The 72089-nt window shown below is 36.6% G+C and overlaps 1 long non-coding RNA gene across 1 annotated transcript; it reads left to right on the forward strand.

Moving 5' to 3' along the window:
* The first annotated feature begins 17937 nt into the window (after positions 1–17937).
* LOC141633289 (uncharacterized) lies at positions 17938–26362 on the forward strand. The gene is made up of 4 exons (XR_012538070.1): positions 17938–18206; positions 18495–18615; positions 24890–24926; positions 25816–26362. It is a non-coding gene; the product is annotated as an uncharacterized LOC141633289 (long non-coding RNA).
* Positions 26363–72089: the final 45727 nt, after the last annotated feature.

Raw genomic sequence — 72089 nt, forward strand, 5'->3', positions numbered from 1 at the left:
GTGTGAGAGTCGGGGGGAGCGTGAGAAATATGTTTCCCGGAATAAGCTTAAGATGGACGCCTCGAAGGTCCATCTCAATGAGGACGAAAGGCGGGCAATGAAGCTATTTGAGGCTGAGAAGGATGGGACGCCGAAGGGATGGATGCCCCACGCAGATCATTCTTCGGATGAGTCTCTGCCATGTCGGCCTAATACCGGCCCTCGAACAGGGTGAGTGGGGTCGGTGTGAGGCCCATCTCGCTTAATGTTTCGTTTTTGAACTTTGATTTATTTCTTTTACTTAACTCTTGCTTCGTTTCCTTTGCAGACGCTTTGGCCCGAATCGTCTGACGTCCTCGAGAGGTTGGGACTTGACAAGAACAAGAGAGTTGTTGAGTTGCATCCTAAGGCCGCGGCACGTGATCGCAGAACACCGCCCCAACCAAACTCATGGATCGCCAGCTGAAGGTTTTGGATGCGGGGGCGGCTCGGGAAGATCGCCGAGAACGTGCCGCGCCGAAAGCCAAGTGCAATGTCTACGGCGCGACGACGCGTCAACTTCGATTCAACCTTCAATCCCCGCAGTCCAAAAGGAGAAGGTGGTGGTCGTTGTTGATGTCGAACAGGAGGTCACCGTTGCGGAGGAATCTCCTCTTTTACGTAAGAGAAAAGAGACAGGCTTCTGCTCACGCTGCTACTGCATCGCTACCGAGGCCGCAAATAAATGGGTCCTCCAACCAAGAAGGCCAAGCCTGGTACAGATCTAACCCGTGGCTCGGTTTAGCCGGGTTCATTAGGCGTTCCTGATGACAGGCTCTCTGGTATGTCAATAAATGTTGACATGGATGCTTTGTCCGAATTTTTGTAGATCAACCGCCGCCATGTCTACCAGTCCCTCCGAATGGCTATTAGAGAAGCGGCTGTGCGGACGAGTGATAAGAATGTCGCCGTCGTCTCCTCCTCCCCGAAGCCTTCCCCGCCCCATTAGGAAGATGTCTTTGGCGAAGTGGTGGCGACGTGGGCGGTGCTCACATTATGGAGCAAGAAAAGGTCATGGCTGAAGCTGCTCCTGCGCTTGAACGACTTAGGCTTGAGCTTGATGCTTCTAATCAAGAGGCCGAGAAGGCGAAGAAGGACTTTCGGGCCGCGAAAATGATTTCCTCGGCCGAGCGAAAGCTCGGGAGGATCTTGAGAAGGCGGTCCTAGCCGAGAGGGCCAAGGTTGAGGTCGGAGGCCGACGCCGCTAAGTCTGCGGGAGGAGCGGGACAAGCTTCAACCTCGCTTTCGACTTTCTTTAAGAAGAGGGAAGAATGGAAGTCTCTATATTTGGCTCAGTCGAAGGCACACAGGAACACAAGGTCAATCCTCGCCCAGAGGGAGGAGGACATTGAGACGCTCCAAACTGACGTCATCCCTAACATGTGCGCCCAATATCGGGACCAGGCCGAAGAAGCTACCAGGGAAGTAATCAGAGAGCTCTTTCCTGACGGCTCCTTCCCGTGGCAAAAATTTGACCAGCTGCTTGATGATAAGGCGGGCTGAGCAAAAAGTCATGAGGAGGCGAGGGCGAAGAAAGCCGCCGAGGAGGTCACGAAGAAGGCGGCCCATGCTGAAAAGGTGAAGGCGGCCAGGGAGGAAGCTGAGAGGGCAAAGGCAGCTGAAGCTGCCAAGTCGGCTTCTGGGTCGCCCACTGATGGTGATGCCGTTACTGCTGCTGATGGCGAGCATAAACAGGCATAGGGAGACGGGCGGTCGTCACCAGATTCACCCGACATCTCGGATAGCTTCAAATTGCTCGGGGCCAACTATTGAGCCTTTCCTCCCTGCCATCTTTTGGCACTTAATGTCTTATGTCTGTAACCTTTTGCTGTTCCTTCTCTTTTTGTAAACTCTTGGTAGGTTGTGTTTAGGCTATCCCAATGGGGACGGCCGTCGACTTCTTTCTTGTATTACCTGTAAATACTTTAATAAGAGTTTGTTTATTTTGCCTCCGGCTTGGCCGAGGTCTTTATCTCATTTTCTTCTGAGTTGTCTTCTTTCGTTATTAATTGAGCGCTTTTTCCCGTTTCTGCCTTCGGCTTGGCCGAGGCAGTTAGAATGCGTATCTCAACTGTACTTAACGTTTTTAAACATGTTGGCGTGTCGGTCGCTTCCTCCACCGCCCCAGGCGGTCAGATTTGCGTTTCCCAACCGCCGTTGTGAACATGTTAGCGTATCGGTCGTTGTGTCCCCGTCACTCTCGGTCTGGCCGAGGTAATCGGGGTTACGGCGTGACAGCGTTCGTATCTGTAGACGTGTTGATCGCGTCCTCTTTCACTCTCGGCCTGGCCGAGGCGTCCGACTTGCGTTTCTCAACCGTACTTATACGTTCCTAAGCATGTTGGTCGTTGTGGCGAGTAACAACTGCTGTGGGCAAGTCGCGTTTCCCTCGTCACTCCCGGCTTTGGCCGAGGCAACCGAGTTTACGTTTTGACTGCTTTCCGTCTCAACAGTGCTTATACGCTTTTGTACTTCGGGAGTGACTGCCTGGCTTTGGCCGCGACGTCTACTTTGGTAGGACTATAGAGGGGGATTTTTCATTTTGATGGAAAACTTGGAACACTTTTCATTAGATATAATCATGCGTTGTGGTGCCCACAACGGTCTTGGACACCTCTGCCGCTATATGAAGTATTTTCTAAGGTTGTCGGTGTTCCAGTGGCTCATTAGAGGCACATCCTCCATGTCTGTCAGCCGGTATGTACCCGGCCTCATTTATTCAACCACTTTGTAGGGTCCTTCCCAGTTGGCCGTCATCTTGCCATGGATGTTTCCTTTGTTGGTGGCGGCCGACTTTCTTAGGACTAGATCTCCTACTCTTAAGTCCCTTTTGGGGACCCTTCGGTTGTAGGCTCTTCTCATTCTGTTTTGGTAAACGGCTAAGTTGAGCCATGCCGTGTCTCGACTTTCTTCGACCAGGTCTAGGGAGGCTCTCAGGCCTTCCTCATTTTCGACTGGGTTAAAGGTTTGCGTTTTGAATGTCGGCACCGATGCTTCAATTGATAGGACGACTTCAGACCCATAGACAAGGTGGAATGGACTGTATCCCGTTGCTTCTTTCTCCGTGGTTCTAAGGGACCACAGGACGCCGGGTAGTTCATCAGCCCACCTTCCCTTTAGATCTTCAACCTTCTTTTTCAGCCCGTTTAGGATTGTTTTATTAGCTGCCTCCGCTTGCCCGTTGCTCTGAGGGTGGCAGAAGGAGGAGTATGCAAACTTGATACCGAGTTCTTCTAGCCAGTTCATCACCGTGTCACTCCAAAACTCTCGGCCGTGGTCAAATACCATGACTTGGGGTAACCCAAAACGAGTTATGACGTTCTCCCAAATCACCTTTCTTACGGTCGTCGTGGTCTTGGCAGTCTCATGCGCAAATCGACCCATTTGGTGAAGTAGTCAACGGCGACGATCAAGTACTTCCTTCCTCCGGAGGCCGTCGGAAATGGCCCTAATAAATCCATCCCCCACTGTGCAAATGGTAGGGGGCTAATCGCTTCAAGTCTCGGGAAGGTGCATGTATCACCGGAGCATGCATCCACAATTCTTGCACTTCTTGGTCTTAGTTCGAATCTTCAAGCATGGTAGGCCGTATAGCCGGCTCGGAGAGCTTTGTGGGCTAGCGTTCTTGCCCCCATATGATGTCCACAAATGCCTTCGTGAATCTCTGTCAGTATGAGTTCCGCGTCGGCTGGGCCGACACATTTCAAAAGTGGTCTTATCACAGTCCTTCTGTATAGTTCTCCTTCGAACACCAAGTATCTTGCGGCGATCCTCTTTATCTTCTGAGAGAGACTGCGGTCCTCCGGTAACTCTTTTGTTAGTTTGTATTTCATTATCGGAGTCATCCACGTTGTCTCGGCTTCTATGTCGCCCACCATGCCGATGGTCTCAGTGATGCTTTTAGCATTCCTGATATCCACCAGCACGGTTCGGCTGACATTCTTGATGGTTGAACTGGCCAGTTTTGAGAGAGCCTCATACTCTCCTCTGATTTGGTTAGTCACCAATAGTGAGTCTGTCTTTAACACAATGTGTTCCGCCCCGGCAGCTCTAGCTAGCTCGACTCCAGTTATCACCGTCTCGTATTCGGATTCGTTGTTTGAGGCCGAGAAGGTAAATTTCAAGGCATACTCAAACTCGTCCCCGTTTGGGCTGATGATAAGGATGCCGGCTCCGAGCTGTTTGCCGAGAGGACCCGTCGGTATATACTTCCCATACGCCGGCCGGGATTCTTCTTGGTATGTGCACTCGGCCAGAAGTCTGCAAGTGCCTGCCCTTTTATCGAGGGCCTCGGCTTTATTGAATGCCGGCGGATAGCTCTACCGCCCATTTGATGAGCCTGCCGGATTGTTCAAATTTTTCCAATGTTTTCTCAATGGTTGGTCGGTTAAGACCGTCACGGATGCGCGTCGAAGTAAGGTTTCGGTTTCCTTGCGGCAACGACGACAAAAAGGCCGCTTTTTCAATCGGTGGGTAATTTCTCTCGGCGGGTAGCAGTGTATGGTGACAAAGTAGATTGGGTGTTGCTTGCTTGTCTTCTTCTCTCGATGATTACGATCGACCGTGGGCCGAGGTAATCGCTATGTATAGATATAGCGTCTCCCCAAAGATCGGCCTGGATAGGGTCGGGAGAGTTTGAAGATGAGCTTTCGGTTGCCCTGAAAGTCGTGCTCTATTCCTCCCCCACCAAGTCTTTATTCCCCTTCAACACTTTGAAGAATGGGGTGCTTTTGTCGGTTGACCGAGAGATGAAATGGGCGAGAGCCGCCATCCTCCCGGCCAACATCATAACCTCTTTTCGATTCCTCGGCTCCGTAGGTCCAAAGATTGCTTGGACTTTCTCTCGGATTGGCATCAATTCCCCCCGGCGCCGACAAAGTACGCCGAGGAACTTACCTGCCCGGACACCGAAGTTGCATTTCATTGGGTTAAGTTTCATCTTGTATTTCCTTAGTGAACAAAATGTTTCGCTCAAGTCGGCCAAGTGCTCGCTTTTGTCGACTTGCTTTTTACAATAGCATCGTCGACGTAAGCCTCGATGTTTCGCCCTTTTGATCTTGAAACACTTTGTCCACCAGCCTAGTGTAAGTTGCGCCAGCGTTTTTCAAACCGAACGGCATCATTTTATACATGTATGTGCCGTGTATGGTGATGAATGCGCACTTAGGCATGTCTTCTTCGGCCATGAATACCGATGGTACCCGAGAGAAGGCGTCGAGCGTGCTCGATAGTGTAGCCTGCCGTTGCGTCTATTAAACTATCTATTCGAGGCAAGGGATAGCAATCTTTAGGGCATGCTTTATTAAGATTTGTCAAATCAACACACATCCTCCACCCCCCTGATGACTTCTTCACCATTACAACATTTGCTAGCCACTCAGGGTAAGTACAAGGCATGATAAAGCCCGCCTCTAATAGTTTATCTACCTCGGCCTTGATGGCGTCATCCTTTTCGGCCGAGGAGTTCCTCATCTTCGCTTGACAGGGGCGAGCGTTGGAGAGTACGTTCAGCTTGTGAACGATCACCTCTCGGCTCACGCCTGGCATCTCGGCGGCCGAGTACGCGAAGACGTCTTTGTTCTTTCTCATCGCCTAGGAGGTCGGCTCAAACTTTGGCTCCAGGCCGACACCGACGCTACGGTGCATCCTGGGTCAATTTCCACTTGCTCGGTCTCGGCTCCCTCGACCATGCCGACGTTGTTGGTGCTCATCGGATCACCCTTCCGTCGTAAGGATGGGTTCTTCCCCTTCTCCGATTTCTTCGCCACTTTGAGGGATTGCATGTTACACCCTCCGCGATATTTTGGACATTGATAATTTCGTCTCTCTCGTCCTTTGAGACGAGCTTTTGGCTCCCCCGGTCCGAGACATACATCGTGTCGGGGCCCTGATGGACATTACAAAGATCGGCCTCGCTCAAAGTAACCCGGCCTATCAGAACATTGTAGGCGGACGAACCATCAATGACCACGAACTCAGATAAAACGTTCTTGGCCGCATCCTCCTTGCCGAACATCACCGTGCAACCCGATTGACCCCGGGGGTACCACGCCGGCCCCGCAGAGAAGCCGTACAGTGGGTTGGTGCGGGACTCGGTCCTCAATCTTCAGACCGAGGTTGAGGAAGCATTCCCTGAACATGATGTTTGTGTAGGCGCCCGTATCAATTAGGCACCTCTTAACCAAGTGGTTGGATATGTCCGGTGGACTACCGGTGGGTCATTTGTGCGGGGCTACGACTCCTTCGTAGTCTTTCTTTCCGATGGTTATATCGGGGACGGTGGAAGCCGGGATCGCTGTGGTGGGCACAAAGTTGATGGCTTGGTAAAGCTCATTTAGGTGCCGTTTGTGCCCATTAGTCGATCCTCCGTTCTCGTTTCCTCCGATAACCACCGGATCACTCCCATCCTCCGGAATATCGATTTCTGTTCGCCCCGTCGGAGCTCGTTTCCGGGGCCCCGCTACGTACTTGCCGAGGGCCCCCTTCCGGATCGACTCCTCGATGGCGTTCTTGGATGTCGACGATCGTCGGTCTTATGGCCGGGCTGGCCGTGGTAATCGCAAATTTGGTTTGCGTCGCCCTCCGCCCTCGTCTTGGGGGGTCTTGCCCACTTCTGCCCTTCATTCTTGCTCAGGGCATAGACCTCGGCCGGTGATTTGACCAGGGGGTGAGACCGTGATACCTCTTACGGGTGTATGGTCCCGAACTCCCCCGCGCCCGCCGAGCTCTGTTTCTGTTAGATCTTTCAGCCGTGACCTATTCATGTCACGGCGACCTTCATCGATATTCTCCCGGCGGCTCCTCCTTTCCCCGGTGCCCGCTTCACCGTGGCATACCTGTGTCTTGTGGTAATCCTCCACCTTTACGGCTTGGTCCGCCATCTTTCCGGCGAGTCCGGGTAGAGGACCTCGCACTTGATCGGCTCATTTTTGAGCTCGCCTTTGGGAGGCCTTTCATCGTGCGAAGGCCGCCGCTTCGGTGTTCACTCGCGGATCTGCTGAGCTTTTGCATCGAACCTCTTCACATAGTTTCGTAGAGACTCGTCCTCCCCCTGTCGGATAGTGAGTAGATCCGATGTCTCCACGGCCCTTCTCCTGTTGCAGGCGTACTGGGCTATGAAGTTATCCCTTAGGTCGACGTAGCAAGATATCCCTGAACCATTAGGCGACCCCTTGTACCAACTCGGGACATCCCATGCGGGGTTGTTGGGAAGACTCGCACCATACCTCATCAGTTTGTTCCTATACCGACATGTAAGACTCGAAAGCCTCGGCGTGGTCGGTAGGGTCACTGTCCCCTTTGTATGATAGGGATGGCAGCTTCAGTTTGGTCGGCACGGAGACTCCGAGAACATAGGCACTGAGGGGCTGTCTGACCATGTGTCGAATGACACGCGGCGATCGGCTCCTCGCAACCCTTGTCGGGCTTCTCTCCCCGTGGCGGGAAGGGCTTCTTGTTGTCTGACTTTGGAGAGTCGGACTTCTTTCTTCATTTCTTCGGGGGTGGCCTCGTTGTTGCCGCGGCGACGCTGTCCTCCCGCGAGGTGGGGAAGGACTTTGGTCTCCATCGACACCACGGGCACCGCCGGCGTCCTTGCATGCTCCGCTCCTTGTATTGCTCCGGTCAAGTTGATCGGAGTCACTTTATGGGCCCCGGTCACCTACGGGTGTCTTTGCCGTCACCGTCGTTGCGGCGGGGGTGATCGGCGTATTACCCATCAGGTCCAGGAACAGCTTCAGTTTGGCTGCATCGACCACATGTCCCATGACATTGACTTGGCCGGTGGGCAGCGGTGTTTCTGGTATTATGGGCATCTCGTACGCCGGTTGAATGACTCGGCCGGTGGGGGACTGCCCAATCTCAGAATTATGGACTGTGTCATCCTGATAGAATGCAGTTTCGTCGCTCACAATTACTTCTTGTTGCTTTGACATCTTCTTAGCTTGCTGGGTGGGTTTTGTTTTGTTTTTTTGTAAGGGATTTGATTAGCTTTTCGTATTGAGGTTCCCACAGACGGCGCCAATTGTTCCGGGTGTAATTCCGGAGCAGGATTTGTTACCACGTAAGCTTGTAGAATGATGACTTTGCTTGACTCTTCCTTTCGGCCTCTCCTGAAACAATGAACAAACTGAGGGCTCGGCTTGGTACCGAGCGAACTCACTCCGACGCTCAAGTCAGTAAACTTAAAGGGATTAAGTTGTGTGTTACTTGGCAAAGTATATTGTAGAGAGATAAGGGAGTTTGTACCAGATTAATTGTGGATTATTAGCTTGTTTTTTGGATCCTTTCCTCAATGAGGGTTGAGGAGTATTTATAGACTTTCACCTTTTGTCACGTAGTGGCCAAGTGGCCAAGTGGCAGAGCAGGTGGAAAGACTGTTCTACCCTCGGCCGAGGGACCCATGGCAGGCCGGCGGGCCCTGTTAACTCCATGCCGAGGGGTCTTGGATGTGAGTACGCGGATGTGTATCCCGATTGGCTAGTTTCCTAGCCGAGACCCAAGTGACAGGCCGACTGGCTGCGTCGGTTAGACTGTCCAAGGTGTTGACTTGCTGTGGATATCTTTGACCTTGCTCAATATGTTGACTCGGTCAGCGGGTGCAGAATATGCCCCATCAGTATGGTCCCCACATCCAAAATGATAATTTAGTATCGCTGCAATTTGGTAAGGATGGTTTTGATAAGTAATGTGTCATTTTTTGAAATCAACTTTGACATCTATAATAATCAACTTTGACCATCAAAAATAACTGAGTCTTACTCTTGGTTTGCGAAATCCAGTGCCATTCTTTTGGTGTTGTTGTGTACAAAGACAGCATTGTAGTCCTCTACTCCTCCTATGACATCTATAATAATATAGGAGATTTATTTAGTAAATTGTACATGAAATATTAAATTCACTGCAATAAATATTCAATATGAGATTGAACAACATTTAAAGAATTAAGTTGTTAATGATAATACCTATTAGTTGCCTTCCTTCTAATTTGTTACTAATGATATCTTCAAATGAGACAAACTTAAAACCATGCTTTGGAATAGACCCACACTCTATTTCATCAATGGTTGTCCGCGTACCAAATCTGATCCGATACTTGTGTGTTGTTGCAAGGTGGAATCCGTGGTTACGGACTGTTTGAAATCTCCCTATTTTGTACGTCTTTCCTTCTTCAATTCTGCCATCGTATTTCTTGATCAATGATTTTGTGATTAATCCTTGAACAACATTGTTTTCTTCATCAACCATTAGGAACTCAACTTTATGAAAAATCCTTTTTCCATGATTGTTCCATTCCTGTTTTTTCCATTTCCTTATCACCCTGACTTTCATGTATACATTAAAGTCTCCTTCTTGAATTTCAGCAATCGTTTTTTGTGTCGGTTGTTCCATTGTTGAATATATTTTGTTAATGTGTTTGTTTTGAAATAAGTTGCTGGAAAATTCTGAAGATTATATGGAGGGAGTTTAATCTGGGTTTTAGGTAGTGTGGGGTAGTTAATTGGTAATGGGAGATTGTGGATTGTAGATTGTGGATTGTGGAGGCAATAGTGGTAATTTGGTAGGAAGAGTGGGAGATTATTTGATAATCTGAATTTTAACTTAATTACTTAATTAATAATCTGTAATTTTAATTTTATTTTAATTACTTAAATTTCATTAATAATTATTGTTAATCATCAATATCATTATTGTGTATGTTTTTTCAATGAACTATAGTATTAATATGAATATTCTGAATAATTTTCATTAAATTTGTAATTTTAATTTAATTACTTAGTTTACTTAAATTTAATTAATAATTAATGTTGATGATTAATATCATTATTGTGTATGTATTTTCACAAAATTACAGTATTAATATTAATATAGTACGATTTTTATTGTGTTGCAGTTGTGGACATTCTGCGATTTTACAAACGTTCATATCGATGATGAATGGGGGACATTCTGAGATTTTATAAAAGATGGAAGCTTGGAGGTAGGTATGATTACTATTGGCAGCTAACTAAAATGCCACCCCACAAAAAGTGGTATGGCGGCATTTAGTTATTGTTACCGAGTTTTCATGAAATCTCGATGATGAGTGGTATGATACCGATCTGAGAGATCTTTCATAATTTTTCATTTTTGTTTAAATTATTTGTTTTCTTTTTATTATTTTTTACATTAATGTTTTTTGTTTCTCGTTTTGATGTAAAGCAAAGCAAATTGGAATCAAAGGTCGTCCACATTTGATGAATGTAGCGGATTGTAATTTGTATATCTGCCTCTAATACTTTATGATTTTTCGATTATGATTTTTCGATTTTATTTATTTAATTTGTAATATTTTATTTTGTAGTAATGTAATTTTATTTAATTTTATGTAGTTTTATTTAATTTTTTGATTTTGTATTAGTAGCCGGAATCATTAGACGTGATTTTGACCGATCAGCACAAAATATATGAATAAATAACAGCTAAACAACTTTTTAATCGATTTTGGATATTGATATTTTTTCGTCAGAATTATTTACACGGAATAAATACCAACTAAACAACTTTTTTCAAGACGGAAATTAACAGCAAAAGATTAGTAAATATGGAGAGAGAGTAATTAAATCCCAAAACTTTAGTAGGGGCCCACCAATGCTGATTTTAAGCAGCCAATAGAAATCCAGGAAAGAACCCAGCTTTTATACTAGTTAGATTATGCTTCTCTTTGGTTCATTCCTACAAATAAGACAAGAGAAACCAAAGTAGACAATTCGAGGGACATTTGTAGCTTAATACTACGAAATAAGCATAGAAATGCGTGCAAATACGGTACAAAAAGTCTATATAAAATGCACGCATTAAACCTCTCCAAACCAAACCTTTGCTATGCAAAACTAATGGAACAGAAAAGAAAACTAAGAGCTAGCTACAAATTGTCCACTTAAACCGATTTAATGCAGGCACTAATACTTATAGCAAAACAGTTAAATGCAAACGAGTTATGAGATGTGTATAATAAAACTGAACCATCGACCTTACAAGACCTTTAATGATGGACTCTCACGGGTCACTCTTCTCTCATGAAGCAAAGGGTAAACAATTAATTGTAAGAGAAGAAGAAAAATAGTCGCTCACCTAAACTACGACCGACATAAACATGCATGCAGCTAATATGATAGACAATTCTAGCTACCGTACACATACATTCCAACTAAACAAAGTCCCGTCACAGCCGAGGGCTTACAAAAGTATGGAAATGAGACAATGGGTAAGAAAAGGCAAAACATTTTTGGAAATGTGAGGGTAATGAGTCAAGCTAGCGACCTACCAGAACCAAATAAAACCGCATCCTCTTCTAAACCATCTCAAAATTTGAACAAAATGCCCTTAAATCGGCATAACAGCTCACTCAACCAAATACATACTCCTCATAAGATAAAAATAAAGCATAGGAGAAAAACCGTAATTAACCAATCTTTTTTTTGTTCAATTTTTCTTTTTCTTCTTTTTTTTTTCTTCTCACGTTTTTTTCATTTTTCATTTTTTTTTTCAACTTCTCTTTTTTTCATCATTTCAACCTCCTTTTTCCATATACCAACTCCCGTCTATAAAATACAAACCAAACTCAGCACGATAAATTATATACCGCAAAAACATAAACTAAACTAGCTTGACAAGGCTGGCTAAATTTCGATGTAGTTAATGGTCAAAAGGCAAATTTGGCTAAATGTGGAGTTAAATGGGTAAAAATGAAAAAAAAAAAGGAAAATAAGCACCTCCCTGCATGTGACATCAACCACTAAACCGAATGTATGTAGGCAAAAAGTAATTGAATTTCATATATGTGCAAATTAATTATACATGTTATGCAAGGAGTAACTACTCACAATTCTACATGAACTGGTCATAAATGACACCAGTTTTAAGTCTCCAAAACTTAGAATATATGAGTAGGTTGCCAAAATTTCATGTCAAGTCTATCTGTTCAGCTAAATTTCAACATTAACTCATAGATATACAATAAGACAATGCTATAAGAATATTAGTTTATGCAAGGCTTAAGCAAAAATGACTAAAAGTAGTGCAATTTCATCATCGAAATAACCGTTCCGACTCAACCTAAATGCAAAAATAAACGTGATTTTTTTTGAATTTTTTATTTTTATGAGATTTTTGAATTATTGAAATTAAAATAAACAATGCATGCAAAAATTAAACGTGCTAACTGAAATGCAATAAAAACAACAAAAATTTCCCATGGTACTCTCGAACTTTGCCAGATTACACATGGTACCCCTCATTTTAAGTTTCTGCATATAGTACCCCTGTGTTTACCATTTCTTTCCCAGAATACCCTTAACTGACCTTTCGTCATAACGTCGTTAGTTTACCTCTTCTAATCCTAATCTCTCCTCATCTTCATCTTCCTAAAAAAAAGAAAACCCCGAATTTCTTGACATTTACTCAGAACCCTAACCACCATTTCTCCTCCTCCTCCCTGAAAAACAACTATCTAACAACTCTGTGGATATAATTCAAAAAATAAGGTGAAAATCATGTGTGATCATATGATTCGTATGCCCCAACTAATGTCAAGATTATTCTTGTCATTATTCACCCCATTCTCACAAGACATATAAAAACTAATATTATGCCTCTCTAAATAAATGAGAAACACCTTTCAATTAGTGAGCTAATTGTGTGTAATCCTTTCCTTATTTTCCATGATTGTTTTCTCGTTTGGAGCACGTATCAAGCATTTCAAATCTTTCCTTCAATTAGGTGGCTTGATCTTAGCTTAATCAAGAGATCAGAGTACTTCCTCTCTGATATAATCTTGATGGTGTATATAAAAGGAAAACACCATTGTTTATAGACAAAGGAAAAAATGAGAACGTCTTTGTCTTCCGCTCTATCACTCCAACTTTGAGCCCATTGTTGACGAGTTCCCTACCCGGAAATATTTAGGTGTACATTATTTCCGGAACTGTGAAGCCTGGAGAACAAGGAAATAATGATTGGCTATTAATGGTTGATTGCAGGGAAGGAGGAGATAGCTAGTAATAGGTGTATGTGGGAGAAAATTAAGGAGATAATGGTGACTAGGATCTCGGAAAATTTCAAGAAATTTGGGGCTTTTTTTTTAACAAGATGAAGATGATGAGAGATTAGAGATTAAAAAATGTAAAGTGTTTAGAAGATATGAGGTAAGAAGATGAAGATTAAGGATTAGAAGATATGTTCTTGGAAGAAAAGTAAGATGTTGAAGGTGTAGAAGAGGAAACTAACGATGTTATGACGGAAGGTTAGTTAAGGGTATTTTTGGAAAGAAAATGGTAAATACAGGGGTATCATATGCAGAAAGTTAAAATGGGGGTACCATGTGTAATCTGTCAATGTTCGAGGGTACCATGAGAAACTTCTGTAAAAACAATATGCAGACACAGATATGGATGCATATACCCTCCCCAAACCAAACTGTACAATGCCCTCATTGTACTCAAAAATAGGGAAAGGAAATGCAAACTGAAAAGAAGAATGAAGCTCGAAACACTTACAGGAATACGCGAAGTAGGGACCTCCCCAAACCAGCCAACAACAAGGGAGGTCGCTAATAGCCCCATAATATTGCTGCACGCGAGTTAAGACAAGTGAACTCGATCGAAGGAGTAAAGCACTCGATCGAGTAGAATGGGACCGCGAAAGTGTTCGATCGAGGAAAGAAAACTGCTCGATCGATTAGTCATCATCAGAGGGTGCTCGATCGAGTACAATGGGGCTTCGAAAGTGCTCGATCGAGAGATTCCATGCGCGTACTATGCAAATATACAACAAACGACCCACAAAAACCACAAAGCAAATAAAATTCCGCAATCAATCGTTTGTAAAGACGAACTACTAAAGTCTAAGGCACACGCTACTGACTAAAATGTCTCAAAAATCCAAATACAACGAGTATTAAAAATCCGGGTTGCCTCTCGGTCAGCGCTGCTTTCAAATAGGTCCCGCACGACCTCTTTTTGTCTTCATCTCAATTACTCCAGTTGGTCACAATCAAAGCAACTCAAAACTCTTAGCAATCGATCATAAATCTGCGCATGTGCTACACAAAAGCATAAGTAGCACCATAATACAAAAGGAGCATATAAAAGCAGTCTGATATATCGTCTCAACTTAACAAATTGCCGATGACAAGTATGGTGAAACATTATTCAATTATTTGTCCAACCGGGAGAGGGTGGAGTATCACAACATAAAGTAAAAGTCACATGAGGTAGTTTACTATCCGCCATACCAATAATCATGAAGTTATCGTTAACTACCTCAGACCGGTCGGGAGATCTACCACTCCTAATGTCGAAATCAGCGACAAAAGAGTATATTACCTCTACCGTGCTAGGAACATTCATTGACTCATCTACCTTCTCGTTCCCCTCCTTTATGGGTTCTGTCCCGTATATTGCAGCCTCTAAAGCATCCAGCCCGGCTTTCCAAATGGGAGATTCACCATAACCATTGTCTTCCTTTATATTCAAAGGTACTCAAGCCTTCCCTTTGATGGTCTTTCTCCAAGAATCCTGTGTAGGTAGGACCTATATGACCTATCAAAACACAACTAGAGGAAAAAATGAGAACTGCCTCAAGGAATAAATTCCTTGAGGCTAAAGACAAACTTAAGTGAAACAAGTAAAAAGTGTCGCCTCCCCGGCAACAGCGCCAAAACTTGACACGGCTATCGCAACCTATCAAATATAAACCCGAAAGGTCTCTAACTAATGCAGCTAGGGAAGTCGGGGTCGAATCCACAGGGAGGCTATGTTGCTGTCCACTTGCTAATCTAAGTATGTCGGTGTCACGAATGGGGGTTTGAGTTGTTTACTAAACTAAAGCAATAACAATTAAAATGGCAAGAGTGAAAAGGATTGAGATCAAAAAGAGAGAAAGACGCTAGGATGTCGGTTCACCATGATATCACACAATTCTGCTAAAGGTAAGGTCAGTCGGTCTGATGTGAGAAGGGTAAAGGAAAGGTCCTCTCGATCCGTTATCCGCCCTAAAATACTACTAACTTAGATTTCGCCCTCATTAGTGTAGTCTATTGTTCATAACATGTCTATTCATTCCAATCTTTTGATCTAGGTCTGAATTTAACCGGGTTAACTAGTTTAGAAGCGTGCACTCAACTAAACGATTACAATTAAATTGCTACGAATCAATTCTCACAATCAAAACCATCTAATCTACTTATAACATTATTGCTTTACTATCATGGCTCCCCTAATCCTAGCAATAAGGGATTTAGCTACGCATAAATATAAATAAAACAATAGTGAAAGATAAGCAATACTAAACATGATATAAAGATGTGCAAAAGAAAATTAAATTAAATAGAAAGGGAGTAAGAGAGATCACACTAGTAAAAGATCCGGAAAATAAAGAGAGCAAAGTAACGTCGAACAATTTTGATGAAGGGGAAAAGAGAGAGAGAGCCGTAAACCTAATTAAGTCTCTCCTATTATAGGAGAGTTATTTATTCAACCTAAGATACGATAACAAGATATTAAAATCTTACGTCAGATAGAAAAGTACTCGATCGAGGACATTAGAACTCCTCGATCGAGGTCCTCGATCGAGTAACTCCTAGCAAAAACCTCTCGATCGAGTAACTCCTATAAAAAACCTCTCGATCGAGCACAAAAAGTACTCGATCGAGCACTATAGTACTCAATCGAGTGGTTTCCGGCGCGTAATTCCTGCTTCGCGCACTGAATTTCAAACGGCCGCCGTTTCTTCGTTACTTGGGCAAACAGAGCGTTTTCGGTGGCGTTGGAAAGCTAACAGGATAAGATTTCATCTCTTGTTTGAATCAGTTGATTATAATTTGTAGAACTCGAGTTATGGCTCTTCAAAGTAGGCACTAGTTATATGAAGCTCTTCGTTTGCTCGCCTAGCTACCTTACTTCTACGCGCATCACCAAATAGTAGTTTCCAAGTTCCGACTCGAATCAACTCATCTCTAAAATTTATGCATAGGGACAGGTTTTAAACTTGATTATGCTCCTCTTTGGGTCATTCCTGCAAATAGGACAAGAGAAACCAAAGTAGACAATTCGGGGGACATTTGTTGCTTAATACAAATTGATAGGAGTGACACAAATTGTGGCTGTTATAAAACACAAATTCTCATTATAGACGGATAGTGTTCCTCTCACAAATAAAAGTCAGAAGTGCAAGTGGGTGAGAACTGGGAAATAGATACCCCCACTTGCCCCTCCCCCCCTCCTCTCGCCCCACACTTTAATTTTGTGAAAGGGTCACTATTCGTCTATAGTTATAGATGGATAATAACCGTCTATAATGCTACAGACTGGTTTTAAAAATAGTTTTTTCAAAAAGCATTTAAGTCAAAGTAAGCCGCTTATTTACTTGCACAAATTTAATTAGGTTAAATTCACGCAGAACTTTAAATTTTACCACTTTGGACATAATACCCCGTATTCTATGTTTGTGTATATAATACTTTCATGTTTGATTTTCATGCACAACATACCTTTTTTGTTGTTATAAGAAAATTCAATTGAGCATAACCCTTTTTTGGGAAATGATTATCTCGTCATAATCTACGATCCGAGAAAAAAAAAATTGTCGATTGACGTTTTTAAGGGTTTTGTATTTTTAGGAAAATCTCAAACCAACCATAACTTCGATCTTAAATTTCCGAAAATGACCACTTTCGTTTGATCAAATTATAGATCTCAAAGAGATAATCAATTTGGAAAAAAATATTAACCAATTCCGACTTCTAGTCTACGATTTATGCTCAATGGAAGATTGTAAGATCGATAAAAAGAACATATTATGCTTGAAAATCAAATATCAAGAGTACCGTGTATACAAATATAAAAAGTTGGGTACCACATGTAAAATGGCAAACCTCAGGGATACCACGTGAATTTTCCGAATTTTGATTGATTACACACTTTTCGCCACTTTAAAAAGACCTCTCACAAACTATAAATCGAAAAACAAGTGAGAGTGGGATTGTAATTCGTAAGAGATCTTTTTAAAAAGACGGCAACAAACAAAACTTATTCGCAAATTCTTATTTCAGACGGGCTGTTTTCCCGTCTGAAATAAGACGGATAAAATATCGCTATTTTTTAAGAAAATGTAACCATTTAATCCACAAAGTGTTATGACTAGAGGTGTCACTTTTTACCCTGAAAATAGTGTGAAAAATATTATCAGAAAATAACAACATTTTATTGCAAAATGGCAATATGTTATCCATCTTATTTCAGATGGAAAACAGTTATCTGAAGCAAGACGCGCTGAAACTTGGAGTATTAATTTACACTTAACCGTAAGTATAATTATAAATTTAGAATCATAAAGCACATAGGAAAATTCAAGCCATGTAGCTATAGATGTCTTAGATTCGGTTGAAAACTAGTCTATTTTAATAACTTTTTATGTATTGTTTTATAAATCAATTTTTTTTTTTTATAGTTGAGGGGAGATTGAGAAAGTTATCCGAGCGCAGGTTGAGGTGTGTTGAAAGAAAGGGAAGGTGGATGCTTCTAGTTACAACATGCAGGTGTCGTTTTGATAGGGAAAGTCGTCGCAGTCAAAAATATGAGCCATGTATTTTTAGTCATTACATGGATAAGATCTTTCTAAGATATTCTTGGTCATGACTCCTGAGCTCTTACTTTACACAAATCAATCTATCTATATTATTAAAAAAAACTTTTTTCAAATAATTATAGAGAGTCCAACTTTTAAAAAATACTTCAAGCAATATCATAATATACCGTGTGTAGAATTTGTATGTGCATATCTCAACCACAAGTCCTTGCTATAATGGAATCATAAGTACATTAATCTTCTTATTTGTTTGTTCTTTGTAGGTATAAATAGCCCTTAATAAGTTGCAATTCTACCGTGATTTTTATTTTCATTCTTGCTTTTGTATTTTATTCTCCTTAGTCCTTACTAACCAAATAACATTTGTGATCATATAGTTTTCTTTTTCCAGTTATGCGTGATCATCATTGTTGTAAAAAAATTGTGATTTGAATGCATTTTTTTTTTTGCTATGACGCTTTAATTTTATTTTCTTTCAGGAATTAAGCATTGCATGTCACATCGAGATTCTTGGGTATTAATGGCGGTCGATCTAGAAACTGCTCTCATCATGTAAAATTAAGGTAATACATTCTGCTTTTGTTTTATTGCTATTACTTGAACCGTCTTAAGCGTATACCCCTCTTTTGTGGTTTATTTTTATTTTTATTGTTTGTTCTTTATTAGTATTTGTTTGGAGTTTATCCTTTTTTCATAGCGTCAGTTTATTCATAAATATATACGGAGTATTTTAACTCTATTCAATTTATTTCGAAATCAAGAGCCTCTCTAAGTTCAAAGATGGTAATGCCTTTCCATGAGTCTCCTTTTGATCTATTTCACTTCTAATGCCAACTCTTTGAATTGATAAGGTAAATTGGCACTGTGTGCATTATGTACACCAGTATAACACCAAAGACGAGATCATGAAGTTACGTTAAGCCATATGTCCATATTGGTCTTCTTATGGGTTTACCGTGCTTACAGTATTATGTAAGTAGTTTCTATTGTTTTAATTTATGATATTTAGTACTCGTGCTGGTTAGCATTATGTACATCCGTATACCAAAGACGAGGGAGCATGATATAAGGGCATGTTTTTATTTATCGTCTTCACAAAAACGAGTAGCAATTTTAGTAAATTCATAGTGGTATTAATGTATTATACCTTCCCTTAATATTGTGAGACTATCAAAATTACTCCTGCCTTGAGTTGGTTAGCATCTACGTACAAGACTACAACTCTACCAAAAAACCACTATTACAAACCTCAATGCGTATTCATAGAAGTGTTACTACTATTCTAAATCTACTAGGATGAGACACACTTTCACTAGGATAGGATGCATTATATTCTCATATACTCCGTATGATATATGAGACACACTTTCACTAGGATGCCAAGATTTATTATTCGGTGTACTATATATAGACCATCTTCACAATTCACATGCATCCCATGTACGTTTCAAACCGTGTCAATAAGAATGAAACACTGTATTTTAATTATGATTTTGACATAAAGAAAATAGTTTACGAACAATTTAGTCACCACAGAAAAATATGAACAAATTTAAATTTGAATAGAAAATACCAAATTATATTTCTAATAAAGAGCTAGGGGTTCAGATTCTATTTATCAAACACGTCACGCAAATTTTTTTGTGAGTCACCAAGAAACGAAAACAACAAATAACTCTTTTAGAACAAGACATGATTGTAATAAAAAAAACACACCGAACAGTCATTTTTTTTCCATGATATAATTTATTGTTAACCTTAAAGAAAATTTAAATAAGACGATATTAGTAAAATCGGTCTCATATCAATCTAATTGAGAGGGCTGTTTACTGATACTATAATGGGCTCAATCTATTCCATTTTATTCCAAAACAATCAACCAAACTTATAAGTTAAAATTGATTGACTATAGTTATGTATATCTAACGTTTTTATCGTCTTATAAATTCGAACTCCAATTTTTAGGTTAACTTATGTCATCCAGTTTAATCACTTATGATTTAGATTTAAATTAGAGGGCAAAATTTAATTAGTTAAGCCCCGTTCTTTTGAAAATTAAAGGCACTCCCTTTCAATTCGGTTTAGATATTATAAGTTAAGTTGAGAAAAATTAAGTTCTTATAAGTTCAATTCAGAAAAGTTAAGGTTCTATATCAGTTTAGTTCAACTACTATAAGTTCAGTTCAAAAAGTTAAGCTCAACTTATACTCATTTTTCTTGAAGTTAAACTCTTATAAGTTCAGTTCAGTTTCTATAAATTCAACTCAGAAAAAGTTTAGCTTCTTTAAGTTTAGTTCAGCTTCTATTTAATGCATAAGAACATGGCCGCATTATTACATCATAATTATAAGATATTACAAATTGGCCCGGGCATTGCCCGCCATGCCCGGGCATTAAATCTAGTATATATCTAAAGGAGACTATTTTTTTTAAAATTATACTATTAGCATTAGAATTAGGAGATAAATAATTATTACAATTTTTCTATTATAATTAGGAATATAATTTTCCTATTAGAAATGAGAATTAATTAATTATTTTACCATTTTCCTATTAGAAATAAAAAATAAATTAAAAATTTATTAAGGCTTTTTTTTCCTAATTATACTATTAGAATTAGGAGATAATAATTATTTAAAATTTTTCTATTAATTATTTTACAATTTTATTATTAGAAACGGGAAATAAATTAATTATCTACAATTTATTAATATTAAAAAATTATTCATTAGTATTTGTTCACTTTTTATTAAATTAGAAAGAAAAAAACATTTGATATATTTATAATATCCAATTTTATGACAACTTCTGATTAAAAAAAATGAGGTATTACGAGGCTAAAAGGCCCTAGGCCGAACTGGGTTGTGACAAATGTGCATGCATAATACATACTACATGGAATTTACTCAGGTAAAGAGTAAAATGAACGCTAAAATATGCCCCTACGTCTTTTGTTATTGCTAATGTCATATTTAATTATACATAATATGAAGTTTATTTTTCAAATGTCCTATGTATTTCTCCTACTAATTTTAAAGTTATTTCCCTCACAATACACTTCAACTTTTATTGATAATTTATTATTATATTATATTATTTACATTCATTTGTCATTATATAAAAGTATATTAATCAAAATTTAAATAAGATATTCCCAAGTTATTGATAATAAATACGAAGTTTGATATCTATTTTTCAAGAAGTATTAAAAGATAAAAAAACTTGCTGCTAATTTACGAATCGAAATATCATATTATGACAAATGAGTAAATGTTTTGAAAAACTTTATTGTGCGATTGCTTTACAATTTAAAGTAAAAATGGTACCAAGAGTAATAAAATAGACTTGAATGAGGCTTGAAGGTAAATTAGATACACTTATTATAGAAATATGTATAAGGTTAAGATTCAATTCAAGCAACGATCAACATTAAGAAAAAGTCATGAAAAACACATAAAAGGGTAAGAGTAGTCTTTCCCTAACATAGTGAAGACCGTCTCTCTCAACTTTTCTTCTGACAAATTTACATGCATAAAAAACGGTACTATTCAATTATATGGAGCAAACTAATTATTATTGATGCTATATATGTATGTATGTATGTATATATATATATATATATATATATATATATATATATATATATATATATATATATATATATATATATATATATATATATATATATATATATATATATATATATATAAAGAGGAGAGATCAAGTGAGTCCACCTCTTTACATTGAGTCCATAAGTCCTTTTTAGGACCCTTGAAAAGATAGGATGAAGGGATGAGATTGAAGGGAAAAAGTGGGGGATTAATGCTAAAATGAGGGATTAATGCTAATGTAAAACACTCTCTCTCACTACCTCACTAATCAACCCTTAATTTCACTATATAACCTTTCTTTTTCCACTCACTTCTCTCTCCTATCACACAAATATCATTCCCCTCATCTCTCTAAAACCCCAAAAAACAAAACAATTCCAAAAACCACAAAATTCAAAAAATCCAAAAAAAAAAAAAAATTCACTCCTCTCATCCTCACCCCCAACGACCACCCCACCCTACCCCGACCTGTCTGCCACCACCACCCCACCCCGACCTGCTCGCACACCACAACCCGACAACCACCCACAACAAACAACCACAACCCGCATTCCCCGACCTCCCTCGTCTCCACCATCCCACCATTTCCTCTCCTTTTCCAGATCTGAAACACAACACAACCCCCGACTACCACCCCGACCACCACCACCATTCCTTTTCACGCACACCATCCCGACCTCCACTATTCCCACAATTTCCAGATCTGAACCACCAAAACCCGCCACCTGCCGTCGACCACCACGGCTTCCCTCTCTCACCGTGCCTCTCTCGGCCATATTCCCGACACCAACACCGCCTCCATCTGTCGCCCCTCCTTCCCGTTTCTCCCTTTTTTTTCCAGATTTGGTTGCGTGGTGGTTGATTGGTGTTGCTTTTGGTGTCATTGTCGGCCAACACCGCCTCCCTCTGCCTCTCTCGCCCACCGTGCATCCTTCATCCACATTCCCGACACCCCCACCGCGCGCCTCCTTCTGCCGCTCCTTCCCGTTTCTCCTTTCTCTCTTTTTATTTTATTTATTCTTTTTTTTTTCCAAATCTGGGTGTGTGATGCATTCCTTTGTTTGCTTCCTGGTTCTAATTTTTTGTTTCTTTGTTTTATAATGCCTTTTTTGTTTGTGACTGTGTCACGGTTTTATGTATGGTTTTCCTTTTTTTTTTTTTTTTTTTTTTGTCAGATTTCCTTTTTCCGATTGTTATAGATTTCAAATTTTGTATTTCAAATCTCGTCTTGTTATTATATTATTTTGTTTCAGATCTGGTTTTAAAAAGATACACTCGCATTTTTTAAAATTTACACTCGTATTAAATTTACACTCGTATTTCTTTAAATTTCCACTCGTATTTCTTTACATTTACACTTGTATTTGTTTACATTTACACGCATTTTTCAGATTTACACTCACATTTCTTTACATTTACACTTGTATTTGTTTACATTTACACCCATTTTTCAGATTTACACTCATATTTCTTTACAATTACACTCGTATTTCCTTACATTTACACTCATAATTTCTACATTTACACTCATATTTCTTTACATTTACACTCGTATATCTGTACATTTACACTCGTTAAATTTATATATATTTGCACTCATATATTTTTGTGAATATGAGTTGGTGGTGGAGGACGGCGATGGTGGTTTTTGTTGGTAGTCGGACTAAAGTTTTACTCATAAAGGACCAAAGTTACACTTATAAAGGACCAAAGTCACACTCAAAAGACCAAATTTACACTCTAAAACCTTCAAATTTACACTTTAAAATACTACATTTACAGTCGTAAAACATCACATCTACACTTGTAAAATGATAAAATTATATAAATTCAAAATTTCCGTCACAAAAAAAATCAAATTTACACTCTTAAAATGTTACATTTACAGTCGTAAAACATCACATTTACACTTGTAAAATGTTAAAATTATATAAATTCAAAATTTCCGTCACAAAAAATATAATTTACACTCTTAAAATGTTACATTTACAGTCGTAAAACATCACATTTACACTTGTAAAATGTTAAAATTATATAAATTCAAAATTTCCGTCACAAAAAATCAAATTTACACTCTTAAAATGTTACATTTACACTCGTAAAACATCACATTTACACTTGTAAAATGTTAAAATTATATAAATTCAAAATTTCCGTCACAAAAATCAAATTTACACTCTTAAAATGTTACATTTACACTCGTAAAACATCACATTTACACTTGTAAAATGTTAAAATTATATAAATTCAAAATTTCCGTCACAAAAAATCAAATTTACACTCTTAAAATGTTACATTTACACTCGTAAAACAACACATTTACACTTGTAAAATGTTAAAATTATATAAATTCAAAATTTCCGTCACAAAAAATCAAATTTACACTCTTAAAATGTTACATTTACACTCGTAAAACATCACATTTACACTTGTAAAATGTTAAAATTATATAAATTCAACACTTGTAAAACATCACATTTACACTTGTAAAATGTTAGAATTATATAAATTCAAAATTTCCGTCACAAAAAATCAAATTTACACTTTAAAATACTACATTTACACTCGTAAAACATCACATTTACACTTGTAAAATGATAAAATTATATAAATTCAAAATTTCCGTCGCAAAAAATCAAATTTACACTCTTAAAATGTTACATTTACACTCGTAAAACATCACATTTACACTTGTAAAATGATAAAATTATATAAATTCAAAATTTCCGTCACAAAAAATCAAATTTACACTCTTAAAATGTTACATTTACACTCGTAAAACTCATACAACATTACATTTACACTTCTGAAATCTGAAACTCAAAACTGATTAATTAGGGGCTAGAGAGAGAAAGAAAAATTAATTAGTGTATAGAAATTTGATTAGTGAAATATTTTTTTGTTAATTTCAATCTCAACCATCCATTTCAATCCAACCATCCACATTTTTTTCCTTTTCTTTTTAATAGTCCTTAATCCATCCATTTTCCATCCATCTCAACCATCCATTTTCTCATCCAATGGCCCTTAGAGGAACTTAGGGACTCAATGACATATGGTGGACTCATAAGAATATATATATATATATATATATATATATATATATATATATATATATATATATATATATATATATATATATATATAGATTTAGGATCCTATGAGAACAAGCACTCGGTGCAAACGGTGAGAACGAACTAGAACCATTGGATTGAAACAAATTGAACAATGAAAATAACATAAACGACCTTGCCCATATACCTTTGGCACTTATAACAATATTTTCATCAAATTTCTTTCTCTCTCCTCTCATTATTTTCCTGCACTTTCATTTCTATACCTTTTCCCCAAAATAAGATTTTCCCAAATTAATTTCCCTAAAATTAATTTACCCCGATTCAATCGTTCGTCAAAATTCAAGTGAATCGAAAGATTATGATGTAGAACGACGATTATTCTACTTTGCAATTCTTGATTTAGTTTAGTTTTTGAACATTTTTTCTCATTTTTCGCAGTAATTTGTTTCGTAGCTTGATTTTCAATCGTTTTACTCGATTTCGTTCAATTTTATGATTTCGATCTCAACTATCTACTTTATTTTCTTCCTCATACATACTTGAATTCACCTTGTGCAGGATCAATTTGTTTGCTCGTTGAGTATTCGTTAATCAGGTAACCCTTTTTTTTGGTACTTCGTTAATTTTTCGCATATAATAGGATATAATGGAGTAATTATGTTGTAGATGCACTATTTTACTCATCTAGATACATTAATAATTTGGATAGACACAAAGTCTACAAATGGAGTATGATTTGGTGTCCAAATTTTTATTTACGATGTAGCCGGTAAATAGAGATAGGAATGGTATAGATTGTGTGAAATACATACAAATTTTGTAGATTCTTTGTTTCTTTGTAATAAGCTTTTTCAACAAAAAAAAAAGTGGTAATATCTATTTTAAGGGCTTTATAGCCGCTAGGTACGTTCTAAAGGGTTCTAGTTACGTTTAATCAACTACTAGGTACGTTCCTGGTTTTGGTTTTGTGTTGTGCTACGATATGTTTCTGCAATTATACTAGCAGCTATTAAATATTATCCTAAATTGTTTTGTGTCGGCTGACTAAAAGTATGTACATCTATTAGTACTATGTTTGAGGTAAGCTCATTAGGTCTCATAAAAATATAATCAAATGGAGTAATTGTGTTGTACTTTCTTCATACGAATCATGTGTCTACCTTTATTCATGTATCCCTCTGTCTCAGAGATTTGTTCACACATTGAAATAAAGAAAAGAAGACATTTATTGACATTCATTGTAAAATTATCTTGCATTTGTTCCCACTCAGTTGAGTTTACTGAAGCTTATTGAAGTTGAGTTTTGTGGATGCACGCTTTGCTTGTTTATACTACGTGGTTTAGAAAAGGTGATGATGTTGTACTATTATACTCTTGCGCTGCATTTAACTGTGGTTTAGAAAAGGTGATGATGTTCCATATACGTAGGTCCATGTATGTGATTGTCAGATACGTTAATAATACGGCCAGCTACGTTTTTCTAGTTTATAGGTGTAACCATGAAGAGGACCGATCACACAAGTTGGCAATTAGACGTAGGCGACACAAGTAAACAACAAGACGTAGGTGGCATAAGTAAACAACAAGACGTAGTCGCCTGAAAGGAACATTTCCCGGTTTTAAAGACAAGGATGAGTCCTAACTCCCTCCTGCAGTTCATAAATAAATAGTGGTCTCATTTTGTGTAGATTTTGTTCATAAATAGTGGTCTGCTACCTCAAAGGGACATTTTGTTTCCTCATGTTCATGTTTCTTCTATATAAAATCACTCAAACTATAGCCTTATCTTTCTGTTCACATGTCTCTGTGTGTAGATTTTTTGAGTCGATGTGGAAGTGTGCACTTTGCGCATGGAAGCAAAGTGCGTGGCGGCAAGCAATCAAGCAAGGAGTCGATTGTCTTTTGTCGGAATAGATGATGGTGTCGATAAGGACCGCTCGATTAGGGTTGTGTTGTAATGATTTAGTTTAGGGGTGTAATGATGTAACATAATCCGAACTCGTTCAATGCGCAATGAACTCAGTGGTTCCTAATCCCGACTTCCTTATTTTTTGGTTTGATTTACATGAAGTCTCTGAAGTTATATGGCATGTGTGTGAGGCTATCTCCATTTGATTTAAAATTTAGCATACTAAGCTAGTATGTAAATAACTCAAGCATTGACAAACCGAAATCTCTTTTTGAATACAGTTACAATAACAACTTACCACAATGAATTAAGGTGATAATACGTCTTCGACTAATTAACGCCAATTAAAGCTTTATGGTGCTGCAGCTTACGGAGTACAATCTGTGTCACGGATAATTGAGATGACACAAGAGTTTCACAAACGCAAGTTTGAGATACACCCTTCAATCCAGATACGCCTTTTAATCCGGTATGTTTTCGAGACACGCCTTTAATCCGGATGACATATGACTACAATCTATATGGTTTGATCTTCACAAAAATTGCTTGTGCTCATGAAATTATGACCAGAATGTACATTCGATACATAATTAGTAGATACGCTATTTGCCTTATGTAGTCACACAAAAAAATCGTGTAGATGCTCCAATTATATAGGTAAAAAACATAGCATAAAAAACATAGCATAAAAAACAAATTCTACAAAATCCAAAGTTCTTTGGTAAAATAAAATATAATAAAAAAAATCCTGAATTTCAGTAAATTCCATCTATTTCTTTTGTTCCTGCAATCTCTATGTTCTCCTCTTCAATTCTCCAAACTCGTCAATTCTTCAAACCTGCATCAAAGCCTTATAAATTTAAAGCTACGTATTTATTTAGATTCATCAATGCAAGTATATATGAAGAAAAAAATTATTGATTCATCAATGCAATTATAAATGATGAAATGGACAATCGTATAGTTTACTGCAACTACACACATGTAAATACTTCAGACCATAGGTTTCTAAGCTTGTTTTTCCGAACCTCTAAAGCGTTGCAATCATCGATCAAAGTCTCAGGCACATTACTACAAAGTGACTGACATGTTTTGAATTTGCTCCACCTACCCATTAAATAATGGATTGGAACTTTTTCGAATCTTTGTTCCTTCAACACATAGAGAGCATGTCGGCACAGAATACCATGTCTCTCAAATTTTTTGCACGAGCAGCTCAACTTCACTCCATCAGAAATAAAACAAACATAATATACCTTATTTCTCTCACGATCAATAATGGGAATGCTATCAATTCTATCAACCCCTAAAACTTTAACGCCACAAGTAAAACATGCAGCTTCCCACTCATATTGAAATTCAGAAAATACGGTCGGAATGTAGAACTCAGAAGACTTTGCCGTTTTATAATTCTTTGTGTTGACTTTCTCATTTTAAACCCAGAATTGGCAGCATAAGTTTTATAGAATTGTATTCCGTCCTCTAATTTGTCGAAACTCATACCCACTTCATCTTCAAATTCGGTGCACAAACAGTATCCTTTCTTTTAAGTCCACAACTAACGGATGGCATACATTATAACAAAGACATGAATCAAATGAAAATTTAAAACTGAAACGCATCGATTAATTGCTAGATAGACTAATCAATTACGAAAAAAATATGTGACTCTTCATTGTTTAAGTTTGTGTCGGAACTAATTCACATCAATTAGATTACCAAAATACAATAATCAACGATACATTTGCTAAGAATATGATTTCAACACAAAGAAGTGGTAATAACTATTTTGGTGGCATTATGTGAGATTCATTAATTTATGAAAAATGAAAGGGCGCCACCGGGTGACACCCAATTTGGGCGCCACCCTCTCACAAGGGGTGAGTGGGGACCCCTTCAATTAAAAATGTATGTGAGAGGGTGGCACCCAATTTTATTATATACTTAAGGTTCTATTTAGCAACTAAGTACGCTTTAACGTGTTCTAGTTACATTTAATTAGCTTCTAGCTACGTTTTTACAAATATATTATCAAAGTTAAGACTGCTAGACTACCATCCATAGCCAAATGAGGATAAAATAAATGAGAAGAAGAAAGCATATTACATCAAAGTACTCGTTCCAATAACAAAAGCAAAAAATGGGTTCAAACGGAAGACAAAAAAGCACATACCCTATATCTATCAACACAGAATGAAAACTTGGCATAGAACGTGAAGTCCAGAGAGGATGGCACTATGCAAAACAACTCCTCTTAACCTTGGAAGCTTTGCGACTAGGTGTAGGGTGGGTCCACTTCCAATCGATCGCCCGTATAAAATCGGGTCTTCTTGACTAGTTCCATATTCATCAAGACACCGATAAATGCCTCTATATCCGTATACGTGTTGCCCTCACTTGCCTGCATTAAGGGAAGACATCGAAAGCAAGGACTCGAGAGAAGGAAAAAAGTAGCTCTATTAGACTTCTAACTTCAATGTAACTAGATAAATAGCCACCATATACCAAAGCTAAATATTAATTACCTTCAAACGAGCCGCATCATTAAGTGGCCTGGAAAGATCTCTTAACTTCACATTCTCCATCACGAATGAGGTAACACATAATGGTTTGAAGAAAGGCTGAGAAGATGAATCTACGACAAAATATAGTTGCAAAACACATTAGAATATTTTAAATTCGCATTCCCTTGAGAAATTGTTTTGCAAATCAGAAGCTGGTAAGTGTTTACCAAGAGATTAACATACCAATGTTTAGAGATAGTCCCATCTGAGTAATCCCCTCCAGAACTCAATACCATCTGCCAGATTCCCTTTGCCCAAATCCTCAGAAAAGAAAGATCTTCCAATTATAACATACCTGTTTGCCAAGAAACACAAATTCAAAAGTAAAAAGAATACAACGAAAACGAAAGAACACAAGTACAATTAATTTTGATTACTCTTTTAAACTCTTCGCAGCTCGCAAGACAACATCAAGAACTTGTATGGCATCTTGTGGTGTTTCAAAGTGTTTCTCCAAGAGAAATTCCTTCAAATGATGGACATCAACCCTTGAAGCCAACTTTACGAAACCTCAAATTTCCTCGATTCACCGCCAAACAAACAAAACAAGTCGGTTTGTGTTTATTCGATTCAGCCATTAGAGACCGAATGTGTCACACAAACCCGCTTGAACCTCCTTTACATTCCCCTGGGCAGCTCAACAACAAATTCTTTTGAAGTGAAGGGCAAAGGGCCAACAATGTCTCATATGGAGAAGTTATCATAGAATCAATCACATTTATCAACTGAAAGTGTAAACCCATTATCATCAACTCAACCCGTAAGTAAAATTCGTCACCAACATGGACACCAGGGACATGCCCTATAGTTTTAGTAGGTTCAAAATACTTATATTTTTGCATCATCAATTTCCTAGCGATCATATCCCTCCTTTCTAACGGTTTCATAACCACGGTTCTTTCGAGTCGCCGATATACTCTCTTAAACTCTTTGAGCATCCACATTCTAGTTTCAACCGAGTTTTTCCTTTCCCTTCTATGTACCCAATGACTAAACTATCTTAATAGATGCACAGTAAGGTACAATTCATCTTATATAGGTACCTATATATGATTGTTGGATACATTAATCAAATTTGGAAGACAACAGTCATATTCATCATTTAAATTTGTCTTAAAACTGAAAGCATCAATTATATTACCGAGATACGCCATCTTAAAACTGACACGCATCAATTATATTACCAGATACACCAATAAAACATAACAAACAAGAGGGCTAAGTTATCATCTGCTTTTATCTGAGGACTAATAAGTATGAATTATATTACTATATACATTAAATAAATTTAAGAAAACAACAACAGAAACCTTCAATACTATGTATCATCTGCTTTATTTATCACTGATTCTTAACAATTACTTCACTAGATACACTGACTCCCAACAATTAGAAGACGATCAAAAACAAACCTTGAATGATAATGTCATATCAATTTAAAATATATTCATACCTAATTCAGAAGATATCTGTGCAACGGTCATTACTAGCAGCTGGAACAATTGAATCAGTAGGATCAACGACAACAATAGATCCTTCGATTTCCATTAAATCCCTACAAATCAAGACAAAAACCAAAAACGAAAACCATTAAAATCAAAACGGTACAAATTGATATGTACATACATCAATTATGTGGTAAAAGTTGAAAAATTTCAGAGACGTACATCAATTACTTGAACAATTTGTATCAATTAAGACCAATTCATTGATTTTGTGGCGCTATTTACATCGTGCATCGCAATTTTTTTTCCTGAATTTTCGCGGATTTTTTTTCCTGTGATTTAGTGAGAGAAGATTAAGGTAGAGAGAGAAGGGAAAACGTTTGCTAAGATTGTTTGTTTTGAGTTTTTATTTGTTTCCGTCAATAATATCAGCCGTACAATTGTTTTAAATCTTGTGGTTGTAGTTCGTTCTCACCGTTTGCATCGAATACTCGTTCTCACCAGATCCTGCCTCTATATATATATATATATATATATATATATATAGAGAGAGAGAGAGAGAGAGAGAGAGAGAGAGAATGGTTCTCATGAGTCCTTCATATCATATAAGTCCCTAAGTTCTTATAAGAGCTCTTGGATGAAGGAAATGGAGGGATGAGATTACATCTCAATGAAGGGTCATAAATCTCCCTCCCTAATCCTTCATAACTCTTCCTAATCCTGTATAACTCCTCCTCATTCTAATCTCCCTACTCACTTTCTCATTATTCATTCCCCTCACTTCTCTCATCCCCTAATTCTCTCCCATTCCCTAAAAAAAAAACCAATCATCTTAATCCCAACAAAAAGAAACCAAGAAATAATCATTGCTCTCCCTCACAACCACCAGCCACCAACGACGCTGCCACACCACAACCCTCCCTACCGCGCCATCCCGACACCAAACACCACCACACGCATCTCCCTCCCTACCACGCCATCCTGACACCAAAAAACCAAACCAGCCGTCCTCCCTCCTCTCCTCCACCACCGCAACCACCATCCCGACTCACGCACGCATCACGAGTCCTGCCACCACCACTTCAGATCTGCAATCACTGCCTTGCATTACCGACGACGGCTGCTCTCCACCTTGCCACCACCAAACGCCGCCTCCTCCCTCCCCCCCCTTTTTTTTTTTCAGATTTACTTTTTTTTCTTTTATTTGGTTGTTATTTAATTTTTTTAGATTTACCACCCAGAACAAGAATTGACCCGTATGGGATTGTAAAGCAAAAATCATGCATTTTTATAGAATTTATCAAATGGGCATGTGAGAAATGTAAAGAATTGATGTGATTGGATGTGGGATTTGGGAATTAAGATTCAAGATCGATGAAAAATGGAAGCTTTTTTTGGTCAAAACTGAAAAATGTGTGAAAATGGGAAAGTTGTTGGATCTTTGTTTTTATTTCAGATCTAATTTTTTTGTTTTTAAAAAAATTATTGCATTGAGGGTATTTTTTGATTTGTTCCTGTGTATGGGTCTATTTTTTGTTGTCTATTTTTTGTATTTTTCAGATTTTATTTGGTTTATTATTTTTTTTTGTGTTGTTATTTACTTATTTTAGTGGGTTGTTATTTTTTTAGATCTAGTTTTTATATTTTTAGATATGTTTTAATTTTTTTCATATTTTTTTTTCATATTTATTGGTTTTAGATTTGTTGATTTTAATTTTTCAGATTTATTTGGTTTTATAAAAGTTACCCTATTTACAACTAAAGTTATACCCTTAAAACATTAAAGTTATACTATCTACGACTAAAGTTATACCCTTAAAACATTAAAGTTACACTATTTACGACTAAAGTTACACCCTTGAAACATTAAAGTTACACTATTTACGAATAAAGTTATACCCTTAAAACATTAAAGTTATACAATTTACGACTAAAGTTATACCCTTTAAACATTAAAGTTATACAATTTACGACTAAAGTTATACAATTTGTTATACAATTTACGACTAAAGTTATACAATTTACGAATAAAGTTATACCCTTTAAACATGATTTTGTTATTCTTAGATTTACGGGTTTTTTGGTTAGATTAACGGGTTTTTGTTATTATGGATTAAAGTTATTTTCGATTCTTTTTTGTTTTTGTTATTGTTGTTTTTTTTTAGTTTCTAATCTTAAAGTTCAGATGATAAAATTATATAAAACTAAAGTTATAAGTTTGTTGGACTAAAGTTATACAAAAAATGAATAAAGTTATACTATTATAAACTAAAGTTACACGATTTTGGACTAAAGTTATACTCCCTCCATTTAACAATTATCACCCCATTTCTCCATTATATGTGAGAGATATTATATTGAAGTGGGTGATAATTGTTGGATTAAAGTTATACGTTTGTTGGACTAAAGTTATACGATTTTGTACTAAAGTTATACGTTTGTTGGACTAAAGTTATACGATTTTGTACTAAAATTACACAATTTTGGACTAAAGTTACACTCGTAAAGCAAAATTGGACTAAAGTTACATAAAATTATATAAAACTCCAATTAATTTATCGAAAATAACTAAAGTTATACAAAAATGGATTAAAGTTATACAAAAATGGACTAAAGTTATACAAAAATGGACAAATATGGACTAAAGTTATACAAATAAGGACTAAAGTCATTCAAAAATGGACTAAAGTTATACAAATATGGACTAAAGTTATACAAACAGTACTTATATAAATTCAAATTTATAGTGTTGGTTTTTATTTGTTATTTTTTGTTGTTATACTTAATATTTCATTTGTCAACAAAGAGCAATGAGAAAACAAAAAGTTATAGTTTCATTGAAGTTACACACATTTCTACTGGAGTTATACATTCATTGAGTAGAAGTCACTCATATCGTTACTAGAGTTATACACTCATTGGGTAGAAGTTACACATATCCGCGCTGGAGTATTATTTGGGAGGAAGAGGTATGGAACAATTACTCCCTTATGGAGGGATTATTATGTTGGAATATGTGTCCTCCGATAATAATGCGATCACAATTGTCGATCATATTGATCACATATTTAAATCTCATGACAAGAATACGGAAGGGATGATACATTACATATATAGTCAACTGGTCCACACATATCGGTAATGATTGGCTGGCTAGAGTTTGAAATTACTGTCGTGCGACGGTGGTGATCAGTTGATCCCTTGAGGTCACACCTAAAGGGCGATTCCCTTCATTGAAAAAGGTTAATTAATTATATGTCGATACAGATTAATTAATTCCTTAAAATTGAACAAATTATTATCATAAGAGAGAAAATGACATCATATTATAATGTGATTAAATAAGATTTTATTTAGTAATTTAAGAAGTTATATTACTAAAATTAATCGGTGTTTACGAAACACGCGAGATGAGAATGATAAGTTAGTTATAAGTACAAGATGTTGTAACTTATACTAACTAGTAACTAGTATTTATATGACCATTTTATGTGAAAGTAATTTTGAATTACTAGTCAATTTGTTAAATGTGATTTATTTAATTTGTAAATGATATTTAATTTGTTAAATATGCATTTTAAATTAAAACATGACATAAGACATGTCATATGTCACATGACATACAATTGTACAATTGACAAAAATAAAATGGACTCCATATTACACATGGTGACCGAAATTGGTGGGCAAATTTTAGAAGTTTTGTCTTATTCATTTGTCTTATTCATTTGTCTATGACACTTGATAGTGACTTGACCATGAAAAAGCCTTACACTAGTTTGTCTTGTGAAGACAAAAAGGAAAAAGAAAAATGGTCCACTTACCACTTAGACCCACCGGTTTTTGTAGAGAAAAAATTGAGAGATTTTTCTTCAATTATTCATTCTGTCATGTTTTATGAAAAACACTACTCTCTCTCTTGTTCTTCATAAAAATCATTTTTATGAATCTAATTTGTACAAATCAATCACTAATAATACTAGTAGTAGTATATGAGTATTAGTAATCGATTTTAAGGTAAACCACTTTACAAATATCTAGTACATGTTAGTTTGTGGGATTTTGGGATAGTCTTGGGTGCTACTTATTGGAGGGCTTCTATTTTGAAGTCATGGATGTTCATCCATTATTGGAAAGCTCAAGAACTAACAAGAAGGAGATCTTGTTGGTGTCCATAAAACCGAAATCATATAGTAAGAACAATGATTTCTTCTCTTATCTTATTTATGTTTGCATGCATAAGAGTTGTAATTATTTTATAACTAAATAATTTCTCACATATATGAATATGTCTAATTAATGAGATTAATAATTCGATAACAAGCGGTATCAGAGCCTTAGGTTGTTTGCATGCAAATCGGTTTTTGTTTTTCCGAGTTATACGATTAACAAACAAAACTCATAAATTTGTGTTTATTATGAAATATCACAAAATTTATTTGCATGTTAAAGTTTATGGTTATAAAATGTATTTAGGATATTTTGGGTAATTTGTGGTTTTCTTATTGTTCATTTTATATAATAATGACATTAAAATGTGATTTTATGATAAAAATGTCATTTTTGGACTAAAAATAGCTAAACTTCGTTTTTTCTAGTGGTTTTTGGATATGTTTTCAAATATATTATATAATGATGGCATGTAAATTTTCAAAATAAAATGAGTTATGCTCGAAATATGGATTTTTCAAGTTAAAATCATATTTAAATGGAAAAATAGGTTAATATGAGTTATATTTCGAATCTGGTCATAGAAATTTAGTATGTTGTCACACACTATTTTATAAGATGTGTGTAAAATATTTGGCTATAATGAAGTCTTTATGCATGATTTATGAATTTTTGATGAAAAATCACATAAATAGTGACTTTAATTAGTAAAAATTGCTAAAACATACTTCATGACTAAGGAAAAACGTCACATATTGCTTTTTATCACATATTTCAGATCTAAAAGTTAAAAGTTAAGAAAAATAATTTTTTCTCATATTTTTTATGGTAATAATTGATAAATCGGATAAACCGCAACATTGTTTTTCTCGATAAATTTCGAAATTTTTAACCTAAGTTTTGAACATTATGAGTGTCATGGTATTTTTTCCAGAATGTTCATGAGTTTAAATTTCAAATTTCAAATTTATTTGAAATTTTTATGATTTAATTTGAAGTTTATAGCATAATTTTGTATTTTTGAGTCCATTTATGAAGAATATTAAGAAATCAAGTTTAATTATTGTCAATATGTTAGTGGAGACTAATTTTGAGTCCTAAGATGGTTATGGTAATTAACTTGTACATAAATATGAATTTATGTAATTATTGTGATTTTAAAAGGTTAAATCACACAAATCCGTAAAAACCGATTAATATACGATATTGGCTCCTTAAAGGCGATTTAGCATAAAATTTGGCATGTTCAAACATATTATAATGCTGCATTTTATTTATGATTGTCATATTTTAATTTTATGTAATTTTTGAATTATGTAATTTTACTTAGTATGACCTTAGTTTTAATTGATATTACCCGAAATGTATGGGAATATCGATTTGGTTGTAATTTATTGTGATCTCGCATCACCGTTTTGTTATTTAATAGATTTATTTTTATTTTTAATTACAAATGTATAATAGGAAATTATGTAATTTATTATGTAATTTATTTATTCCGGAGTTCCTTGAAGACGGTGCCACTCGAGAAGGCGATCCATTAAAGAAAGTATTGCCTTGAAATGCGTGCCAAAACCGAAGTTCAAGGGATCAAAGGAGTTGGTTTCCGAATTTGTAATAGTTTATTAGATTTACTCTTTTAGGAAGGCCATACTAGGATTTAATTTATGCTTTGCATTTTATTTATATGTTGCATGCATCGCTAAATCGCCATAACTAAAACATGCATCATCATTTTATCGAGTTTATCGACCGCGTCAATTACAATTATCGTAGTTCACCGCTTTAGTTCACTCAAAACGTGATAGATAATAAATTGACATGACCTCTCGCTAAAAAATAAACAATTGAGACTTAGCCTTACCAAAAAGTAGAAATCATGAAAACCTATTTCGTGAGGGAGTGCACTCGGCAACACCGGGGTACAAACCTTGTTACGTAGGGGAAGTGGGTGATAAATGTCTATCCACCAAATTCATGTTGATGAGGGATTTATCGGCCACACCGTGCCCAAGTTAATGTGGGTTTGGATCATGGACACATTTATTCGAAATTTGGATTGAGCTCAACAGAAGTATTCGTGACCGTAGTCGTATGTGTTCCGGGCTAAAGATAAATATTAATGTAATTTTATCGACCAAGAGTTCTAAAAGTAGAATCGATTAAAGAGTTAATCCACCGAGTTATATTGATAAGGGATTCATCGGCCACACCGTGCCCAAGTTAATATGAATTTGGATCTTGGAATCATTTATCATAGTTGGGTAGAGGTCACTATGTAAATGCTTTACTTGTTATTTACAAGTATTAATAAAACGATAGATGTTGAGTTTTCCACTATTTCGTTATCATATTGTTCTATTTCTTTACCACAATTCATACACGATATCATTTCGATTTTAGTTCAAATCTCCATTAAAACATCGTAACTAAAGACAAAATTTGAATTTTCTTCTAAAAACCTCGTATTATCCATTGTAAGGATCTCTTGTGAAGAGTATAGATAAAAGTTATTCGTGATAAAAAGAGTTTTTGATTCTTGACTAACATATCTACTTACAATGAATTGTTTCTCATATGCTTAATTGAGTTAAGTACTTTGAAACGCTATATCATTTTGGTAACTAAATTTATTTGAAATCAAAATTGACCAAAATACCGCAACCACTTCAATGAAAGTTTTAAGACTAAACGAATAAATTGAAGAGTAGTCTTCATGAATTTCAATTTTGCTTCTCATAGCAAAGACTCATTGAAATAAGTGGGAGCATTCTCTTAAACCGTTAAGAAAAGGATAAGGTTTTAAAGAAGTAAAATTAGAATGGAATTGATACAAGGTAATGTTAACAGTAAAGTTATTGAGAATAACGATACTAAACCTATCAATCCCGACCGATAAAGTTTCCATTGTCTTAATTGTTGGACGCGAGAAAGAAACTGTTGGAGTAGTGTCCTCCACAATAAGTGCGTTTACATATTAAATCTCGTAAAAGGAATATCGGGGATTTATTTTATTTATTTGTCAGCTGATCGTCGTTAATCGGTAATGATTGGCTGACTAGAGTTTGACATTACTATCGTGTGACGGCGGTGATCAGCTGATCCCTTTAGGTCACACCTATAGGATGACGCCCAAATAGAATAAATTAATTGTTTGTATGAGATACGAGATAATTAATTCCTTGTATTATTTGACTCTTAGTTAGTCACATAAATGTATTATTTGATGACGGGTTACGAACTCGGGACAAAGAGATTTATTATTTAATTATGAGATATTTAAATAATAAATGATTATAATTTATTAATTAATTGTTAATTAATTAATTTTATATGATATGTGTATATGTTTTGAGGTGGAATTAATTAGCTATTAAATTTTACAAGAGGTTGTAAAATTAGCTAAATGGGTTAATATTGACACATTGTATGTTGATAAAATGGTCTTATAATTACTTAATAGTTAAGTAGTCATTGGTAGTTAATTTATATTATTTAAGTGTTAAATAAATTAAATTAATATTTAATTATGTAAGATAATTAAATATACGACTTATAAGCATTTGTGGGGCAAATATCGAAAACCGAAATGGACCAAAAGTAGTCCACATATGCTGGTTTTTTGAGGACATCACAAGTGTCCTTTAGGTGGATTTTTCCACTTATAATTGTCCCCTCAAATTGCCTATAAATACCATTGAAACTCCACCATTTCTCTAGTTGGAAAAATTTGAAGAAAAATTGGTCTAGGTTCATATACACTACCTAAAGACCAAATTTTTCTTCTAATTTTGTTCATCTTTTTTATCAAAAACATATATAAATATTAACTAATAATATTATCAAAGTAATAATATTTATTAGTACATCATATATACAATTAAACAAGGTTTACTACTACATATATCTAGTTAGTATTGTAGTAGTATTTTGGGTTGATTCTTGGGTGTATCCTTAGGAGACCATATTTTTGGTGGTTTGTTGTCTTGGAGGATCATCCATTTTCATAGCTTAAGAACAACATCAAGGAAGGAGTCCTTGAGTTATGCCCAAAACTTGCCTTATACAATGTAAGGAACTTTTGTCTTAAGATGGTTTAATACCATCTTTATACTTTTATTTGCATGCATGTAGATTTAGACCATTTTAAATTAATTTGTAATTTTAATATCATAATATGAGTATTAATATGGTCTAAATAACTAACAAGTGGTATCAGAGCATTGTTAAATACATGCATGTTGTCTTAAGACGATTTTAGTAATTTATGAGATAAATTAATAAAATTGATATTATGTTACTAAAATTCGTTTTATCACAAAATATAGTCTTGCATGTAAATAATCTGGTCTTACGATGATATGGGACGAAAATTTGTTTTTTGTTAAATTTTTCCACTTTTTATAACTTAAATTGGCATAAAATTGAGTAAAAATGCATTAAAATTAATTAAGAGTTAATTAAAATTGATTGCATGTTAATTTTATGCATATTTATTTATAAATAACCACATGCATGTTCTATTTATGATATAAGTAGATACTTTAGGTTAATGTGATTAATTTAGGTAGTTTATTGATTTTTATTTGATAAAAATGGGTAAATAATGGTTATTTTGTAAATAAATATTGATTTAACTTTAGGGCTCGAAATTTCTGAATTTTTAGATCCTGGAAATTGTTCCAAAATGTACAAAATTTTATTTTAAGTCATTTCAATTTTTATGGTTTGATTTAGAATTAAATCGTAAAAATTATTGCTTTACCGATTAAATTGTGAAATCGTTTTAAATAAATTTCAAAAAACAAAAATTTTCACTTGCATGGCATTTTTAGTGTAAGACCAGAATATTCATGGTTTTGAAATTTATTTTTCCATAAATTTTTATATTAAATGGAATTTTTGTATGATAATTGTGAATTATTATATCATTTTTTGTCACAATTGTTTTTTTTAATTCCCATATAAATTCAAGATAATTGTTGAGAATAATTATTTTGATATTAGAGCAGATTAGAATGATGAGTAAGTCTTAAAAGTGTTTTAAGAATTGATTATGAATTTTTATTGGTAAAAAATTCCGTCAAAGCAAGCTCAAATGATCGTTGTTGGTAAGTTAGACGATTTGGCATGTCATTTTTCATAATGCATTTTATTATTCATTTAGATGAATGTTTTTTTAGAATTATAATTATGTAATTTTTCCTAATATGGCCATAGGTAGAAGTTGGTATTTCCCAAAATGTAAGGGAATATCGACTTGTTTTGTAATTAATTGCGATTTCGCATCGCCTAATTTGTAATTAATTAATAATTTTATTTTTATTTTATTACAAATTGTATAATAGGGTATTGTTATGTAATTTAATTATTAGTAATTAGATGAAGCTTCTAAAGACAGAGTTTTCATGAAGACGGTGTTTTCGGAAAGGCGTTTCGAAATCCTAAAGAAGGAGGCCAATTTATGAAGACTCAAGGGACCAAGGAGTTGGTTTCCGAAGTGTAATAATTTTAGTTAATTAGATTAACTAGGTGGCCATATTAGGACTTGTTTGTTTTAATTCTTCTATGCATTCATGCCAAATCGTCACTACATGTTTTATTTTTTTTGTTGTTATCGATTTAATCGTCTAGCATTCATTAATTTTGTTCACTTAAAAGTGATAGACAATTAAATTGATAAGATCTCTCACATTTGTTTAAAATTGAGATTAAGCCTTACCAAATAATAGCACCTATGAATCCCTTCTTCATTAGAGGTAGGTTCAGATCACCGAGGTACACTCTTTTTACGTTGGGTAAGTAGGGTAATAAAAGTTATTACGTGTGAAAATTGGTTGGACTCAACGGGATAAATATGGGTTGAATTGGTCCACCGTGCCCATATTTATTCTGGGGCTAAAAGATAGATTTTAAGAAAATCCGTCAACCAAGAGTTCTAGTAGTACAATCAGTCAAAATGTTGACTCACCAAATTTATATAAATATGGGTTGAATCGGTCCACCGTGCCCGTGTTTATATAAAATTGGATTTTGGAATCATTTATATAATTCAGTGGGATATCATTATATAAATGGGAACTTGTTAAATAGTTTCACAAGTTAAATATTTCTAGACGATAAATGTTAATCTTTCCTTTATTTCCTTTGTAGTAATCACGATGACTTCTACTAGTGAAACCGCCACCATAGCTAGAGATTCATGGCTATGTTCTTTTATGGACAAATATGTATTAAAAGCCGACGGTAGTAATTTTAAAGATTGGGAAGAACAACTTCGATTAGCTGCCGCAGGTGATGGCAAATTACGCTACCTTGTCGATCCCTCTCCCCCTTCGCCTAGTACTAGGGCCACTGCCGATGTAAGGGAGGCTTTTTCAAATTATCAAAAAGAATCTGCTGCAATAAAAAATGTTTTGATTTTTTCAATGGATCCTGCTTTACAAAGGCAATGTGTCAAGTTTCGTGATGCACATGAAGTATTCTCGACTATGTTTTCTCAAGCCCCGAGAATAATTCAAGATGACACATTGTTCGTTTTTCTTTGAGGCTAACCTCAAAGATGGTCAACCTGTAAGTTCACCCGTACTTAAAATGATTGAGTACGTGGAAACTTTAGAGGGGTTGGGATGCAAGATCCCCGACGAACTTGTGGTGGACCGAGTGCTCCACTCTCTCTCGCACGTCAAGGGATTTACCCAATTTAGGGTAAATTACAATATGACAAACATGAGAAAGAGTTTACATGAGCTCCATTCTCTGCTTGTGCAAGCATAGAAGGACATGGGATTGAGTGGGAGTACGAGGAAAGATGTGCTTGCGATTAACGTGAAGGGGAAGAAGCAGTTTAAGAGGAACGCAGGTAAGAAGCCCGTTCAGGTGGAGGGCAAAGGTGAAGCAATTGCGAATTGCTCTACCAAGCAAAAACCTATAAAGGGTAATCCTCTTAAAGATACTTGTAATTATTGTAATAACAAGGGACATTGGAGACGTAATTGTACAAAGTACCTGGATGACATAAAAGCTGGCATTGTGAAGCCGACATGTAATTTCTCAACTGAATCTTTTATGATAGACATAAATTATGCTTCAAATACAACTTGGGTATTAGATACTGGTTGTGGTTCTCACTTGTGTAATCATTTGCAGGGCCTAAAAAGCATAAGAAAGCTAAACAAGGGTGATGTCGATCTCCGAATGGGAAACGGGTCTAAAGTAGCTGCCGTCTCTGTAGGAACTTATGTACTTAGTTTAGCTTCGGGGTTGGAGTTACATCTTAATAATTGTTATTTTGTACCAACGCTATCTAGAAATATAATATCCGTATCTGTGTTAGACACAGAAGGGTTTTCCTTTGTAATTAAAGACAAGTGTTGTACTTTTTCCCTTAATAGGATTGTATATAGTCAAGCTATTTTAATCAATGGTATTTATATTCTAGATACTTGCAACGATGTTTATCATTTAGATAATAAAAGACTCAAAACAGGTGATCCCGATCAATCTTATTTATGGCATTGTCGCTTAGGACACATTAACGATAAGCGCATTAAAAGACTAGTGTCGACTGGTGCAATTAACCCTTTTGATTTTGAATCATTTGGTACATGCGAATCTTGTCTTCTTGGCAAGATGACTCGTTCACCTTTTCTAGGAAAAGGATCTCGAGCTAGTGAGTTATTGGGTTTAATACATACCGATGTTTGTGGCCCAATGACAGTCATTGCTAGAGGTAATTATGACTATTTCATTACTTTTACCGATGACATGAGTAGATATAGGTATATCTACTTAATGAGGTATAAAAGTGAAGCTTTTGATAAGTTCAAAGAGTTTCAGAATGAATTAGAAAACCAATTAATAAGAAGATTAAAGCATTACGATCAGATCGTGGTGGGGAATATTTAAGCAATGACTTTAAAGATCACCTTATAAACTGCGATATTGTATCTCAGTTAACTCCTCCTGTCACACCACAATTAAATGGTGTGGCTGAAAGGAGGAATCGAACTTTATTAGATATGGTTTGATCGATGATGAGTCAAACAGAGTTACCTAAGTCATTCTGGGGTTTTGCCATTTTATCTGCTGTACAATCACTTAATAAAAGTTCCACTAAAGCAACTGACAAAACTCCATATGAGATATGGAAAGGGAAAGTCCCGAATCTGCGATACATGAAAGTATGGGGTTGTGATGCTTATGTCAAGAGTAAGTCTGACGTTAAGCTTGCACCTCGTTCTGAAAAGTGTATTTTTGTAGGCTACCCTAAGAAAACTTGTGGATATTACTTCTACAATAGTAACGAGAACAAAGTGTTTGTAGCTCGTGAAGCTGTCTTTCTAGAAAAAGAGTTTATTTCTAGAAGACAGAGTGGGAGAAAATTTGAACTTGACGAAGTTCAAAAGCCACAAACTGATATGACAATACAGGAAGATGTTTCTTCTATGTCTGAATCAGCTATTGTTCCTTCTGAACCTAGGAGGTCACAAAGGGTTAGTCGCCAGCCTGATAGATACCTTGGTATTATCGAGGAAGATGGTGACTATGAGGTTTTACTTTTAGAAAGTGATGAACCCAAGACCTATAAAGCAGCTATTATGAGTTCTGACTCTAAGCTATGGCTCGAAGCCATGCAATCCGAAATGGATTCCATGTACGATAATCAGGTATGGGACCTGGTTGACTTACCTAAAGATGTTCGACCTCTTCAGTGTAAGTGGATATTCAAGATTAAAATCGGCATGGATGGACATAAAGATGTCTACAAAGCTAGATTGGTTGCAAAAGGTTTCACTCAGGTTCATGGTTTACACTATGATGAAACTTTTGCACCAGTTGCTATGCTTAGATCTGTTCGGATAATGTTAGCGATTGCTGCATTTCATGATTATGAGATATGGCAAATGGATGTCAAAACCGCTTTCCTAAACGGGTTTCTGGAAGAGGAAGTGTTCATGACACAACCTGAGGGTTTTGTGGATCCTAAAAATCCTAACAAAGTATGCAAACTTAAGAGATCCATTTATGGTCTTAAGCAAGCGTCAAGGAGTTGGAATCATCGTTTTGATCCTGTTATTAAACAGAATGGTTTTTCTCGAAGTGTTGAGGAACCATGTTTATACATGAAGTTTAGTGGGAGTAAAGTTGTTTTCTTACTTCTTTATTGGGAATGATGTTGATATGCTTGCTTCTGTTAAGAAGTGGTTGGGAAATCACTTCCAAATGAAAGATTTGGGAGAAGCTCAGCGCATCTTGGGTATCCGGATCTATAGAGATAGACCCAAAAGGATATTAGCATTGAGTCAAGAAGCATATATCGATAAGATTCTTGACCGATTCAATATGAAAAACTCCAAGAGAGGTTTTCTACCTATGGGTAGTGGGATCACTTTGAGTAAGTCACAGTGTCCTACTGAGCTTAAGGATATTGAACGCATGAAATCGATTCCCTATGCTTCCGCTGTTGGATCGATCATGTATGCTATGATGTGTTCTCGTCCTGATGTCTCGTATGCTTTGAGTATGACGAGTCGTTTTCAGAAAACTCCAGGTGAGAGTCACTGGATAGCCGTCAAGAATATTCTGAAGTACTTGAGAAGGACTAAAGATTCATTCTTAGTGTTTGGAGGAGAATCAATTACGTATAAGAGGTTATACGGATGCCGTTTCAAACCGATAGGGATGATTTGAAATCCCAGGCTGGTTTTGTCTTTTTGTTGAACGGAGGGGCGGTTTGCTTTGGAGAAGTTTCAAAGAGTCTCGTGGATCGATTCTATAACGGAAGTGAGTACATTGCGACCTCCGAAGCCGCAAAAGAAGTCGTTTGGATTAGGCGAGTTTTAGAAGGACTGAAAGTAGTTCCGACCGCCGAGGATCTTATCACTTTGTATTGTGATAACAGTGGGGCTATTTTTCAAGCAAAAGAGCCCAAGTCTAGTAACAAGTCTAGACATGTACTTAGGAAATTTCATGTAATTATAGATTTAATCGAAAGGAAAGAAATTACAGTTTGTAAGGTTAGGACAGCTGACAACATCGCTGATCCTTTAACCAAGCCATTGTCTCAAGCTAAACATGATAGTCATGTAGTTTCGATGGGGTTGAGACGAATGCCAGAACTGTTGTAAAATATATGATATGTAATAATCAAAATATTGTATTTATTATTTCATATATGATAAGTTGCATTTATCGTTATATTCAGTTTTATGTCTGAATTTATATACTTTGTTTTCTCCAAATAGGTTGTAAAGACAATGTCGAACCCTATTAAGTGAACTGGATTAACATTGTATTTTGTCCCTAGTTACTTAATGAGGTGACGTCTCGGAGTGACTAGATTGTAAGGCGATAGATGACAGGTTCGATTGTCATATGGTCATAGTGATGACTGGTCGATTACATATGCATATTGTGAGACAATTTGTCGGACAGTGACCGTTTATAGAGTCCTTTTGTTGCTAGGTTGTGGTGAGGATTTCTATTTATTCCTTCGAGTCAATGCTTTAGACTGGTGACTATTTGTCTGAGTTGGTACGGTTTTCCGGTGACTTTGGTTTTTGTTCTAGGTCGCACCGTAAAAGGAGGCCGATGAGCATTTACTGAGTCATTGTGATCTGTATCGAATGAAGAAAATAGGTCAACATGATTGTCCATTTAAGTCATATTTTATCTCAAGGCCACTCGAGGAGAGATGACTGTGAATGCGTGGCCACGCTCGGATGCGATCTATAGTAGATTATCCGGTCAGACAGTCATTCTCTTGATCGAGGAAACCACTTTATGATATGATCACGTGCAAGAACGACCTGAAAGACATCTTGCATTGAGTGGGAGATATTATTGGACAAGAGAATAGGTAACGCACACTTGTGTCAGACAAGTGGGAGATTGTTGGAGTAGTGTCCTCCACAATAAGTGCGTTTACATATTAAATCTCGTAAAAGGAATATCGGGGATTTATTTTATTTATTTGTCAGCTGATCGTCGTTAATCGGTAATGATTGGTTGACTAGAGTTTGACATTACTGTCGTGTGACGGCGGTGATCAGCTGATCCCTTTAGGTCACACCTATAGGATGACGCCCAAAGAGAATAAATTAATTGTTTGTATGAGATACGAGATAATTAATTCCTTATATTATTTGACTCTTAGTTAGTCACATAAATGTATTATTTGATGACGGGTTACGAACTCGGGACAAAGAGATTTATTATTTAATTATGAGATATTTAAATAATAAATGATTAGAATTTATTAATTAATTGTTAATTAATTAATTTTATACGATATGTGTATATGTTTTGAGGTGGAATTAATTAGCTATTAAATTTTACAAGAGGTTGTAAAATTAGCTAAATGGGTTAATATTGACACATTGTATGTTGATAAAATGGTCTTATGATTACTTAATAGTTAAGTAGTCATTGGTAGTTAATTTATATTATTTAAGTGTTAAATAAATTAAATTAATATTTAATTATGTAAGATAATTAAATATACGACTTATAAGCATTTGTGGGGCAAATATCAAAAACCGAAATGGACCAAAAGTAGTCCACATATGCTGGTTTTTTGAGGACATCACAAGTGTCCTTTAGGTGGATTTTTCCACTTATAATTGTCCCCTCAAATTGCCTATAAATACCATTGAAACTCCACCATTTCTCTAGTTGGAAAAATTTGAAGAAAAATTGGTCTAGGTTCATATACACTACCTAAAGACCAAATTTTTCTTCTTATTTTGTTCATCTTTTTTATCAAAAACATATATAAATATTAACTAATAATATTATCAAAGTAATAATATTTATTAGTACATCATATATACAATTAAACAAGGTTTACTACTACATATATCTAGTTAGTATTGTAGTAGTATTTTGGGTTGATTCTTGGGTGTATCCTTAGGAGACCATCTTTTTGGTGGTTTGTTGTCTTGGAGGATCATCCATTTTCATAGCTTAAGAACAACATCAAGGAAGGAGTCCTTGAGTTGTGCCCAAAACTTGCCTTATACAATGTAAGGAACTTTTGTCTTAAGATGGTTTAATACCATCTTTATACTTTTATTTGCATGCATGTAGATTTAGACCATTTTAAATTAATTTGTAATTTTAATATCATAAGATGAGTATTAATATGGTCTAAATAACTAACAGAAACTACCCCAAATTATTGAAGAATCAACAAGTTAGTTGTGGGACATCTAATGGGACCTTCTTCTTTAAATGTTTATTCGATTAACATAAATTTTGCTATTACTACTTCGTCAATATTAGAAACCGGTGGTGGTTTTCATCATTGTATTTGATACATAGGATGATTAGAATATGACGACTAGCAACAATGATGTCGAGAGATAGAGTCATTGTGTACTCAATCTAGTTTTGGGTTTATTTTTATACCTTAATTATGACTATTAAGTGAATAAACTCTAAATAAGAATATAATTTTGTTAAGATACATAAGAGGTTCACTTTTGTGACCCTATACACCATGATTTGATGTATGGCTAGCCCATTATCAAAGGTGATTATATTCTAAACCAAACTAGAATGATATATCATGTAGATGATGCAAGACTCAAATTGGTAACCCAAGATTAAACCTTAGATTCTGGAATGATGAACGCAAAGAGTTATCGAGTACTCTTGAAACCATTAGATTGTTAATCTTATGGTATATGCGTATCTTGTATTCAAAACAAGATGTCTCGTGCCTTTTGGTTGAAAAGGAGATCGAGGTTGTAAATCATTGATCCAAAATAGGTTGATCATTTTCTTTTACCAACGATTTAAGTTGACGCTAATATGTTCACTTAATAAGGTAAATAGAGAAATCTTTGAAGAAGTTCAAAGAGTTCAAAGACTCACGATTTAGTCGTGATGAGATTATCAAAGTGAAGACTTTGATATAAGCCAAAGGAATTGTGATATAGTATCACAAATTAATCTCTCTTAGCACGCATTATGGGATAATGTGTGGTTGGATAAAGAAATCAAACGCTATTCGATATGGTTTGGACTTCAATCAAGTTACTTTGAGTTGCTTGATCCTTTTGGGGATTTTATCATTTTGTCTAAATTATTTTTTCCACTAAATCTAAAACGAATCATATGAGATATGAAATGGTAGGGTACTATGTTTGTAAGTTTTCAAAAGAAACAAATGCTCATTTTTCCTTATTATAATCACGAGTACAACGGGTTTGTGACTCGTGAAGCTGTCTTTCAAAAATACAAGTTTATTTCTAGAAGACAGAGTGGGAGAAATTATTCAAGAGCCACAAAGAATGTTATGTCGCGAGAAACTGGTCTTTCTTGGCTATATGAGACGTTATGTGTAAGACGTTGTTTCTTCAAAACCTAGGAGGTTAAAGTCATCACTTGTTGAAGATGATGAATTAGTGTTACTTTTAGAAAGTAAAGAGCTTGCAACTTACGAAGAAATTGTTTGATTCAAGTTGATTACTTCTGGAAAGTAATGAACATATGACTTACATGAGAGTGTTTAAGTCACAACTCAATACAAGGCTTGGAGCCATGAAAATCCGAAATAAATTCCAAGTGAATTGTTAGATATCAAAGCTTGATTGGTGGCAAAGGGTTTTGCACTAGTTGAAATGCTTAAGTCTATTTGGATCTTCTTAGGGATTGTGTTTCATTATGGTGATATACATATAACGAGTAAATCTAAAACCCACATCTTCAATTAGAAGGAATGTATTCAATACATGTCTTGAGTTTTGTAGATTCTTCCCATCCTAAGATAATGAACAACTTAAGAGATTGTCTTAAGTAGGACATTAATGAGTTGGAATCAATGTTTTGATCATGTTATAAATGTTTTCTCGATAGGTCGAGAAGTTGTGTTTATACATAAAGTTTAGTGGGAGTTACGGAAATTTTAATTAGTCAAATATGTGGATGACATATTGATCATTGGGAATGATTTAAGACTTTTGGAGTATTATAATACAAGTTTAATATCCGGATTTATGGAGATAAATCCACATGATATTAGTGTCAAATAAGAAGTCTTATGTTGATAAGATTCATGACTAGTTCAATCAAGTTGAACATATTTGATTGATTCCATTTGTTTCCGCTGTCGAATCAATTAAATAGGAAATGATGTATAACACTTCATATACTATAAGTATGATGAATTGTTTCAAATAGAATTAAGTAATAGTTACCAAGTAAGCCATAAAGATTACCCTTAAGTGCTTGCAGAAGCATTGAGGATGTAAAGCAAAGTGTCTTTGATGCAATATTGTGTAAGGGTGTTACACAGATGACAATTGACAATTGAGATTGCGCATGGTTTCCGATAAAACCATAATCAAAACACATTAGGATGGTTAAGATACCATTGTGGCTATGTTATTTAAGAAATAGATTTTCTAGAATCGTTCTAGGCAATAAAGAACAATGAGAAATATTTATAACGGAAATTGAGTACACTTGCAATCATGGGATGTGCAAGAAGGATGAGTCCCGCACACTGTGAAAACAGTGGGAGCTATTCTAAGGCTAGAGGGCCTATGTCTTGATTGGATCTCGTCACGTACTCAGAAAGTTTTGTAATGCAAATGTATACATTACAAAGGAAAACGAGTTTGTGGTAAGGTTGAGTAAGGTACAAGAAGTTGATAAAACCTACTAACCAAAGCCTTCTCATAGGCTTAACATGATGAGTCATGTCATTTCATTTAAATTGAGATGAACAACTACATTCAAGATCAAACTGGATTATAGAATATGAAGTAGTAATTAGGCATTGACTATTCATATGTGATAATCGCATTTGTCGTTCGAGTTTTACTTTAAAACTCTTTTATTATACTTTGCTACATCCAAACGGGTTGTATGATGATATTGAACCCCATTAAAGTGAAACCGGATTAACATAAGTATTCGCCCATAGTCACTTGTATGAGGTGACGTCTCGAAGTGATTAGAGTGTAATGCGATTGATGGCAAGTTCAGTGCCATACAGTCATGTGAGATGACTAGTCGATCACATAGGCAGACTGTTAGGAACACTTTATCGGGCAGTGACCGCTTATATAGTTCTGGCAAATTTATACAGCCTGGTCGTGGCGAGAGCTACTATAGTATTCTAATGAGTCGATTCTTTTGACTAAAGTCTGTTTGCCTAAGATGGCACAGTTTCAGATTAGCTTTGATTTATGTTACTACGACCTTCGTAAATGGGGTCAAATGGGTATATTTTGGGTTATGATGGCTGTGGCTAGTCGAAGGGAATAGTGCGATAGGAATTGTCCACCCCCTTGTCAGGGTTAAAACAATATCTCAGGGCCACTCGAGGAGCAATGAACTGGAAATGCGTGGCCACGCTCGGAAGGTATCTATGGTAGATAATTCCGGTCAATCAGTTATTCTCCAGATCGAGGAAACCACTCTCGATATGATCACTTGCAAGTACGACCCGAAAGACACCTTGCATTGAGTGAGAGATAGTAATAGGACAAGAGAATTGGTGACGCACACTTGTCGAGGACAAGTGGAAGATTGTTGGAATATGTGTCCTCCGACAATAATGCGATCACAATTGTAGATCATATTGATCACATATTTAAATCTCATAACAAGAATACGGAAGGGATGATACATTACATATATAGTCAACTGGTCCACACATATCGGTAATGAGTGGCTGGCTAGAGTTTGACATTACTGTCGTGCGACGGTGGTGATCAGTTGATCCCTTGAGGTCACACCTAAAGGACGATTCCCTTAATTGAAAAAGGTTAATTAATTGTATGTCGATACAGATTAATTAATTCCTTAAAATTGAACAAATTATTATCATAAGAGAGAAAATGACATCTTATTATAATGTGATTAAATAAGATTTTATTTACTAATTTATGAAGTTATATTACTAAAATTAATCGGTGTTTGCGAAACACGCGAGATGAGAATGATAAGTTAGTTATAAGTACAAGATGTTGTAAATTATACTAACTAGTATTTATATGACCATTTTATGTGAAAGTAATTTTGAATTACTAGTCAATTTGTTAAATGTGATTTATTTAATTTGTAAATGATATTTAATTTGTTAAATATGTATTTTAAATTAAAACATGACATAAGACATGTCACATGACATACAATTGTACAATTGATAAAAATAAAATGGACTCCATATTACACAAATTGGTGGGTAAATTTTAGAAGTTTTGTCTTATTCATTTGTCTAAGACACTTGATAGTGACTTGACCATGAAAAAGCCTGACACTAGTTTGTCTTGTGAAGACAAAAAGGAAAAAGAAAAATGGTCCACTTACCACTTAGACCCTCCGGTTTTAGTAGAGATAAAATTGATAGATTTTTCTTCAATTATTCATTCTCTCATGTTTTATGAAAAACACTACTCTCTCTCTCTCTCTCTCTCTCTCTCTCTCTCTTGTTCTTCATAAAAATCATTTTTATGAATCTAATTTGTACAAATCAATCACTAATAATACTAGTAGTAGTATATGAGTATTAGTAATCGATTTTAAGGTAAACCACATTACAAATATCTAGTACATGTTAGTTTGTGGGATTTTGGGATAGTCTTGGGTGCTTCTTATTGGAGGGCTTCTATTTTGAAGTCATGGATGTTCATCCATTATTGGAATGCTGAAGAACTAACAAGAATGAGATCTTGTTGGTGCCCATAAAACCGAAATCATATAGTAAGAACAATGATTTCTTCTCTTATCTTATTTATGTTTGCATGCATAAGATTTGTAATTATTTTATGACTAAATAATTTCTCACATATATGAATATGTCTAATTAGTGAGATTATTAATTCGATAACATATTATACTATATTTCTCCATTTCTATCTCCAACCCCCATTCCAAGCAAGCCCTTAGATGTAAAACGCGGCAGAAAGGTAGTGATAGTGGTAGTGGATTGGAGGTTGTTTCAAGTAGTAATAAGAACTAATCACAGTGGCTAATGTTTTATTTTGCGGGTAAATTAGTGGGGTGGAGGGAGGGTACAATTGTGGAGGGTGATGAGTTTAACGAGGATAGTGATAATAAATAAAGTTATTTATCAGCAAAATATCGCTTGCATTAAAACATATAGGTAACATGAATAATAACAAGAAACCTCAATAGATCATACTGATAAACTTAATCTTGACCCCATCAATCCAAATTAAATTAAAATCTTAATTCTAACAACATTGTCGAGAGTAAGGGTTAGTTTCCATTGGATTGTGGATTTTCTAGAAGTAGGGGTTTAGTTTTTCACTTGGTTGGATAAATTTGAGAGAAGTTTCGAAGACAATGATCAATCTTTCAAGGGATGAGATTGTTTTAGATCATGTGTGTGAATATAGAAGAAAAATAAGGGTCTGCGTGAAGGATTTTGTTTCAAATGAGAAGATGAGGGGCAAGACTATTGTTATAAGGGGGGTGTCATAAGCAGGCCCAACCATGTAGTATTGCGTTGGAATTTGGTTCACATTCAAAGGTACGTCTATAGTTTAACTAGGAGATATAAAATTTAACTACCTGTAAATGTTTTTACGTAACTACCATTTTACCCAACAATGATTAGATTATGGTTGTTATTCTACAGAAGGAGATTTGTTGCATCATTGCGTTGACTATGCAAAGTAGATATTATTGTTTTCCTTGACCAATTGAAAAATAAACAGGTATTAATGAACAAAATCTAAAAACTCTCAGTCCCAACTATCATATATATAAACTTCATATTGGTTTTATTTTCCTAAAAAAACAACATTGTCGAGAGCAAGGGTTACTTTCCATTGGATGGTGGATTTTTCTAGAAGTAGGGGTTTAGTTTTTTAATTGGTTGGATAAATTTGAGATAAGTTTCGGAGACAAGGATCGATATTTTATGGGATGAGATTGTTTTAGATCATGTGTGTGAATATGGAAAATAAATAGGGGTCTGCATGAAAGATTTTGTTTCAAATGAGAAGATGGGGGCCAAGACTATTGCTATAGAGAGAGAGAGAGAGAGAGAGAGAGAGAGAGAGAGAGAGAGAGAGAATGGCAGCGTAAATGGAGCTAGATCCTTCCTTATGTTCAGGTTGTCCTTGTAAGTGGTAAGTCTCGTATGTTCGTGTCTTGATTGGATTGTAGTGAATGGTAGTGATTAGTAAAAATTGTGTATGGTTGGATAACGTAGGTGATAAGGTTCTCTTTATTTATTATGATTGTATAAAAGGCTGTGAATATGCTCAGATTGCTAAAAGGTAGGTTTTTTCTACTTGACTTTCAGTTTGTATTAATAATCTCACTTATATTAATGTTGGTGATTGATTATTGATGATGATGGATGTGATGTTGACATTGTTGTTGAGATAGATTGTGTTATTGTATTGTGATGGTTGATGAGGGGTCTATAATACCAGACCTTTTGGGTTGACCTTAGGGACGCATATGTACTAGTGGTAGACCTTGAGAGATCGAAAGAACCATACATGAGAGCCTTCAAGGAAGCAAACCTTGTTGAGAGTGTGTTTGTGGTTTGTACTAGGTCGAGTAGGGTGTACTCGGCCAAGCACAGGGAGTACTCGATCGAGTGGTATGCACTTGACTGAGTACAGTAGAGTACTCGGTCGAGTGGGCTGGTCTAATATGTTAAATGCACGGTTTGATTTTGGGACTTAATGAGGAAATACATATACCATATAAACTGTAATTCTTCGTCATTTATCCACCCTAAACACTCTTTAGAACCCTTCTATATCTATTTAAACCTTCTAACCATCTACCTTGAGGGATGAAGCATGGAATTTGGGAATAGTACTTCATCTTTGACTTTTCCTTTGCCGATAGATTTCCCGATTGTAAGTCACTATCTAAGTTTTTAATACAATTTATAGTTGTCCTAACCCTAGAATTTGTGGAAAAGTAGGAGGATTATTAATTGGAGTATTATAATTAGGAATTTAAGTAATTAGATGACTATAACTTGTAGGATCTTGTTGTGATAGTATTTGTTTGATTAATGTAGGAAGTGATGTTGTAGAAGGCGGATTCTAGCGTTTTTTTGTCACTTGCGAAGTTGCTTTGAGGAAGGGATTCCCTACTCGGTTCTTGATAGTATGAATGCTTGCATATGTGTTTATTATTGTCATTCTTGCGATATTTGTGGAAGTTGGCATCATATTTATAGTATTGGTATTTGAGTCATGGCACTAGTGATAATTGTTGTTGCATGGAGTATATTCATGATAGACATGCATTGATATGTGGAGTTGAGGCATATCGGTGAATCATGAAAATGAATGAGTTGACATATTTGTCATATTTAACATAGTTGGCATATTGTATCATGAATCGTGCTGTGTAACAAGTTGTCGGTGGTGATATGGAGTTGGTGTTGGTGTTGTGAGTGAGGCGGTGCGGGAGACTGTCCTCACAACCAGATTGCTTCTTGAAATTTCCCACTTCAAGGAGGACGTGCACGTTAACGCTCTAAGGTTATAGGATTCGTGTTGAGATACGAATTTGGCAGGGGTCCGGATCGCGAACCGGGCTCGGTATCCCGTGTTGCTGAAAGTACTAAACCCCTAACTAGACTCCTCTAATTAGTTACTAAATTATATTAACTTAGTGTCTAAATGATCTAGTTACATGCATGCAAAAATAAGCATAAAAAGATGTAAAAAGGATATGAATACAACCTTCATCTTCAATATGGCATGAATATTGATAAAGGTAAAGTCGTATCACCTTAACCAAAGTAACCCTAACTCAGTACTAACTAATAGTAGGCGATAAGTAAGTGTATCGAATCTACAGGGAGGCGGTAATTATCTATTTTCTAATGTAATAATTCGTCTTAAAGGTAACAATTTCTTGAAGGTTTGTTTGGTTTAGATATAACTAATTGCAATTAAATAAAAGGCCGATTCAATAAGATTAAAAGGTCTAGGGATCAAGTTCACTAGGTATGTTATCCGGGGGTGTGATTTAACTAATTAAGAGAGAAATTACGTTGTTTAAGGTCATATGATCGGTCGACTCAAATATGTCCTTTAGATATAAACTTAACATGCAGTCGCTATAATTAAGTCAGTATATTCAATGTCGCAGCCTATATTAGTCTTAACCCGGTCGATGATAATCCTAATTTACAAGACTAATGAACTAATCCTGGCCAGTAATTAACCATTTAGATTCAGGACAACAATGGAACACCAACTAAAAGTAGTTTAACAATTAACTCATTAATTGAACCCCCTTGTAACAACCTAGATCCCCTTTCAACCTAGATTAAAAGTTCAGCTACTCATATTAACTAATCTAACAACAATCAAATAAAGAGAAAGCATAATTTAAAGCATGGAAAAGATGAACAAGGAAGCAATTACGAAAATACGACTTGAATTAATAATTAACGTGGAAAGATTGATAAGTAACGTAAATAGAGTGCGTAGATCCAAAAGCAATGCGTAAAATAAATCTAGATCTAAAGTTTTCTAAGAGTTTTTGGAGAAAAATAAGCGTAACCTAGTAATAAGCGACGAACTTCCTATTTATAATACAAATAAACCGATTTAAGGAAGTTTCATGGAAAGTAGGAAATTAATAAACACTCGATCGAGTATAGAAACACTCGATCGAGTGTCCATGTCATCACAACTCAATCGAGTAAACCAACACCCGATCGAATGACTTCAGTAAATCACGTTCTTCTTCGTGTCTTCTCTTCTTGTTTCCTTGGCATTATACCTCGATTCTCGAGCCATTCTTTTTGTGCTCCATCTTGCCGCCTCCGCGGTTGTAATACCCCGTATTTTATAGTGCTACACTCGGCCGATTACAGCTGAGTACATGACCGAGTGGATGTTCACTTGACCGAGAAGGTTGACACAGTGACCATTAGGGCATTTTTACCAGACTCTGATTGTGAGTCACTCGGGTGAGTGGCTAGTGCACTCGACTGAGTGCCACCAAGCACTCGACTGAGTGTCCGTGTTCAATCCTTTTTTCGATTTTGGGCTTTGTTATTGGGCTTTGTTATTTTAGCACTCTTTTCAGATTTTTCCACTCATTTTCCTCATAAACCCTATCTCCCTTATCTCTTAAAATCCCCAAAAATCCTCTCAAAGCTTATCTACTCAAGATCTTGCCTATACTTTGAAGATTTGATTCTTCAATTCACATTCTTTATCAATTGTTTACACTTGTAAGTATATACTCACCCTTTTTTCCTTTAATTTACTCTTTAATTAGTAAACCCTAGTTCTTTAGTGTGTGATCTTATGGGATTTTAATTAGGGTTTTGACTAATTAAGTGGGTTAAGTAAGGGGTTAATTAGTATTATTATTTTGGTAGTATGTTGTGGTGATAGTTAGTCATTAATTGTGTTGGAGGAGACTTCATTGAGGAGCCTTTCTAGCTTGCTTGCCTAATTACTTGAAGATTTGCAAGAGGTAGAGTTTCCCTACTTAGCTTTCATAATATGAGTGTTTGCTCTTACATTAGTTGTCATGAATTAAATAACACATATGGTAGTTGCATGATAATATGAGTAAGTAAGTAATTAGTGTTGGAGCTTGTGTCCTCCACAATTAGTGTGATAACATTTATAAATATCTTATAGGTTCACAAGGGTATACTTCGAATTTTATCAGTTGATTAACGATTACTTAATAACGGTTGGCTTGCTAGAAAGTTTGACGTTATTATCATACGATGGCGGTGATCAATGGTCCCTAAAAAGTCACACCTAAAGGATGTGTTTGAGAGATGTGATTGTATGAAAATATAATCACATTGATGCCTGACTAAAAGGTTAGTCCAAGTATTTGACTAAACAGTTAGTCAATGTGTTGATGAGATGATTATTTAATACAATTAAATAATATTAGCTGAGACGAATTAACTGTCAATTCGGAAATTGAATATAATATGTTATATTTAATTAATGTATATAATGTTAGCTTGAATGAATTATGATGTTAATTCGTAATTAAACGTAACCAGTTATATTTAATTAGCTAATTATAAATATGTGATATTTATAGTTAAAGTATATATTATACGAGATTGTCATTATAAATTATTACAGACCGGTATTAATAAATCGACTGCAAGCCGTTGTGTGTAGACTTATTAATACGAAATAAAATAAATGACGATTTATAATTATACACATTTTATAAATTTTTGGAATAACCGAAAATAAGGAGATTTTATCCTCATTTTAGGTTCTTGCCAAAAACCGAAATAAGAGCAAAAGGAGGAAGAAAATCTTCCTCTAATACCCATTTCGGACGGTTTAAAGGGGAGAAAGAGGAGTTTATTTACTTACTTCTCTTTTAACCTAATTTGACCTAATTCTCTCATCAAGAACACAAAAACCCTAAAAATTAATTAGTGAATTTTGGGGATCTATTCTAGCAAGAACAAAGGCATATCTCATATCATCTTGGGTGCAACGATTAGGCGAATATCACTGCGATATTGTTCTAAGGCCGATTTTGCTAGGACCGAAGGTTGATTCTTAATCCCTATTCTTATTGTTTATGCAATTCATTTATGACTAGTTTTCATAGATTATAATTTCGTTATAATCCTTAATTTTAAGGGAAGTATACCGATATTTCCTACAAGTGGTATCAGAGCCAAGGCCATGAAATTATTTTATATGTTTTTCATAAATGATTTAAACAAAAGGATTTCGAAAAGAAGAAAAAAAAATTTCGGCTGTAAAAAAAATTTTGCCATGAGAAATTTTTTTTTTTGCCGTTTGATTTTCTGTTTTTCCTTTAGTTTTTGTTGTTTTGATTTCCATTTTGATTTGTTCATATTGTTGTTTTAATCAGTTAAGATGATAATATGATAAATTTGTAGATGTTTTGATTTAATTAGGATTAAATTGAAATGTAAATGGGAATTGCTTTTGTTTTATGATGATAAATTGTTTTTGCTATATAGTTTTTGGCAGACAAATTAATTTAACATTCAAATCAATTATGATGATCGATTAATCATGATTTAGATGTTCCTTTTAATAAGTTAAATTGAATCATCAAGTTTGAATATATGATTAAATTAAAAGGATGATTTTGCCAATCTTGTTCTAATAGTAACTATAAACGAATTTGTTCATCTAAATGTTTTTTTGTTTTAGGGTATAACGCCGAAAAAAAGGGCTGTTATTTTTTTCCAGCCGTGAGCAATAAAAAAAACAAACTGATTTTTTTTTTTGCATTTTGCCGTGAGCCAAAGAAAAAAAAGGGCTGATTCTTCGTTTTTTTCCCTGTTGCCGAGAGCATGTTTTAAGAAAAAAAACTAGTTTTTTTTTGTTTCTTTTATTGTTGTTTTTGGCCAATGTTGATTATACATTAAATTAATAATGTATGATTAATTGTTGTGGAGAAGTTCACAATTTTTAGATACCAAATTATTTTAAAGAAGTTTAAAATATTGTTGGATTAATTCATATTACAAAATTAATATGAATTTAGATTGGAATTATTGTGATTAATTGAGGAATTGTCACATAATTTGATCATTTAAAATAGGTGGTTTGGATAAATTAATCTACATAATTAAGGAATTATGTCTTGTATGTTTAATTTATTAGTTGATGCATTTTATATAGTTGAATGTTTTGATTGAATGGTTTTATTTACGTATTTTTGCAATCGGTTGTAATTTGTAATACCTAGTGTGGCCTTAGTCAATTATGTTTTCGTAATGAAGGAAACATAATTTTAATGTAATTTGAGATCTCGAATCTCCTTTAATTTTCTTTAGTTTTATGGTTTTGAAATTAGAATGTAAATAGGTTTATTATGTAATTTATTTATTGTAATTTTCAAAGAAGACTAAAGATGGAGATTGGATTGCTCCCTCCCGCTACATGGACCAAGATGGAACATCAAGACAAGCTTCTCGGGTCCTAGGAAGGATTCCAAAGTTGTATTTATGTTCATTTTCGTAGATAGGCCACATTAGGACTTTATTTTGTTTTACGTTTTCCATTCTTATTGCTTTCCATTCACATGATATTTATTGCATCATATTCCGCCTAAACCAAACCACCTACTAAAATGCATGAAAATTGACTCATATAGATAGTATGTTAGTTTTCATAGACATACAGATGTCACTCATTTAAGCCATCACCTTAGTTTATTCATTCTCGCATGCTAGATATTAGTTCACTTAAAATGAATTAAATAAAGTTGATGGGATCTTCCTCTAAAACTGAAATTGAGATTAGTCTTAATAGGCCAAACATCTATGAATCCCTTCTTTGTCGGTAGGCATATAAGACCTTTTTCTCCATATGACCCCTTCTACGTTGGGTAAGTAGTTTGTGTTGACTTAGTTTATCTCAACATTATAGTCCAAAGAGTTTCTCGTGATTATGATGGACTAAAGATAGAATTTACAGAAATTTATCGACCAAGAATTCTAAAAGTAGAATTAGACAAGAGGTTGGCTTATCAATTTACAGATAATTGAGTCATGGGATCATTTATATAATTCTTGAAGGAGGTCAATTGTATAAATGCTTGAGTCTACGCGTTATAGCAGTATTTCATTAGACTTAAATCATAAACGATGAGTATGCTTATTATATTTTCTTCTTTTTTGCAGTGTAGAATACGTTTTATTTCGATAATACTGTTACAACAAATGGCTGGAAATAACGAAATCCCTATGCCTAGTGCCACACTTGGACGCGAGTCCTGGCTGAAAGCTTTCATAGACCACATGAATCAGTTCACACGTCTGAAAAATGACGGGTCCAATTTTGAAGACTAGGAGGCATCATTGCGGAATGCTGCCATTGCTGACGGTAAGCTCAAGTACTTAATTCACCCAATACCGCCAAACCCAGGCCCAAATACAAGAGCTAACGAGACAGTTGCTTATAGTGACTTCGTTATGGAAGCGGGTGCGATAAAAAACGTACTCATTTTTGCAATGGAAACCAATTTGCAAAGACGCTTCATTGCCCAAGGTGGAAACAAGATTTTCACCACGCTCACTAACGAGTTCTCAAAAGCACCGAGAATCGTTACTTATGAGCATACCTATCGCTTCTTTGATGCGAAATTCCAGAAGGGCCAACCGGTTAGCCCACACATTCTCAACATGATTGAGAATGTCGAGAAATTGGAGGCACTTGATTGCAAAATCAGTGAGAGCATAGTCATTGACCGTATGCTTCATTCACTTCATGATGGTTTGGCTCTTTTTAGGGCAAATTACTACATGAATGACATGAAGAAAAGTCCTCATGAGCTACACTCACTTCTCGTACAGACCGAAAAGGATATGAAATTGAGTGGGAGCATGAAGCAAGATGTTCTCATGATTTCCAACAAGAATAAGGGTAAGGGCAAGGCTCATGGCGACCTAACTGTAGGAAAGCCAAAGTTTAAGAAGCCAGGAAACGGTAAGAGTGGGCCTGGTGAGACTAGTGGCTCATAAGGCAAGGCAAAGAGCAAGGGCAGTGACATTGAGTGCCACCATTGCCACAAGACTGGGCATTGGAGGAGGAACTGTCCCGTGTACCGTGAGGACATAAAAGCAGGCCGTGTTACTCCCGTTGGTATGTCATCTTATATTCATATGATTGAGATTAACCATGCAAGTTTCGGAACTTGGGTACTTGATACTGGTTGTGGTTCTCATCTGTGTAATCATTTGCAGGGCCTAAAGAACATCATACCTTTCGAAAAAGGTGATGTGGACCTGCGAGTCGGGAATGGAGCACGAGTTGCTGCAGTCTCGAAGGGAACATACGTAATCCAACTCCCAAGTGGTTTTGAGTTATATTTATATAACTGTTACTATGTACCCAATTTGTCTAAGAACATTATTTCTGTTTTCGTACTTGCTAAAGACGGTTTTTCATTTTCAATAAAGGATAATAGCTGTATTTTCTCTTTTAATGAAATGGTTTATGGCAAAGCAGTTTCTATGAATGGAATTTACATCTTAGATCAAACCACTGATATATTACATGTGAATAATAAGAAATTAAAGGTTGGTGACAAAGATCAAACTTACCTATGGCATTGTCGAATGGGACACATAAATGAAAAACGTGTAAAGAAACTCGTCGAGAATGGGACTATTCCCGCATTCGATTTTTCTACATTTGGCACGTGTGAATCATGTCTTATCGGCAAAATGACTCTAATTTTCTTCAAAGGTGTTAGAATGCGCGCTAGTGACCTATTAGGTCTCATACATACTGACGTATGTGGACCTATGTCAATTACCACAAAGAATGGCTATAGATATTTTATCACTTTTACGGACGATTTGAGTAGATACGGATATGTCTACTTAATGAAGCATAAAAGTGAGTCCTTTGAAAAATTCAAGGAATACCAGAATAAGGTTGAGAACCAACTGGGAAAAAAGGTTAAAGCACTCCGTTCAGATCGGGGTGGCGAATATCTTTCAAATGAGTTTGATCAACACCTTAAAGACTGCGGAATCGTTTTACAGTTAACTCCACCTGGAACACCTCAATTGAATGGTGTGTCCGAATGGAGAAATCGAACATTACTTGATATGGTTCGAACCATGATGAGTCACATGGTAGTAGCTGATTCATTATGGGTTTTGCTCTTTAGTCAGCTGCTCTTATACTTAACCGAAGTCCGACTAAAGCTTTCGACAAGACTCCATATGAAATGTGGAGGGGAACGGTCCCCAACTTGTTCTTTATTCGGGTTTGGGGCTGCGAGGCTTATGTCAAGTGGAGACACGAGGATAAGCTCGGCCCACGATCGGTCAAGACATACTTTATTGGTTATCCAAAAGTAATGTTTGGTCATTAATTCTATTCGCCTACCGAACATCGAGTTTTTGTTGCGGCTAGTGCAAAGTTCTTAGAGAAAGAATTTCTCGAGAACAAATCAAGTAATAGAACCTTCGAGCTGTCGGAGATTCCAGAACCAACAACCGAGGAACGGATGGAGGAAGTTGTTCCTCCAACTGATGATACGCTTAATATTCCTCAGGAACCTAGGAGGTCGGGTAGAGTCTCTAATCCTCCGGACAGATACATTGGTATGGTCTAGGAGAATGACGTTTTGCTCCTAGAGAGTAATGGACCCGCTACCTATAAAGGTGCCATAGCCTGTTCCGACTCAAAGCTATGGCTTGAAGCCAAGCAATCCGAGATGGACTCCATGTATGAGAATGACGTATGTGATCTTGTTGATTTACCTAATAAGGTAAATCCTCTACAGTGCAAATGGCTTTACAAAATAAAGCATTCTGTAGACGCGCAACCAGATACCTATAAGGCATGACTAGGGGCAAAAGGTTTCACTCAAGTGCACGAATTGCATTATGATGAAATTTTTGCACCCGTAGTTATGCTACGTTCCATTCGGATAATCTTAGCGATTTGCGCTTTTCATGACTATAAATTTGGCAAATGGATGTGAAAACCGCCATCTTAAACGGTTATTTGGAGGAAAAGTTGTACATGGTGCAACCCGAGGGTTTCATAGATCCTGAAAATCCTTAGATAGTGTGCAAGCTTAAGCGTTCCATTTATGGACTTAAGCAAGCTTCTCGGAGTTGGAATCATCGTTTCGACCAGGCGATAAAAGAGTATGGTTTCACTCGATCGGTCGAGGAACCATGCTTATATATCAAGTCGAGTGGGAGCAAGATTATTTTCTTGATATTGTATGTCGATGACATACTCTTGATTGGGAATGACATTCCTCTCTTATCTTCGGTTAAAGGATGGTTGAAGAACCATTTCTAGATGAAAGATCTGGGTGAGGCACAACGCATATTGGGAATCCGTATCTATCGAGATAGATCACGACGGATGTTATCACTTAGTCAGGAGTGTTATTTGGATAAGATCCTTGATAGGTTCAGCATGACCAACTCCAAGAAGGGGAACCTTCCAATAACGTCTGGGATGCAGTTGAGCAAGTCTCAGTCACCCACAACACCTGAAGGGGTTGAACGCATGAGTCGTGTTCCTTATGCATCAGCCATAGGATCGATCATGTATGCCATGATATGAACACGTCCAGACGTCGCATATGCATTGAGTATGACGAGTCGGTATCAACGCAATCCAGGTGAAACATACTGGATGGCTGTTAAAAACATCCTCAAGTACCTACGGAGGACTAAGGATTGGGTATTGACTTATGGAGGTGATACTAAGCTATGCGCAATCGGTTACGTAGATGCTAGCTTCCAAACGGATCGAGATGATTCAAAATCTCAGTCCGGGTTCGTTTTTACTCTTAATAGTGCTGCGGTCAGCTGGAAGAGTTTCAAAAAGGATGTTGTAGCAGATTCTACTACTGAATCCGAGTACTATGCCACTTTGGAAGCAGCAAAGGAAGCTATATGGATGCGTCGATTCTTACAAGGACTATCCACAGTTCCTAGTTCAAATGACCCGATCACCATCTATTGTGACAATAGAGGTGCCATCTTCTAGGCTACGGAGCCAAAGTCTAGCAACAAGTCTAGACATGTACATCGGAAGGCTCACCTAATTCGTGATTATGTGGAGCAAGAGGAGATAGTGATTGACAAGATAGCTTCAGATGACAACATCGTGGACCCTCTCACTAAACCGTTGAATTATGATAAGCATGTAGGCCACGTTATTTCCATGGGAATTAAACGTGTTCCTGAGTTGTAGTAGTTGATTATGAATTCGATACATTATCTTTTTCATATGCTATTTATAATTTCATCGTTTTATTTCATATTTTGTTTTTCATGTGGATTGTACTGACAATATTGAATGCCACAAAGTGAACTTGATTACATTATATTTGGTTTGGTCCGTAATCGCCTACATGAGCTGATAACTCTGGCTATTATATTGTGCAGTCGATTGATGGTGGGTTCAACGAGCCATAAGTCAAACGGTTGACTTATCGATCACAGATGCGAGATTATAATGATACCTCGTAGGACAATTTTTGTGACAACGTAATGGAGTCCTAAATGTTTAAAAACATTCGGTGCCAGGTCGTGGATTGGACGTCCATTGTGTTCCTAGAGTCGATTCTTTTGACTATCGGCTGTCTCTTGAGATTAAGGCAGTTTTTGGGTGACTTTGGTTTCTTTCTCATGGTCTGCCGTAAAAGGAGGCTAAGCAGATTGTTTCTGGGTCATTTCATACTGTGCTTATATCTGCAGGATTCGAGTTGAAGAAAATATCCAACCTTTATCAGGTTTAGTTATTTCCCAGGGCCACTCCAAGAGTTGTAACTGAAATGCATGGCCATGCTCGAATGATGATTCGTTTATCAGTTAAGTTACTCTCTAGTCGGGGAAACCACTCTTGATATTGATCACTTGTAAAATACGACCTTTGTGAATACGGATTTTGCAAATTGTTTTACATTGAGTGGGAGAAATTTTAGGATATGAGAATCGGTTATCGCACATACACTTGTGAGGACAAGTGGGAGTTTGTTGGAGCTTGTGTCCTCCACAATTAGTGTGATAACATTTATAAATCTCTTATAGGTTCACAAGGGTATACTTCGAATTTTATCAGTTGATTAACGATTACTTAATAACGGTTGGCTTGCTAGAAAGTTTGACGTTATTATCATACTGATGGCGGTGATCAACTGGTCCCTAAAAGTCACACCTAAAGGATGTGTTTGAGAGTTGTGATTGTATGAAAATATAATCATATTGATGCCTGACTAAAAGGTTAGTCCAAGTATTTGACTAAACAGTTAGTCAATATGTTGATGAGACGATTATTTAATACAATTAAATAATATTAGTCCGAGACAATTAATCATTAATTCGTAAATTGAATATAATATGTTATATTTAATTAATGTATATAATGTTAGCTTGAATGAATTAAGATGTTAATTCGTAATTAAACGTAACCAGTTATATTTAATTAGCTAATTATAAATATGTCATATTTATAGTTAAAGTATATATTATACGAGATTGTCATTATAAATTATTACAAACCGGTATTAGTAAATCGACTGCAAGCTGTTGTGTGTAGACTTATTAATACGGAATAAAATAAATGACGATTTATAATTATACACATTTTATACATTTTTGGAATAACCGAAAATAAGGAGATTTTATCCTCATTTTAGGTTGTTGCCAAAAACCGAAATAAGAGCAAAAGGAGGAAGAAAAATCTTCCTCTAATACCCATTTCAGACGGTTTAAAGGGGTGAAAAGAGGAGTTTATTTACTTACTTGTCTTTTAACCTAATTTGACCTAAAAGAACACAAAAACTCTAAAAATTAATTAGTGAATTTTGGGGATCTATTCTAGCAAGAACAAAGGCATATCTCATATAATCTTGGGTGCAACGATTAGGCGAATATCATTGCGATATTGTTCTTAGGCCGATTTTGCTAGGACCGAAGGTTGATTCTTAATCCCTATTCTTATTGTTTATGCAATTCATTTATGACTAGTTTTCATAGATTATAATTTCGTTATAATCCTTAATTTTAAGGGAAGTATACCGATATTTCCTACAATTAGGGCTTGGTTACATACTAATGTTGGATGTTCATCATAATTTGTGATGGGTAAGTGGATTTGGCATCATGATATTACTTAGTTGCATTATAAGATGAATTGAGAAGTTTGTCAATTGATTAGTTGGTTTATTGGTAAACATGTGGATTCTTGTCATAGGATGATTTATTATTGTGTGGAAAGTCTTATTGGCTTATTGTGCATATTTGTGGATGTTGGAGGCGGTGAGTGGAGGATCTGAGAGTATTATGTTTGGTTGTTGTTGAGGCGACGTAAGGCGGTTGGAAAATCGTCTTACGCTTGGGTCGCCTCTTGGAGCTTCCCACTCCAAGAGGGACGTGCACATTAATTATTTGAGTTTGAAGGGACTCGTGTGGTTGAGGCTGTAGATACCCAGTATCTGCACCTTCTAAAAAACACCCGATGATGATCGGACTACAACGTGTTTTGGTATGCGTGCATGGATTGGTAATACATGATACGGTTTAATGCATTATTTGGATATGAAAAATAATTTCCAAAAATGGTTTTCTAACTTCATTTGCATTAAAACAACACTATGTAGAGTTAAAACCGACTCCAGACCCAAAACCGACTCAGAAACCCGCAACCCGAGTCAACCTGAGTCAACCCAAGTCTTAAACATAAAAAATAATGCCATGAATGGATTTATCATGCCATGTGCATTAAAATGACATTAATTAGAGTCAAAACCGATACCGGGCCCAAAACCGACTCAAAATTCAAATCCCGACTCAACACGAATCAAATCCGAGTCAAGCACAAATACCCACCTCAAGTAACACCTAAATATCACTCCACAACCATCTTACACGACATCATAGTGAACACCACAAATTAAACCAACCAAACATTAGATAGAGGAAAAGCCACGTCCAAATTGAAAAGGACAGGACACCTCATTGGTGTGCAGCATGGCTCGCGCCTCTTTAGGTTCCTCCTTAGCCTCCAAGCAAACTAAACCAACCTACCACCCCAAATTTCTCTATAAATAACCCCTCATATGCACCTCTCTAGGTACGTGAGTGTTCCGCCCCTGCACCTCTTTCTTAAACTTCTAGACCTCTCGACTTACTAAGTCAAAAAATCGACACGTGTTTTTGACCTACCGATCAAAAACACAAGCCTTACACATTTTGTTTGGTACCGTCGCCATGCATTCGACCGACCCATTCGGCCAACTCAACATTAATCAACATATTTTCAGACAACATATTTTCAACATATTTTCAAAACAAAATCCTTTTTTAAGACACTCTTTTAAACTCATTTTGATCCCGAGTAGTCGCATAACGAGAAAACCGTCTCATTAGTCATCTACCTCGCAAACATCATAACATGTAAGTTTGAGGGTGTAAATATTCTACTTATTTCATGTTTTTACTGTTTTATGAGTGTATAAGCATGAACAATGCATAACACGATTCAAAACATAGAAAGAACGAGCCAAAACCGGATTTTAGTCTGAGACAGGGGCTCCTTATGCCCCCCTGACTCGCGCCCCAATGGGCCTCTCAGACTGAAATCCAAACGTGTTTGTGTTCGTCTTTCCGCAACATTTTCCTTTTATTTTTCTTTATTTTCTATTACGGTTTTTTCCATTTTAATTTATTTTCTTATGACAATTTTTAGCCACTACCGAAATCATCCTTGGTCCTTTATACCATGACGGTTTATTCCGTGACTCGATGATATTATTGGTTAATTACAAATTAATGGCTATTGTAACACCTTTTTCTTTTGCTTAACATTTTTCCTCACTTGTTCAGATTTTCAAGCATTTTAGTCATATTCATAATCATCCTTGATTCCTTATACCACGTCGGTTTAATCCCGAGTACGATAAAATATGTTGACTAATTACAAATAATTGAACTTAACATAATTAGTTCATATCAAGCATTTTTCTTTCACTTTTATATCATTTTATTTTCATCTTTATCTTGACCATATCCTCCTTGGTAAGGGAAGGGTGGTATTGCATAGCGTATTGTACCAACAGCTTTCCTATGGAGAACTTTCCAATCCTTGTCAATTACACCGGTGGGAATTTCTTTACTTGTTATGGGTTCCTATCCTGTCTCAGCGGAAGGTCCCCTCTTTTGTTAAACTTAAAAAGGAAGCCTAGACCCTTAGAGTGATTCAGTTGATACAGAGGTTCGCTTGAAGTTGGGGGGGGGGGGTGTGCTGCCCTTATATTATATAGCCGGGCTCTTCCCGGGAATGTGGGATGCCTAACTGGGCACCGACAGCTATTGCTGGAGAAGTCTCTGGAGCAGCTCTATCATCTTTGTAAAGGAGCAGCCCGAGGAGACGGGTGTGGACTTGCTAACGTAGTCAGCCATAACAATCGACCAACTCCTCTCGGGAAAACTAAACTTTGTACTTGCTTTTTGGCCAGTCATTTCTTGCCTTAAGCTCTTTTGTTGAGTGCGCGATCATGACAGGACTCGAGGAAGAAGCCCCGACAGAGGCGAAAAAGGCAACAATTCCAGAGACGGTTGACCGAGCGGAACGAGTGAAGTGAAACGACTAGGTTAGTGAAGGAAGCTACTCGACTGGTCGGTTCGACTGGACGGCTAAGGAGAGAGGGTCAAAGGCGCATGCTCTCCTCTCTTAGCTTCCTCTCCCGTAACTAGAGCCAGCTTCTTCCCCCCTTGCTATGCTAGCCCAACAACCCAAACACATGGAGCATCTATTAACGCAGGAAAGACATTCTCTTATAAGCCGTGCAAATGATGTTTCGTCCTGATACGCCATAAAACTTCAACTTTAGTCTTTTATATGTTTGAAGGTCTCTCCCCTGCTTGAATTCCAGCAAAGTGTACCCTTTCGTTCTTTCCATCAAATTATAGCTGTCCAACTAGGCCTTCACTCGTAACCTCCTCTGCCACTGATAGAGTCCCCTACACTGATAGAGTCCCCTCCACCTGTTCCAGCTGTCTCTCCAATTTTCTACTACTAAGTAGCACTTCGGCTATTCAATCATAGAATCTATTCCAATCAAAGCCCTTTATTGACACCTAGCCTAACCCGATAAGACGACTTTAGTCTTAAGATTAGCTGAACATGGGATAGAGGATTGGCCCTTTAGGCACTCGAGTGCCCCTATCCTTTCTCCAGGGTTTGCACTAACTCAAGTGGTTACCTGTGCCCTATCAATTATAGAGATAGGCTCGCCTTTACAGACCTCTCACACCCAGTATCTTCGGGGTAAGCCTGCTACGCAGCCAGCCCCCGGAAGGAAGATTTAGATTTGAGAGCTCTTTTTCCGCTGCTCGGGGCAAATGCCCTTGGTTTTCCTGGGATTAACGGGAGAAAGTCCGATTCTGTGATTGCCCTTGTGGCGCAGTTGAGTCTCGTGGGCCTGTTCCGGATTTTGATGACTACCTGAATACCCTACTGTGACTATGAGCAGCCTAGACATTTTTGCATTTATCCTTTGTTCGTTCTTTGTTCTCTCTTTTTCAGCGAAAACTCTAATTTGTTTAAGCGGAGCATAGCAATTGAAGCGGACTGCATTCCCATCCGTGTTGCAACTGATTCGGTAAGCTACGTGTCCGGTGCACGGAGAACTGCCTTCGGTCCCCAAACTGAGCGAAAGCAGAGCTAGGCTAGTCTAGTACGCCTCTTATAAAGAGTTCTTGCATGCCCCGCCTCGAAACTTACAATCTCAAATATCTCTCGACGCCGAGAATTTCTTATGTGCCCAGGTTCGGCTAGTATCTTCCCCACCTTTTAGTGTTCTGGGCAATAAAGAAACCCGAAATAAATCCCTCGGGTCATGGTCGAGGTCTAAATAGCCCTTACCGGGTGAGCAAACAACGGTTACCTTTGACTATAGTTCAATCTCAGGCTCAGACCGTGGCATACAACCGAAATGAATCCCGCCAGATAGCCACCCCGATCCAGTGACAGACAGAAAAGAGAGTTAGACGGGCCTGCTGATAATGCTGGGTGAGGCAGGGATACTCGTTCTCAGGTCAGATAAAGGTCTGGCCCGGGGTGAATTCTCTTCAACAGCCCAAGGACTTGGAGCACATCTTTTGTAGTTGACTGCTTTTGTGGTGGGAGAAGCCCAGAACTGAAGGAGAGATAAATGGGACGCGCATTCACAAACCGGCGAGTTCAGGGACAGGGGCGCCAAAGGCAAAAGCAAATTCCACTCTCGCTTCCCCAGCCGTTCCCAAGCACTCATAAAGGGAGAATCCTTCACTAAGACTAATAGGTGGGGCTTCGCGCCTCCTTTTTCCCTTTCTACCTCTCATTTGCGTAAAGCTCCAGGAGAAGTTGGCTCTACCCCGACCGTTAAGTCTAACAAGCGAAAAACTTGAAGAAAGGGGGCGCGCTAGCTGCCGGCTGGGCCATCTTGTCGGGCGGCGTGACTGGTCCCCTATTCTTAGTACATCTCCTTGCCAAATTGACTCATAGCTGGCTCAACCGACATTCTTGGAAAACAATCGACTCGAGGGGCCGGAGGAGAATTGGCCATTCAGCGAGGACACAAAAAAGAGTTTAAATGCGAGGAAGACCTTATCCTATGTACATATTCTAGGGACAATTTTACATATTTCTGCCAAATCTCTCTATTCTTAAGTACGGCTGGTACCATTTCGGGAGGTTCCATTCCATACTTCATTATCATGCTTGCTCTGGAGGGAAGATCTTGTCCCTTGTTCGTAGATTACCGCCTAAATAGGAATTTATAGGACAATTTCAACCGGATCAAGCAAGGGTTTCAAGAAAAGGTAATTCACGTAATGGCACTAGCCAGTTGTCCCTCGGTCAAGAAGTTCTAGAAAAAACGAAAGACCTGACGTTGCATAATGATTCAAACACTTTGTCGCATCTCTTCGATACGGATACAGTAACGATCATAGCGATCTCCTCCTGTTGGAAAAAGAAAGCAGCTGCAATACGGAATTGTCTTCTTCTTTCTCTTCTCAATGCTGCTTGCTATGCGGGGAAGCTTGCTTTGCCCATTCTCTACTGCAGATACTGTAGTTGGCCTATGAGATGAATGATCAATCCCTATTTTCATCATCATTGGGCCTCTCCCACCACAAACGCAGTCAATAACGTGTGCTTGAGGGTGGATAATGTTATAGGGGGTAACATATATGCCATGTCGATTTAATTCGAGTACGATGATGAAATGGTTAAGCATACACATTTTAAATTTTTATTTGTAAACTATACTTTTCAAACTTGCAAATCCGACATCGAATATTACTAATACAGTAATAATTATTCTGAGTCACGCAAACGATATTCGCAAACATTTAACACAAAAGCGATTTTTTCCAACCTTTTAAACAACCAGGAGACGCCCCTTGGGTCACCTCATGGCTCGTGCCCCAAGAGGCCGTCTGTTTTCACATATCAAAACCTGGGCAAAGCCCTTTGCATCGCCCTGTGGCTCGCGCCCCTATGGGGCTGCCTGGCGCTATTCTGCTTCGTTTCAGCACTTGTCTTGGACGATCTTGACTTCGGTTAACTCGAATGCGTGACGGATCAGATTGACAAGTTTACATTTCACATTTTACACTTTATCATTTAAACACATTTCTTTTTCAAACAAATGGATCGTGTTAAGCGCCATAATCCAAATTTTGTAAATGGATGTTTAATTTCCGTTTTCACATGCAAATCAATCTAAATACAACCTCGACACCAATTTCTTGATAATTGCAAAAAAAACTGACATAACAAATTGTCACATGTTAGGTTAAACTTGTGGATGCACATTCATGCATTTTACCTGTTTGATCAACTTTTGCACTTAAACAACCACGATCGATTAGTAGAGGCCACTAACGCGGGTGGGATTGGGTGTTCGATTAAAGAGCTTCCCAAAACGTACCCTCACCCTTTACTCAGAACCTTTGGATAGTGGACGACCTTATCCATGGCAACGAGAGTCATTCTAGCGATATAATGCTAAAGGGGGACGAGTCCTTATCTTTAGTACCTATGTCAAGCACTGCTTTTTTCTTCGTTTGACCGGGGTACAAAGTGGATTCGAACGGTTTTCAAGTATTCCATAATTGCTTACTGGTGACTCCAAACATCTCTGCATCGTTTTGAGACCTTCATTGAGACGAAAGCAACCGATCTAAAGCGATCCAGTCGAAAGCTGATGTGTCTTATTTTTATAGGATTTTCATTCCCCTTTTTAGCTCATTTCTACATGTCATTTGCACTTTACGAAGTGATTATGTGAGCTAATTCCGTGTTCTAGGTACTTTGCATGTGTTGTTTGTGTTTTATAGGAAATGGAACAATTGATGGCATTTTCTTACCGTTTTGGCATCTACCAAGGAACACGAGGCTATGAGGAACGAGTTTTGGCCATGAAAGGGCGTTTTTGGAATTTTGACGCACCCCAAGAAAGAAGGAATGGGATTTGATGAAGTGTTGAGGCAACCTATGGAGCTATAAGGGAGTTTCACGCGTCCCCATGCACGTCCCCTACCCCTAGGGGATGTGAGTTGATGAAATATTTGAAGAAAGTTGCTCCAAAATCAACTTGCTACGTCCCCTACCCCCACGGGAAGCATCCATGAGACTTGTAATTGAGAATTTGGCTAAGTATAGCTGGGCACATGCATCCCCGATCGGGGACGTGTTCCCGGGGGACCGGGAACGTGCTTTTCAACGCCAAAACGCTTCAACTTCTCCCATTTCTTATATAAACTCTTGTATTCCGTCTAAGTTTATCATCCAATAATTTACATTTCAGTTTCCATATCAAAACCCTAGTTTAATAATTTAGTTTGTAATCGTTTGCAACACTCGTTTAAGTTATTTCAAGTTGATTTCCGGGTTCATATTGTTCTTATTTTCTTCAAGTTCCTGTTCTTGTTTTCTTTAAGTTGGTAATTTATGTCCCTAATTTATTTTATCATTTCATTTCCAATTTTATTTATCGTTACCATGTTTATGTTTTATATATATGATCGTTGCTAGTTTTACCGTTAATATGTGTGAGAAGTTTCTTTTTCTTGGGAGGGGAAGCCATGCTTGATTAGTTAATGCGTTATGTTGAATTAGAGAATTGCGTCATCAATTTGTTGTTTATATACATGCTTGTTCTTATTGTTAATCTTT

This window comes from Silene latifolia, chromosome Y (genome assembly GCF_048544455.1).
Source record: "Silene latifolia isolate original U9 population chromosome Y, ASM4854445v1, whole genome shotgun sequence".
Lineage (NCBI taxonomy): Eukaryota > Viridiplantae > Streptophyta > Magnoliopsida > Caryophyllales > Caryophyllaceae > Silene > Silene latifolia.